At 39.2% G+C, this 72,089-nt stretch overlaps 3 pseudogenes; 2 read left to right on the top strand and 1 right to left on the bottom strand.

Annotated features, from left to right (window-relative positions):
* Nucleotides 1-18,798: 18,798 nt before the first annotated feature.
* LOC127674588 (sentrin-specific protease 2-like) lies at nt 18,799-21,545 on the top strand (annotated as a pseudogene).
* Nucleotides 21,546-24,039: 2,494 nt separating this feature from the next.
* Nucleotides 24,040-40,373, top strand: LOC127674587 (sentrin-specific protease 2-like; annotated as a pseudogene).
* Nucleotides 40,374-55,962: 15,589 nt separating this feature from the next.
* On the bottom strand, nt 55,963-57,417 carry LOC127675742 (sentrin-specific protease 2-like; annotated as a pseudogene).
* Between the last annotated feature and the right edge of the window lie 14,672 nt (nt 57,418-72,089).

Raw genomic sequence — 72,089 nt, 5'->3', positions numbered from 1 at the left:
CAGACACACCAGAAGAGGGCGTCAGATCTCATCACAGGTGGTTGTGAGCCACCATGTGGTCACTGGAATCCGAGCTCCCATGCTCCGTGAATGAGGGCCTATCCTTTAACTGCTGAGCCATCTCTCCAGGCTTACAATCATAAAATACAAGAGTTCAGCTCCCAGCACCCATGGCTGTCCCTCCAGCCTTTGGATTAGCTCTTAGATATCCAGAGGACAGTCATTTAAAGAACATATACTTTTAAATTTGAATTACATTTGCATAAACAATTGTAAAAATTAAGAATTAGCACTATTAAAAAGGGAACAATTTTAAGCAATTATAAACCATGATATATACACTATTATTATTTTTTTTATTTGATATAATTTATTTACATTTCAAATGATTTCCCCTTTTCTAGCCCCCCCCCACTCCCCGAAAGTCCCGTAAGCCCCCTTCTCTTCCCCTGTCCTCCCTCCCACCCCTTCCCAGTTCCAAAATATATACACTATTATTAAAAACTTGATTTTTAACATCTTAAAAATAGTCGCTATAGCACCCAAGTCAGGTATCTATACTGAAGCAGGAGGAAACTCAAAGGAACAAACATGTTATCTGATAGTAACAAATTGTCTTTTGGATCACAATTATTAATTTTGCCTAAAAAAGGGTTGCCATGTAATAGATCAACCATCAATGTCTTGTAATAACCAATTTGATTGCTGTTTGAAACAAGGAACAAATGTTTTCTACCTTGAAAACAGAGGTTTAAGTTCTCCCAAGTGCTGGGATTAAAGGCGTGTGCCACCAATGCCAGACCCTAGGTAAGGACATTGTATGAGGTTCCTCAAATGTAAATATCTTCTATTCTGAGCCTTTTGTCTAACACCAGATCCAAACCCACCTGTCCTGCAAAAACTTGTATGAGTTTCAAATAATAAAAGGAACCTGTAAATTCAGGATTCCCAGAAAAATTCCACTAGTTGTTTCATAGTAGTCAAAGGAGCTTGTTTGATATCAAATAAATGTCCAATGATATCTCCTTTTTAATCTTGGAGGGTTAAATTTTGCTTCTACCATTGTAGGCAATAAACTCGTGGAAAAGTGGCAATAGGCTTATAATAGCCACAGCTGTATCACTCTTAATTACAAAATATGTTAAGAATCGTGAGCCTTTAACTAGACTGAAAACTGAAAACTGCAGCCAATGACACACTGGCAATTTTTATTGTAACTCTTATTTTTTTGGCAATATTAGAGCACAACTTACAACCTTGGAAGGAAATCCCAATTTTAAACAATCTATTTTCCTTAAAATCAATGGCAAACACATTATTTTTACAGCACAAGGCTTGTCTGCCAGTTTTCATGTTCAAGTGTATGACAGTGTAATTTATTAAAGAAACATTATTTTAACTCTTAATCTTTATTAGTCTAATTTCTAGGTTAAGATTTACACATAACACCATGCCAATTTAGAAGCATCTTAGAGGCCTGTATTTCCTGGGTTGTGTCATGCCATGTGTTCAAAATGGCTACGACTCCAAGCTACCAGCTCCAACTTAGCCTCTATTATTATATCTCTATAGTCAAGCTATGTAAACCTTTTACCATTAAGACCAATTAAAAACAAGAACAAAGCAATTACAGGAATCTCATAAGTTAAAACAAAGTTTTGCCAAACCTTGAGGCTTCTGGCCTTTTAAAAAGCAGCTTTTCCCTCAGCCATGTTTGCATCTCAGGTGAGCGTGCTGTGCTGCTACGTGGCTTTAAATCAGCCCCCCATCCCCAACGAACTGCAACTTCTGGCCTTTGAAAAAGCGGCCTTTCCCCCAGCCATGTTTGCCTCTCTGGTGAGCATGTCAGCCACCCCCCCCCCCCCCACACACACACACACACACAAACTGTGGCTGGCTTAAGAGGCTGCTAGCAGACAAAATTTTCACCAATTTTTATTTTTTATCATGAAACAAACAAACAGTCATTCACATGAAAACATGGAGAGGACATAAACATACACGTGGAAAAACGGTCGGTGCACCTGGGAGAAACAACGATACACAGAAAGGGAAGCGTGTTTGTTATGCATCCAATTATATGCATTTTCCTTCTCTCTTACTCTCTCATTTTTCAAACTTTCTTAAAGGAGCTCTTGGAGGCTGTGGACATATGCCTATTTTTAAACTCTTTTCTTTTTCACCTGAATCAGCTCCTAAAAGCTGTGGACAAATGCCTATAAAATTCCTACCCCATTTTCCACTGTCTGCCCCTAAATGAGGAGTTCAGTGCTGGGTCCACACTGCCTCACTTAGTCTGTATCCTCTAGCACCTATAGTTGCTCACCATGCAGGATACCATCTTTTTCTGTTTTCTGTGAAGCTTCGCCAAGAAAGGGTCATCTCAGGAAATCTTCTAGTTTCCAGCCCCACATTTGGGCACCAATCTGTTTTATTCTGCAGCTGCCTGGAGCTACTACGAACTGATTTCCTGGAACAGAAGCTGAAGGATGGATGGGAAGGGGCAAAAAGAACAAGGCCAGGATGATAGTTTACTGATCAAGACCCCAACTTTAATTGAGGTCAGACCTTTTAACAGTTTGGGCAAGCCTCTCCCCCCAGACTCCAGGCTGAGTTCCAGGGAAGTCTTCTGGCAATCCTTGGCTCCACTGCTCAGGCACCTGGGTGAGTCACCTGCTTAATTCAGGAATTCATAGACCTGGAGGAACAATAAACTTAAACTTCACTCTTAGCACTCCATTCTAGGTGGAGCAGGATCCTGACTAGCACAGGATTCCCTGCTCAACAGGCTAGGAGAAGTTCACCTTGACCTACTCTCTGAGTACTCCACCCTAGGATAAAAATTCCTGCTGTAATCTACTTCCCTATTATACACTAATGTCAGATTCCTGCTTGAAGCCCTTGTCCTTAGCCAAAGTCAAGTTCCTACCATGTGGCATGACACCTCAATATGGCTCTGTACAATGGCTCACAGCCAACTAATAGAATGAACATAGGGTACCCAATGGAGCAGTTAGAGAAATAACCCAAGGGGCTGAAGATGTTTGCAGACTTGCAGGCAGAACAATAATATGTACCAAACATTACCCCCAGAGCTCCCAGAGACTAAACCACCAACCGAAGAGTACACATGGAGGGATCCATGGCTCCAGACACATATGTAGCAGAAGATGACCATTTCAGACATCAATGAGAGGAGAGACCATGGGTGATGTGAAGGCTAGATTCCCCAGAATAGAAGGATGCAAGTTAGGAAACTGGGGGCAGGGGTGAGCAGGGGGAGAGGGATGGGTTAGGGGATTTTTGGAGGGGTAGTGCAGAAAGTAAAAGTAAATAAAGAAAATTTGAAAAGTAAATAAAGAAAATGTCTAATAAAAAATAAAATCTAAAAAGAGAAAAGAAAGTAAAAAAAGTTGTCATATGGCTAAAGAGGGCTGGGCAGCTATAGAGAAACAGCAAGAAAGCCAGGGGCATCAGAAAAAAGGCATGCTTAGGGTTGGGGAAAGGTAGGAAGCATAAAACTGAAAAGTTACACTTTTCTGAGCAGGTCCTGCTGTGTTGTAGGAAGAAACCTCTACAAGATTCTGAGGACTCAAGGGGTGGTCTTTCTGAGAGAGTGATGGTCACATCATCATGCTAGAGGTTAACTTTACTTCCAATCTACTCTGCATGGCTTCAGGAAAGTGAGCCTGATGAAGTGATTGTCCCTTTGCCAGGTGACTGACAGGCCCAGCTGAACTAACTCTTAGGGAGAGTGAGTAACATTCATTCTTAGAGCTGTTCACAAGATCCTGTTCCCAGACACACACAGAGGTGGATCCCATTCTCTTAATCAGATGGACATACCCTTCCCTTAATCCACATCAGCAGAGTTCTGATATCCATCCTAACAGACTCCAAGACTATTCTCTCTCTCTCTCTCTCTCTCTCTCTCTCTCTCTCTCTCTCTCTCTCTCTCTCTCTCTCTCTCTCTCGCACTCTCTCTCACTTTCTCTCTCTCTCTCTCTCTCTCTCTCTCTCTCTCTCTCTCTCTCTCTCTCTCTCTCTCTCTCTCTCACATACACACACAGACACACACACACACACACACACACCAAGTCAGCAGAGCTCTGATATTCATCCTCATAGACTCCAAGAATACTGTCACACACACACACACACACACACACACACACACACACACAAATCAATCTCTAAAATGTTTTAAGAGAAGAGTTAAAATTTGGGAGTAGATAGATGCCCATTTTTCCATGAGTACACAGATCCCTTTCAGAGGTTATCCCCAGCAGGACTAGTGTCTAGACAGGATCCTCAGTCATGCCTTCCCATTTCCTTCAAGCAGGAGTGCTCACTTCAGAGGAGGGGAGGAGACAGAGTTCCCCTCTGGCATCCATGTTCAGTAGGACTAGGAAATTTCCTACTTGGAAAGGAATAGGTTGATTTTCTTTCCTAGCTGGCAGGTCACTGGAACTTAGGGCAGGAACTCAAGCACGGCAGTAACCAGAAAGCAGACCCTGAAGCAGAGCCCATGGAGGAATCCAGATTCCTCCTCATGGGGTGCTCATTCGGGTTTCTTACACCACACAGAACCACCTGTCCAGGGATGGCATCTTCCAGAGTGAGGAAGATATTCCTCATCAGTCATTAATCAAGAAAATGCCTCCACAGACTTGCCTATAGTAGGATGGGGACATTTTCTCAATTGTAGCTTCACTTCACAGATAAATAGAGCTAGCTGTTCTTGGGATGCATGCTCCCACATGTGAGGGCAGAGGTGACCATGCAGGAGGTGGTTCCCTCCTAACAACACATGGGTACAGGTTATTGAACTCAGGTTGTCAGGCCTGGGGCACTGACTTTACACCTGGATCCAAATCTGGATACGTTCTAATAGGCTTTAAGAAGTTAAGGGATAGGCCAACACCGCGGTGGTCTGAGCCCGACGGGCGTTGGCCTGCACCCAGGCCCTGGGCTGGTCGGGGGGCCATCGGGGTGCCAACCCAGCCAGGAGGTTTTTTGCCCAGGCCTGCGCGCGCTGCCATTTTGCCTGCAGGATGACAGAGAGCTCTGGCGGGCAGACAGGTAACAGGCATAGCCTGAGGCTAACAAAGCGGGGGTCTAGGCCCCAAAAGGGACAGGACTGACCCCAAGAACTGGGCGGCTTGGTGGGCCATCTGTGAGTCAACCTGCCCAGGAGGTTGTTAGCACAGCAGACTCTCCCAGCGCTTTCAGGGAGCGCGGGTGCGCACGCCCACCATCCTAGTCACCTGGCGGACCCAATTAACAGTCATAGCTCTAGGGGAACTTTGCTGGGACCTTGGCCTCCCAGGCTATTGCCTGGACTCAGGGACTCGGCGGCCAGGCTAACCTTGTGTGCGCCAGCCTGGTTGGCGGATCGGCTGCCCAGCGGAGTGAGCAGAACACAGGGGAGGTCACAGCAGCATACACCGTCGGCGCTCCCTGGGGCTGCACACGGGCTCCATCTGGTCCACAGACACAATCTGGGGCAAGGCCTCAGGTGGAAGCCCTCAGCTCTACTCTCTCCGCTTCCGGATCCAGATCAGCCTGGGCAGCAGCACCACATCTCCAAGTCCTGCAAGAGGCTAGCTGGGCTTCCGGGCGGCCAGCTGGGAGAAGTCAGTGTGCTCCAGTGAATCCAGCGGGCCCCAGCGGGAGCCTTCCGGTGCCTGCTTTGGGATCTGAACAGCCTGGGCAGCAGCACCCTGTCTACAAGCAGTGCAGGAGGTAAGCTGTGCACCAGAGGCCAACTGGGAAGGGGCAGCTTGCACTGGCGAGTCCAGCACTGACAAGACAAACTAACACCATTGAGAACTAGATGGCAAAAGGCAAACGCAGGAACGTCACTAATAGAAATCAAGGCAATATGGCAACATCTGAACCCAATTCTCTTCTACCAACATGTCCTGGATACCCCATCACACCAGTAAAACAAGATTTGGATTTAAAATCACTGGTCATGATGCTGGTACAGGAACACATGAAGGACATACTTAAAGAAATTCAGGAGAAAATGGATCAAAAGTTAGAAGCCCTTGCAAGGGAAACACAAAAATCATTGAAAGAAATCCAGGAGAATACAAAAGCCAACAAGGAGGAAATGCAAAAAACACTTAAAGAAATACAGGAGAACTTTGGTCAACAGGCTGAGGTCATGAAAGAGGAAACACAAAAATCTCTTAAAGAATTACAGGAAAGCACAAACAAGCAAGTGAAGGAGCTAAGCAAAACCATCCAGGATCTAAACTCAGAAATAGAAACAACTAAGAAAACTCAAAGGGAGACAACTTTGGAGATAGAAAGCCTTGGGAAGAAATCAGGGAACAGAGATGCAAATATCAACAACAGAATACAAGAGATAGAAGAAAGAATCTCAGATGCTGAAGATTCCATAGAAACCATGGACTCAACAGTTAAAGAAAATGCAAAATACAAAAAGCTTGTAACCCAAAATGTCCAGGAAATCCAGGACACAAGGAGAAGACCAAACCTAAGGATTATAGGCATAGATGAGAGTGAAGATTTACAACTTAAAGGGCCAGCAAATATCTTCAATAAAATTATGGAAGAAAACTTCCCTAACCCAAAGAGAGAGATGCCCATGAATATACAAGAAGCCTACAGAACTCCAAACAGACTGGACCAGAACAGAAATACTTCCCGTCACATAATAATCAAAACACCAAATGTTCTAAACAAAGAAAGAATACTAAAGGCAGTAAGAGAAAAAGGCCAAGTAACTTATAAAGGAAGACCTATCAGAATCACAGCAGACTTTTCACCTGAGACTATGAAGGCTAGAAGGTCCTGGGCAGATCTCATGCAGACTCTAAGAGAACACAAATGCCAACCAAAACTACTATATCCAGCAAAACTCTCAATCACCATAGATGGAGAAACTAAGATATTTCATGACAAAACCAAGTTTACCCAATATCTATCCACAAACCCAGCCCTAAAAAAGATAATAGGAGGACAACACCAATACAAGGAGGGAAACTTCACCCTGGAAAAAGCAAGATAGTAACCTTTCATCAAACCCAAAAGAAGTTAAGCATTCAAATTTAAAAAATAACGTCAAAAATGATAGGAAGTAACAATCACTATTCCTTAATATCTCTTAACATCAATGGACTTAATGCCCCAATAAAAAGACACAGACTAACTGAATGGATACGTAAACAGGACCCTACATTTTGCTGCTTACAGGAAACACACCTCAGGGTCAAAGACAAACACTACCTTAGAGTAAAAGGCTGGAAGACAATTTTACAAGCAAATGGTCTCAGGAAACAAGCTGGAGTAGCCATTTTAATATCAGATAAAATTGACTTTCAACCCAAAGTCATCAAAAGAGACCCTGAGGGACACTTCTTGCTGGTCAAAGGAAAAATACACAAAGAAGAACTGTCAATCCTGAACATCTATGCCCCAAATGCAAGGGCACCCTCTTTCGTAAAAGAAACTTTATTAAAACTCAAAGCACACATTGCACCTAACTCAATAATTGTGGGTGACTTCAACACTGCACTTTCCTCAATGGACCGATCAGGAAAACAGAAACTAAACAGGGACACAATGAAACTAATTGAAGCTTTGGACCAATTAGATTTAACAGATATATATAGAACATTCTATCCTAAAACAAAAGAATATACCTTTTTCTCAGCACCTCATGGTACCTTCTCCAAAATCGACCATATAATTGGTCACAAGACAGACCTCAACAAATATAAGAAGATAGAACTAATCCCATGCCTCCTATCTGATCACGATGGAATAAAAGTGGTCTTCAATAGCAACAGAAACAACAGAAAACCCACATACACGTGGAAACTGAACAATACTCTACTCAATGATACCTTGGTCAAGGAAGAAATAAAGAAAGAAATTAAGGACTTTTTAGAACACAATGAAAATGAAAACACAACATACCCAAATCTATGGGACACAATGAAAGCAGTGCTAAGAGGAAAACTCATAGCCCTGAGTGCCTCCAAAAAGAAAATGGAGAGAGCATACATTACCAGCTTAATGACACACCTGAAAGCCCTAGAACAAAAAGAATCTATTTCGCCCAGGAGGAGTAGAAGGCAGGAAATCATCAAACTCAGGGCCGAAATCAATCAAGTAGAAACAAAGAGAACCATACAAAAAATCAACAAAACCAGGAGCTGGTTCTTTGAGAAAATCAACAAGATAGATAAACCCTTAGCCAGACTGACCAAAGGGCACAGAGAAAGTATCCAAATTAACAAACTTAGAAATGAAAAGGGAGATATAACAACGGAAACTGAGGAAATCCAAAAAATCATCAGATCCTACTACAAGAGCCTGTACTCAACACAACTGGAGAATCTGGAGGAAATGGACAATTTCCTTGACAGATACCAAATACCAAAATTAAATCAGGACCAACTAGGCCAACTAAACAGTCCCATAATGCCTAAAGAAATAGAAGGAGTCATAGAAAGTCTTCCAACCAAAAAAAGCACAGGACCAGATGGCTTCAGTGCAGAATTCTACCAGACCTTCAAAGAAGAGTTAACACCAATACTCTTCAAACTATTCCACAAAATAGAAACAGAAGGAACACTACCCAATTCCTTCTACGAAGCCACAATTACGCTGATACCAAAGCCACAAAAAGATCCAACAAAGAAAGAGAACTTCAGACCAATTTCCCTTATGAACATCGATGCAAAAATATTCAATAAAATTCTTGCCAACCGAATCCAAGAACACATCAAAACGATCATCCACCATGATCAAGTAGGCTTTATCCCGGGAATGCAGGGTTGGTTCAATATACGGAAATCCATCAATACAATCCACTACATAAACAAACTCAGAGAACAAAACCACATGGTCATTTCATTGGATGCTGAAAAAGCATTTGACAAAATTCAGCATCCTTTCATGCTTAACGTCTTGGAGAGAACAGGAATTCAAGGCCCATACCTAAACATAGTAAAAGCAATATACAGAAAACCGGTAGCCAGCATCAAACTAAATGGAGAGAAACTTGAAGCAATCCCACTGAAATCAGGGACCAGACAAGGCTGCCCCCTTTCTCCTTATCTTTTCAATATTGTACTTGAGGTACTAGCTCGGGCAATTCGACAACATAAGGAGGTCAAAGGGATACAAATTGGAAAGGAAGAAGTCAAACTATCATTATTTGCAGACGACATGATCGTCTACCTAAGTGACCCAAAGAACTCCACTAGAGAGCTCCTACAGCTGATAAACAACTTCAGCAAAGTGGCAGGTTATAAAATCAACTCAAGCAAATCAGTGGCCTTCCTATACTCAAAGGATAAGCAGGCTGAGAAAGAAATTAGGGAAATGACCCCCTTCACAATAGCCACAAACAGTATAAAGTATCTTGGGGTGACTCTTACCAAACATGTGAAAGATCTGTATGACAAGAACTTCAAGACTCTGAAGAAGGAAATGGAAGAAGACCTCAAAAAATGGGAAAACCTCCCATGCTCATGGATCGGTAGAATCAATATAGTTAAAATGGCCATTTTGCCAAAAGCAATATACAGATTCAATGCAATACCCATCAAAATCCCAACTCAATTCTTCACAGAGTTAGAAAGAGCAATTATCAAATTCATCTGGAACAACAAAAAACCCAGGATAGCTAAAACTATTCTCAGCAACAAAAGAAAATCTGGGGGAATCAGTATCCCTGACCTCAAGCAATACTACAGAGCAATAGTGTTAAAAACTGCTTGGTATTGGTACAGTGACAGGCAGGAGGATCAATGGAACAGGATTGAAGATCCAGAAATGAACCCACACACCTATGGCCACTTGATCCTCGACAAAGAGGCTGAAAACATCCAATGGAAAAAAGATAGCCTTTTCAACAAATGGTGCTGGTTTAACTGGAGGTCAGCATGCAGAAGAATGCGAATTGATCCATTCTTGTCTCCTTGTACTAAGCTCAAATCCAAATGGATCAAGGACCTCCACATAAAGCCAGGCACTCTGAAGCTAATAGAAAAGAAACTGGGGAAGACCCTTGAGGACATCGGTACAGGGATAAAGTTTCTGAACAGAACACCAATAGCGTATGCTCTAAGATCAAGAATTGACAAATGGGACCTCATAAAATTACAAAGTTTCTGTAAGGCAAAGGACACCATCAAGAGGACAAATCAGCAACCAACAAATTGGGAAAAGATCTTCACCAATCCTACATTAGATAGAGGGCTAATATCCAATATATATAAAGAACTCAAGAAGTTAGACTCCAGAAAACCGAACAACCCTATTAAAAAATGGGGTACAGAGTTAAACAAAGAATTCTCACCTGAAGAACTTTGGATGGCGGAGAAGCATCTTAAAAATGCTCAACTTCATTAGTCATTAGGGAAATGCAAATCAAAACAACCCTAAGATTTCATCTTACACCAGTCAGAATGGCTAAGATTAAAAATTTAGGAGACAGCAGGTGTTGGAGAGGGTGTGGAGAAAGAGGAACACTCCTCCACTGCTGGTGGGGTTGCAAATTGATACAACCACTCTGGAAATTTCTAATTTACCTCAAGTAGGATGAGTTGAAGAGATTTAAAACAGGTACTAGGCTGTCTAACTGGTTGGGCCCCAATAACTTGAATATCATGGGGTGTGAGACTGCTGACCCTGATGCCATCTCTAGGATGCATGCAACTACAGTAAGCTTAGAAACTGCTGCTCTCCAACCCACTGGAGACTATTTGTTAAGAATTATTGTTTAATATAGGATTAATTTGATGAATTGAGGGTTTTTTTGTTTTGTTTTAGGTTTTTTTGATTTTTGTTTTGTTTTGTTTTGTTTTCTGTTTTTATTTTGTTTGTGATTTGTTTTTTTGTTTGGTGTTTTTGTCTGTGTTTTTGTCGTTATTTTGTTTGTGATTTGTTTTTTTGTTTGGTGTTTTGTTTCTCTTTTTGTGTTTTCGGTCATTTTTTGTTCTTGTGTTTTTGTTTTGTTGGGTTTTTTTGTTTTTGTTGCTTTTTGGTTTTGTTTTTTCTTGTTTGTTGTTTGTTTTTTTTTTGGTTTTGCTTTTTGTTGTTCTGTTTTTTATTTTTGGCTTTGTATTTTATTGTTTGATTTCATTTTTCATTTTTCGTTTTGGTTTTAGTTTTGTTGTTTGTGTTTTTGTTTTTATTTTGTTGTTATTTATTTGTTGTTTGTATTTTTGTTTTGGTTTTGTTGTTTGTCATTTTTTGTTTATGTTTTTAGTTTTGGTTTTTGTTTGTTGTTTTGTTCTTTGGGTTTTTTTTTATTTTATCATTTGCTTCAGTTTTGTGTTTTTCTTTGAGTGTTGCTTTTTGTCTTCTTTTTGGTTTTGATTTTTCATTGTTGTACTTGTTTGTATTATTGGATTTATTTTGTCGATTTTTTTTGTATTTTGTTTTTGTTTTGGTTTGGTTTTGACTTCCTACCCCTATGCCACTGATTATTCCTTAAGTCACTTGCAAACCTTGGCCATTGTCATTTTTCAATGCCCTGGTCCTTGTTTGAACTGTAGATTTCTGAAATGAATGCCCATCACAGTGCCATTCCCTGCTAATGCTCAGCAGGGACATCAACAGGAAGAGGCAGAAGCTGTTTACTAGAATCTCTAATTATGATATTGTATGCTGTCAAATTGAAGCTGGATTTAGTGGTGTTTTGTTGTTGTTGTTGTTGTTGTTGCTACTGCTGCTGCTGTTGTTTTGTTTTTGTGTTGTTGAAAGCAAAATTCACACCAAAAATCTGAATTAAATCTATTGAATGGCTTTAATGGCTCCTATCCCTCATGGCATTGGTCACTGATGTTGTTTGCCATGGGTGTGTCAGTTGTGGAAGTCAGTATTCAGATTATTTCCTCTGAAGTACATGATTGATTTCCCTATACATAAAAATAGTACTGGAAGTCTAGGCCAAAGAAGAAATATCCCTTTAAGGGACAAAAGCTCAGGAGGCCTCCTCCTTCAAAGTGGAACACTGTAGCAACAGAAGCAGAGGTAAAACTCTATTTGTGACTATGCTCCGTAGGAACAAACACTTCAACTAGAAATTCTAGTTGTCTCACAAGCATTTGATGATAATTAGGCAGAGTTTTAAAGACATTTGGAAGAAAGAATCCTAAGTTACCTTTGGCAATAGACTCTGATGTTTTGTCACAGGACTTACTTAGATTATAAAATAAACTAGCCATTGTCAGTGACTCTGAAGTTCTCATCAGTACATACATTTTATTACCCTCTTTCTATTTTTGATGGACATTTTGTAACTGTTTTCCTTCCCCTAAATTGGATACTGATATAAATAAGGTACCATATCTCTGAAAAATAAGTGAATATGCTTACATTTATTATATTCTGAAATTTTGTTAGTGGAAAACATTTGAAAAATAATAATTTCTTCTCCACATGCCTATCAAGGGCTGGATTAAGGATTTATAATAATTGAAGACAGCACTTGTGAAGCATAGAGCACTCCCTGACTGCTACTCTCCCTTCACTTCATCCTGAGCAAAGCTTGAATACTGATTTTGAGGTGGGGGGACAGTTCAGCTCTGGTGCAGAAAATGCACTTTTAAATGTTTCCCTTTAAAAAGTGAATGTGATTATGATTATTGTACAAATGCAATTGGCATTACTGGCATATTTAAGTTTCAGTACACAATGCACAATATTGATTTAGAAACTTAATTAGTTCATTTTAAGAACTTTCCATTTCACCTTTAAGCTTGTGTTACATAACCATAATGGACTCACTCAGCTTCCTTGGAGAGAGATCTACCAGGTGAATAGCTGTAAGCTCATGAGCTTTGAAGGAAGGGCTTATTTTGCCAGACTGCACCTCCAGCTTACTGTTTGGTGAAGTAGTCTGCTATGGTGATAGCTTCACAGGGATTTTGTTTCTTTTTTGTTTGTTTGTTTTATTTTGTTTTGTTTTTTATTTGATATATTTTTTATTTACATTTCAAATGATTTTCCCTTTTCTAGACCCCCACTCCCCATAAGCCCCCTTCCCTCCCCCTGTTTTCCCACCCAACCCTTCCCACTTCCCTGTTCTGGTATTACCCTATACTGCTTCACTGAGTCTTTCAGAACAAGGGGCCACTCCTCCATTCTTCTTGTACCTCATTTGATGTGTGTATTATGTTTTGGGTATTCCAGTTTTCTAGGTTAATATCCACTTATTAGTGAGTGCATACCATGATTCATCTTTTGAGTCTGGGTTACCTCACTTAGTATGATGTTCTCCAGCTCAATCCATTTGCCTAGGAATTTCATGAATTCATTGTTTCTAATGGCTGAATAGTACTCCATTGTGTATATGTATCATATTTTTTGCATCCACTATTCTTTTGAGGGATACCTGGGTTCTTTCCAGCTTCTGGCTATTATAAATAGGGCTGCTGTGAACATAGTGGAACATATATCCTTATTACATGGTGGGGAATCCTCTGGGTATATGCCCAGGAGTGGTATAGCAGGATCTTCTGGAAGTGAGGTGCCCAGTTTTCAGAGGAACTGCCAGACTGATTTCCACAGTGGTTGTACCAATTTGCAACCCCACCAGCAATGGAGGAGTGTTTCTCTTTCTCCACATCCTTGCCAACACCTGCTGTCTCCTGAATTTTTAACCTTAGCCATTCTGACTGGTGTAAGGTGAAATCTCAGGGTTGTTTAGATTTGAATTTCCCTAATGACTAATGAAGTTGAGCATTTTTTAAGATGCTTCTCCGCACTAAAGAACTGAAGTCACCTGAAGAACTTCTTATGGCGGAGAAGCATCTTAAAATATGCTCAGCTTATTAGTCATTAGGGAAATGCAAATCAAAACAACCCTGAGATTTCACCTTATACTAGTCAGAATGGCTAAGATTAAAAATTCAGGAGACAGCAGGTGTTGGTGAGGATGTGGAGAAAGAGGAACACTCCTCCACTGCTGGTGGGGTTGCAAATTGGTACAACCACTCTGGAAATCAGTCTAGCGTTTCCTCCAAAAACTGGGCACCTCACTTCCAGAAGATCCTGCTATACCACTCCTGGGTATATACCCAGAAGGTTCCCCACCATGTAATAAGGATACATGCTCCACTATGTTCATAGCAGCCCTTTTTATAATAGCCAGAAGCTGGAAAGAACCCAGGTATCCCTCAACAGAAGAATGGATGCAAAAAATGTGGTATATATACACAATGAAGTACTATTCAGCCATTAAAAACAATGAATTCATGAAATTCTTAGGCAAATGGATGGAACTGGAGAACATCATACTAAGTGAGGTAACCCAGTCTCAAAAGATCAATCATGGTATGTACTCACTAATAAGTGGATATTAACCTAGAAATCTGGAATACCCAAAATATAATCCACACATCAAATCCACGGAGGAGTGGCCCCTGGTTCTGGAAAGACTCAGTGTAGCAATATAAGGCAAAACTAGAACAGGGAAGAGGGAAGGGTTGGGTGGGAGAACAGGGGGAGGGAAGGGGGTTTATGGGACTTTCGGGGAGTGGGGGGCCAGAAAAGGGGAAATCATTTGAAATGTAAATAAAAATATATCGAATAAAAAAAAAAGAAAAAAAGAGAAAAAAAGAAAAAAATGGTAGACATAAAAAGGACATCTTATATTATAGAAAAAAGGAAATAGATACATTTTCTAACAAAACTGAAGATGTTGATATAAAATATGTCTGTTAAAATTCAAGAATTACAGATAAAAAGTGTTAAAATTGAAGATTTTCTTGGAAAATTATACCGACAAATAGTAGACTTAAAACATTTATTACATGAGAAAGGAAGTAGAAACATTCTTTGATTGAAATTGAAGATTGATATGGAAAATATTTCTGATAAAATTAAAGAAATATATAGAAAAAGGGTTAAAATGGAAGATTTCCATGGAAAATTATACAGATAAAATGAAGACATAAAAAACATTTCTAATATAGTTAAAAAGGAAATATAAACATTTTCTGAAACTACATATAAAGTGTTAAAATTGACAATTTTCATTGAAAACTATACAGATAAAATTTTAGATATAAAAAACTTTCTAAATTAATTGAAAATGGAATTATAAATATTTTCTGATAAAAATGAAGATTTACATGGAAAATATTTCCCATAGAATTGAAGAAATATTTAGAAAATACGTTAAAATTGAAATTTTTCATGGAAAATAATTCAGATAAATGGTTGACCTAAAAACATATCTAAAATAATTGAAAGAATTATAAACATTTTCTGATAAAATTACAGATTTACATGGAAAATATTTCTCATAAAATTGAAGAAATATGGAGAAAAATGTATTAAAATTGAAGAATTAGAAGGAAAATAATAATTGCAAAATTTTAAACTTAGAAAATATATCCCAACTAAATGAACAATCACAAAGAAAAATTTCCTGATAAAATAGAAAATTATGCTGGAAAATATTTCTAATAAAACTGGAGATATATATGGAAAAATATATTGAATTTGAAGAATTGATGGAAAGTAATAATACTAAAAAGTAAGCATAGAAAATTAGTCTTTACAAAATGGCCAAGCACATAAAATTTCCTCATAAATTTGAAGATTTTGATTAATAGGTTTCTAATAAAATTGAACAAATATAAAGAAAAATATGTTAAAATTGAAGATTTTTATGGAAAATAATAGAGATAGAGTAGACAAATTTCTTAACAAATTAAAGAGTTAAGCAGAAATATTTTGTAATAATATTGAAGATTTTCATTGAAAATAATGCAGATAAAAATTGAAGAAATACATATAAAAAGTATGAACATTGAAGATTTTCATGGAAAAATCTTAATGGTAAAATGGTAGAGAGAAAAAATATCTAAGCTTATTAAAGAGGTAAGTAGAAATATTTTCTGATAAAATTGAATATTTGCATACAAAATATTTCTGAAAATATTGAAGAAATATATAGGAAAAATATACAAAATATTTCATAGGAAATTGTAGATAGAATGCTACAGAGAGATTTTCTCAACTAATTTAAGAGGGAAGTAGAAACATTTTGTGAAATACCTGAAGAAAAAATGTAAAATATTTCTGAAAATATTGAAGAAACATAAATATGTTTTAAAATTGAAGATTTTCATACAACATTATAGATAAAAAGAAAGTAATAGAAAACTTTTCTCAACTAATTGAATAGTTAAGATAAATATTTTGTGAAACAAACTAAAGAATTGCATGGAAAATATTTCTGATAAAATTGAAGAAATAAAAGGAAAGAGAGTTAAATTTGAATATTTTCAGGGAAAATAATATACATAGAATGGTAGACATAGAAAACATTACTAAAATAATTAAAGAAGGAAGTAGAAATGTTTTCTGATATAATTTCATGGAAAATATTTCTGATCAAATTGAAGGAATATATTAAAAAAGTGTTAAAATTGAAGATTTTTATGGAAATTTATAGATACAATTGGAGAAGTAAAGAACATTTCTAAACTAATTGAAGAGGTAAGTAGAAATATTTTGTGAAAAAAACTGAAGAATTAAATGTAAAATATTTATGATAAAATTGAAGTAATATATTGAAAAAGTGTTAAAAATAAAAATTCGATAGAAAATATTACAGATAAAATTGTAGACATAGAAAAAATTCTAAACTATTTGAGAAGTATAAATTCTGATAGGACTGAAAAATTACATGGAAATTATTTCTAGCAAAATTAAAGAAATACATAAAAATGTATTAAAATTGGAGATCTTCATGCAAAGTAGTACAGATAAAATGGTAGACAAAAATGCTAAAATAATTGAAAAGGGAAGTTGAAATATTTTATAATAAAACTGAAGATTTACATGGAAAATATTTCTGAAAATATTGAAGAAATGCATAGAAAAATGTGTTAAAACTGAAGATTTTCATAGAAAATTATAGAGATAAAATAGTGCAAATTGAGCATGCTTCAAATTAATAGAAAAGGAAAGTATATTTTGTGAAAAAAATGAAGAATTATATGGAAAATATTTCTGATAAAATTGAAGAAAATCATTTATTTTCCCATATGATTTTTCAATATTTTCAATAATCTTCTCCAAGTAAGTTTTCAATTTCTTCAGAAAATTTTCTACATAAAATTTCAATGTTTCACAAAATTTTTCTATTTGTCTTTATGGTTATCAATAATCATTTTCATAAATGTCTCTATTTTTATCATAATTATTACCCATTTGAATCTCAATTATATCAGAAAATTTTCTACATATATTTTCAATTTCTTCATTACTTTTTTATTTCTTTTCCATTTTCTAAGTGTTTTTCCATGTAAATCTTAAATTTCATTATAATATTTTGTATTTCTCTTCATCTTTCTCAGTAATTTTTCGACATATGATTTCAAAGTTATCAGAAATTTGTATCATTTCAACCTCCAATTTTATCAGTAATTCTACATATATTGTCAAACTTTTCTTAAATTATTTCTATATTTGTCTTCATTTTTGCCAGTAATTTTTCATAATTTCCTCATTTTTATCAGAACCTTTTCCATTGAAATTTTCAATTTCATCTAAAATTTCTTTACATATGTGTACTGGCTGTTTTTGTGTGTCAAATTGGCACAGGCTGGAGTTATCACAGAGAAAGGAGCTTCAGTTGGGGAAGTGCCTCCGTGAGATCCAGCTGTGGGGTATTTTCTCAATTAGTGATCAATGGGGGAGGGCCCCTTGTGGGTGGTGCCATCCCTGGGTTGGTATTCTTGGGTTCTATAAGAGAGCAGGCTGAGCAAGCCATGGGAAGCAAGCCAGTAAGAAACATCCCTCCATCAGCTCCTGCTTCCTGACCTGCTTGAGTTCCATTCCTGACTTCCTTTAGTGATGAACTGCAACATGAAAGTGTAAGCTCAATAAACCCTTTCCTCCCCAACTTGCTTCTTGGTCATGATGTTTGTGCAGGAATAAAAAACCTGACTGAGACAATATGTTTACACTTTTTTTGTATTTTTTTCTATATTTATCTTCATTTTTACTATTAATTTTTCCATAACTGACTTTGTTTTATAAGAAATATTTTCCTTTTAAACTTTCAATAATACCAAAATTTTTAAAATATACATTTTTAATTTTTTAAATGTTTTCCCTACATGTCTTCAATTTTATCAGAAGCTTTTCTACATGTTTTCAATGATTTCACAATTTTTCTTATATTTGTCTTATTATTATCAGTAATTTTTCTATGTATGTGTTTATCAGAATTATTTACATGTAATTCTTTAATCTTATCGGAAAGTTATTTTTATACATTTAGTTGTATTTAAAAGATATAATTTCTTCATATCTTTTCTGTACATGTCTCCATTTTTACCAGTAATATTATTGTATGAACTTTTTTTGCTTATAGAAACAGGGTTTCTCTGTATAGACCTGGCTCTTCTGGACCTCACTCTGTAGACCAGGCTGCCTGGAACTCAAAATCTGCCTGCCTGTGCCTCTCAAGTGCTAGGATTAAGGGCATGAGCCATCACTGCAGAACTCACATCAATTTTATGTAGATCCCAGGAGAAAAGGCCTTCTGAAGCATGGTGTTCAGTGTTACAGTTCTGTCTTATGGGGAAGGGGGAGTGAAACACTCTTCTAGATGGAATTCCATGAAACAGCTCTTTTTATTCCAGGGTAATAAGGGTTATTGAAGCTTTGTGGAGTGGACAGTGGTTTTCAAGGAGAGTGAAAACTTTTGTCTAGAGCTGAGATATTAGGAATGCTTCATTTACATGAGGAGGAATTCTAGGTGCTTAAACATGTAATTCAGCCATGAGGCTTTGTGACTACCTAAGACAGACATGGGAAGTCTCACTGGACTATGTGGACCAAGGCATGCAGGCCTGGAACAGGGAGGAGAGATCCTTACTTCTACCTGTCTCAAGGTGAGATTTTCAGGGTTTTGGACACCTTATTCTTTCTTCAGACCAGCTCCCTTGGTTTCAAGGTTCATGTGTCCCACACCAAGGGATTATTATATCTTATTCCATACATATATTCAAACTATATAAATAAAAGATAATTTATGATGTTAAATAATACATGTAAAGCTTGCAATATAGTACCTCAGTAATTATATAAATGATAATGAGTGACTGACAATAATTGCTTCAGGAGCATAGTCACCAGAACTTGGCAGTGGCCAGCCTCAAAGTGAAAAATGGAAAAGACAGACTAGGAACCCTTTCATGGTGTTTCTTAAATTTTGCTACATGGACAACTATACTATCACCCTAAATAAGATCAACTAAGGTTGAAATTAGTTTGGGGAAATATTAAGTTATTTTGAATTAAGTGAAATTTGAACCAATGTATAACACCAGATTTGTTTTCTAATAATACTGATTCAATGTATAGAATGAAACCCCAAGTTTTAAATTGGCTATATGTATATAAATCCCCATTTTCATTAAAATGTACTGTGATTAAGGAATAACATGTAAAAGTTAAAGACTACCTTGGCATATTTACATAATAAATCATAAGTGAGTATGTTTTTATGTTAAACATCCAGTTCAGTGTTATGGAGGATCAAGATTATTTAATGTCAGATGTATAAGTAAATTGACAAAAATGTATGCAGAGGCTAGAGAGATGGCTCAGTGTTTAAGAGCAATGGTTATTCTTCCAGTAGAGTGGGTTTACATCCTCAGCACCTACATGGCAGGTCAAAATTGTTGAGCAGCCTGATCAGAAGCCAGCCTGATAGTTCCATTAGAGGCTACAGCTTCATAAACTGTGAGATTGGAGGAAAGGCAGAGCCAACAATCTTTAGTAAAGTTAGGTTGAAAAAAATCAGGCCTAAAAAGGATCCACTGACAAACTTAAACTATCCCTCACAGGAAGAGGGCAAAGGAACCTGAGGGGGGATCAGGGTAGGATGACTCATAGAAAATGGATTTGGAATAATGTAATATGGATGCAGTAAATGTGGAACCAGAAGTTCATTTGGACCAATGCCCTGCATAGGTTAAACAGCCTTCTTCACCTGTCTAATTCTGAAAGAAAGTATTATTAGCATCATATCCTCCTGATATGTAGACTTGAATACCCCACACCAAACTCCCAGACGAATTAACCCTTGTCAGTGAATGAAATACCTACTTTGGGATAGACAGTGTTGCTTCTTTAACAAGAAGAGAGATTATCCATGAACACATAGAATTATAACTCATAAAGATGCCAGAATTTTGTCTCCTAAGACACATAGTAATCAAATCTCCACCCTTTGCCTTCTGTAATCCTGGTCCCAGTTGTGTTTGGGGAGGGATTCAAACTTCCAAGAACATTGATTTGTGTCCTTTCAAGTGACATCACAGCAGCTATGGAACCTTGAAGGCTTTGGCTAGGGGCAACCCCCTGATTTAGACATCATTAGTGAGGTTGCCTCTGAATTGTTAACTGCTAGGGTAAGGCCTTGTCTTCCTAGTGATTAACTAGAACTATTAGGTCAATTTTAAAGTTTTGGGTATTTAGATGGATACAGTGCCCTAGTAGGTGCTTTTGAGGATATATTCTTAGAATTCCTTGGAGATTGCCAGAGTGGATCTCTGATGAAGTGCCAACATGTGGTGACTGTTCACCAATTGTTTTCCGATATTGCTAGCTTAAATATCTCCATACTTTGGCTGACCCTGATGTGCGCACTCAACTTTGTTTATAGAGAAGAGCTATTCTGAGCCTAATAGGTTTCTGACCAACCATCTACTGGGCAAACCACCCAGTACCCACTTATGCTTATGCTTGGAAATTAGAAAGGCAGTACTTTACCAGACCCAACACATTGGAGAAAGCAGTCCAAGCAGTTCTCCATGTGGTAATCTAAACAGCCTGGGATAGAGATGAAGCCAGAAGCTTCAGGAAAAAGTGTGAAGGTGGAAATACCAGGAAGAAAGTGGAACATAGACAGAGCCTGAAGCTTTGGGACAAGGTACAAAATGGGAGTGGCAGGATGGAACAGAGATGGTCTTTAAAGAGATATCCAGACCCTGATAAATGGTCATTGGCTCAATGACGAGGTCATCAATTTCTACATGAACCTTCTGTTTGAGAGAAATGAATACCAAGGCTACCCAGCTCTTCATGTGTTCAGCACTTTCTTTTACTGCTGTCTACAGCATAATGGTTACAGATCTGTGAAAAGATGAACTTTAGGAATCAATCTCTGAAAAAGAACTTATCTTGGTGCCTATTTGCAGGAGCAAATTAAATTGGAGCCTGGTAGTAATGGATTTAAGAAAAGTATTATATCCTTTGATTGAATGGGACAGACAGGGAAGACTATCTGTGAAACCATCTTCCAGTATTTACAGAATGAGAGCAAGACACTAAGGAACATAGAACAGGACCCTTTGGAGTGGAAGCAATACAGTATGACATCAGTGGAGATTCCTCAGCATCTGAATGGGAGTGATTGTGGAATATTTACCTGCAAACATGTAGATTACATTGTTAGAGACCAACCCGTGTATTTTCCTCAGAAATACATGCCCATCTTCAGGAAGAGGATTTTATGGTAATTCCTGCCCAGTCACTTACTGTAACAACATCCACTTGGCTGCTATGGTCCCTGCTGTTAGGATTCTGTCTGAGCTCTGCCCCACAATTACCTGGCAACAGCCTGATATGTCTGTCCCCACTGTTGCCTGGCAAAAGCCTGGTAGGCCTAATCTACTGGCTGCTCACCCCCTCCTCTTTCTCTTAGCTCTTACTCTCTTTCTCTTATCTCTCTCCCTCTCAGCTTCTCTCTTGCCACTCTTGGACTCTCCTCCCTTCCACTCTCCATGTGGTCATGGCCATCCTCTGGTTCTCTCTCTCTCTCTCTCTCTCTCTCTCTCTCTCTCTCTCTCTCTCTCTCTCTCTCTCTCTCTGTCAGTCTTTCTCTCCCTTTATTACCCCTTATCTCCCCTCCCCATGCCCTGAATAAACTATTCTGTACTATGTTGGTGTGTGTCTCAGGAGAAGGGATGCCTTGGCATGGGCCTGCTGAGGCACCCCATTCCCCCACACCACCATATACCACATTCTCTAAACTCTTTCTCTTTTTATGATCACAATATCTGATTCAGTCTTTAATTGTTCCTTCTACAAAGGATGAGATTTTATCATTCCTAAGACTGGCTAGCTTTTTACATTACTGTGTTCCATCCTTTTCCCTTCCTTATATGAAGCTGCTTTTTGCCCCACCCATGAACTGCCTCTCAAACCTGTTACCAAGCCCTTTCAGAGGGTCCAACAGGCTCTTCTTAAGCCCCAGCCTTACATCTCCCTGATCTGACTCATCCTTTTTCCATCTATGAAACTGAAAAGAAGGGATTTGCCCTTGTAGTCTTAGGTCACCAACTGGGACCTTCTTTTGCACCTATAGCATATTTGTCAAAATGACTAGATTTAACCATCCGGGGATGGGCACCTTGTATTCCTACCTTAGCGGTCACTGAACTCCTTATTTGAGAGTCAAAGAAATTAACCTTGTGTTTGCCTATAACTGTGTTCTCTTCTTATAACCTGTCACAGCTCCTAACTTTCAAAGATTTACAGACTCTACCTCCTTCCAGAGTTCTTTCTCTTCAGGAAGCACTAATAGAAGATTCTGTGCTCAGCTTCCAATCATGCTGCCCCCTTAATAGTTCCAATCTTCTTCACTGACCTAATACTAACCAATCCCTGTCTCATTCCTGCACTGAAACTTTAGAGCAAATATTACCTCATCCTTCACACATACAGGAGGGCACTTTGCCTCAGCCACTTATACCTGGTACACAGATGGTAGCTCCTTTCTATGTGAAGGGGCTAGAAAAGCTGGCTATGCCATAGTGTCAGACATAGGTTGTAGAGGTGCCCTTCCTGCTCACACCACTAATCATCAGGCTGAGCTAATAGCCCTCATCCTTGCCTTTCAACTGACACAGGAACAATCCTGCAACGTCTACACAGATTCCAAATATGCTTTCCATATCTTCCTGTCCTACACTGCTATCTGGAAGGAGCATGGTTTACTTAACCACAAAAGGAGGATCAGTAACTAATGCAAACCACATGTTGGCCATGCTAAAGGCCTCCAATCTTCCCACAGCTATTGGGGTTGTTCACTGCAGATTCCAGGAGACAATGACTCTATTGTCTCCAAGGGAAACAACCAAGGTGATGAGGCAGCTAGACCTGCAGCCCTTAGGGGCCTAAACTCATATCACTTTCCCCATCCCAGACTACCCCATTACTTTGCCACCTCTGTTTTCTCCTATGAAACTTTGCTAACCACCATCTAACATGGCCACAGTCTACCACAGCCACAGACTCTCTCCTGTCCACTACCTGTCAACATTGGAGACCAGGTCCTCCTATCCCCTTCCAGATCATCAGCCCTCACCCAACTCTCCCAAATGGCAGGGCACTTTTAAGGTGATTCTTGTGATTCCAACAGCTGGCAAACTCAAAGGATTCTATCATCAGGACCACCTGTCCTACCATAAACCTTTCAGCCCTCCACCTGAAAATGACTCTTCTTCATACACTTCGACTCTATCAGGACCATGCTCTGTTAAGCTTCAGAGGACATCGAGACCACCCAACTTGTCCACGATCCCAGAAAATGAGACTCCACTCTGGCAGTTGAGCTCAACCTAACTGGATTATACATGGCTTTCTTGTCCTCCCCCAGCTGTTCTTCATTTCCATCCAAGGCATTCTTACATCTGGAGATTTGAGGTTCAAGAATCCCTCACAGATTCCAAATCCCTCACAGTCTTTCCAAATAGGGCCATGAAACAGCTCCATAGCCAGATGCCAGGAACCGATCCAAATTGTTATCATCCTTATATCTGTTAACTCATCTAAATATTATGATCTCTACACTTGCTTTCTCTTTGACCAGACAAAAGATTATTGTAGAAAATGGCCTGATGAATATGGGGGTGGCCCATATTGGTCTTGTCAGATACATATACGAGGATCACAGATTAATCATTTCTTCAATCAACACCACAAGACACTTTTCTTCTACATACAAGACCCATGGTATTCCAGGTGAGAGACAGGAGTTGTTGGCAAGCTCTACTGAAAAAATAAGCTCAGTTCTCCAGTAAGTACTATCCATATTCAGAGAAAATATATCTGTTCAACCCATAGATATTGTTCAACCCATAGATATCGGAAAAGTAAGGGAGATAATCAAACACTCCTCTGAGGTCCTTACCTCTTTGACAGCACTCCTCATAATAGCACTAACCTGTCATTTCTCCTTTTGCTTCAAACCTTGACCTTGGCATACCATCTCCTTAGTGTCACCAGGACTGGTCCCTTTAAAGATTGTTGGTTATGCCTACCCCCTAGAATCGACTCAAAATTGTCACTTACAGCCTCTCTGCTGACACTGCCAAGTAACCCTACCTCACCTTTTGTCAGATGTCCTGACTCCAATGTTGCAATAACTCCATACCTTACATCTGTCTCTCTCTTTGGCACAGAAAACTGTTTTAAGATGTCTGGGACACGTTCTGTAGGAACACTAAGCTCCCTAGACTGCAATAAGGTCATAAGCATTGATATATTATCTCTGCCACAATGCCCTGCAATCCAGAACACATCAATGCTTTGTGGCACCCAGGTATATCATCGCCTACCCATCAGTTGGTCCGGAGTTTGCACATTGGTACTCCTTTTCCATGAACTGGGAGTAATCCAGGGAAATGAGCCCCTACCAATCCCATTTGTAGGTATGATAGCTGCCCCACATATGAGGGCAGTTCAGGTCATGCCACTCTTGGTCGCTATGGGAATAACAATAGGTGTTGGTACTGGCATTGCAGGATAACAACTTCTATGTCCGAATATAATACATTCACCTCCCAGTTTAAAAGCAATCTTCAAGGAATGACTGAAACTGTGTTTACTATCATTCTTTGGCACTGCTGTGCTTCAGAAGTGACAGGGCCTAGATGTCCTGACAGCTAAAGAAGGTGGTCTTTGCCTGTTCCGTCAAGAAGAATGCTGTTTCTGTGTCAACCAATCTGGGATAGTGAGAAATAAAATCCAGGAGCTACGGTCAGACAGAAAGAATTTCAGGGATTGTGGGAAGTCCAGTTCTGGGATTTTCAAAAATCCAATATGGAAGTGGATACTCCCTTTTGTAATGCCTTTTCTAATCATCTTCCTGGTGTTATTGTTTGCTCCCTGCCTCATTAATCTTGTTTCTACATTCCTCCAATGGCAAATACAAAAGATTTCTAACCAAAATATTGATCAGTTCAGTTTATGTTACAGGATTACCAACCACTGCCCACAGAAGAGCCGCTGTCCACAAAGGTACCTGATGGGAACATTTACAAAGTAGATACCAATGGTGAAAGTCAGCTGCACCCCAAAATTGCCAGTGCCGCTAGATAGCAGGTAGCAGTTTAAGAGACAAGGTGCCCTCATTCAATTTCACCATCTGCTTCCCTCTCTTCTTATTCCTTCTCTTTATAATAATAAGAAGGGAAGAATGTTGGTATCAGGACCTCCAAGACCTGTGACATCACATGGGCAATAGCACAATCTATATGCCTGTTGCCAGGGCAATGGCCACCTTGTTTCAAGGATCCACTGGGCTCACCTTTACCTGCGACCATGTCACCATCCATATATATGGGAGTACAGCCTACCTCTCTCTCTCTTCCCCTCTTCTCTTTCCACCACATTTGTCCTTTCCCTCAAAAAACCCCACCTGGAACAGTTTGGCCTAGTATGGTCTCTTTACTGTTGCTGCAGCCTTTCACCAACCCTGCCACTGCATTCCCAGTTGCCTACCAGTCATAACAGGAACAAATGAGACCAATCAATAGATTTAGTGGTGAGAATTTTGCTTTCCAAAAAAAAGAAGAAGAAGGAAAGAAAGAAAGAAAGCAAAACAAACAACAACAACAAAAACAAACAACAACAAAAACACCACTGCCAGGAGCCATCCTCACTTAGATCTCAATGCCAAGAGCTCTCATTACCAGGAGCCATCCCCACCTAGATCTCAATGCCAGGAGATCTCCATATCAGAAGTCATTCCCACATAGATCTTGATGCCAGGAGCCATCCTTACTTAGATCTCAAAACCCCCTCCTTTTGAAGTTCACCTGTGGGTAGGTTACTATAGCAACTCCTTTCCATTTCACCTCCTCATGATCCCCTTTATCATGCCAAAATTCCAGCAACATTAACTAGCTTTTCCCAGGGGAATGCCAGGACAGGGAAGCACAAGCAGGTGGGTTGGTGAATAGAGAGTGGGGAATGTAATAAGGTGTTTTCAGAGGGGAATGCAGGAAAGGGGATAATATTTGAAATGTAAACAAAGAAAATATCTAATAAAAAAAGAAATGAAAAATAAAGCAACTAAATTGCTATCGTTTGACCTCTAGTGAAATAAGATTTTAACACATGTACTGAGCCATATTGGGTGTCATGCTACTTGGTAGGAACTCCATATTGATCAAGGTGAACTTCCTCTCCAAGCCTATGTTGAGCAGGGAATCCTGTGCTATTCAGCATCCTGCTCTACCTAGGGTGGAGTGCTCAGAGTGCAGGTGAGGTTTATTGTTCCTCCAGGTCTATGAATTCCTGAAATAAGCAGGTGACCCATCCAGCTGCCTGAGCAGTGGAGCCAAGGACCACCAGACAACTTCCCTGGAACTCAGCTCAGAGTATGGGGGGAGGGACTTGCCCAAACTCTTGCCCAAATGATCTGACCACGATTAAAGTTGGGGCCTTGATCGGTAAACTATCATCCTGGCCTCGTTCTTTTCACAGTTTCCCCCACCCATCCCTAAGTTTCTCTTCCAGAACAGTTTGCAATAGCTGCAGGCAGCTACAGAATACAACAGAATGGTGCCCTGAATCTGTGGTTGGACTCAAGAGAAGCTGGTAAAGGTGACCCCGTCTTCATGAAGCATTGCAGAAAAAAACGGAAAAGGTGGTATCCTGCAATGTGAGCAAAATAGGTGCTAGAGGATGTGGACTAAGTAAAGTAGCCTAGACCCAATGCTAAAAGGCTTAGGGACAAGACAGTGGAAAATTGGGGACATTATAGGCATTTGTCAAGAGCTTTTAAGAACTGATTCAGGCAAAAAGAAAAGGGTTTAAAAATAGGCATATGTCTACAGCCTCCAAGAGCTGCTTTAAGAAAGTTTGAAAAAAATGAAAAAGTAAGAGAGAAGGAAATTAGATGTAATTGCTTAACAAGCATGCTTGTCTTTCTTTGTCCTCGGTGCACACTGTGTCTACATGTATGTTTATGTCCTATTCATGGCATTTTGTGAAGTAGCATTTATTTGTTTCATGTTAAAAAAATTATAATTGATAAAAAGTTCATTTGCAGGTGGTCTATCTTTTAATCTAGCCACAGTTTACACAGGAGAGGCTGATTTAAGTTATTTACATATCTTGACTATAGAGTTATAAATTAATTGGTTATGATTTAAAAGGTACAGTGTTATTAAGAAAAGGTTAGTTTAAAACTGGTAGCTCAGGGTTGCAGCCATCTTAAACAACAACACGTGGCATGATGCAACCCAGGAAATACAGGCCTCTAAGATGCTTTTAAATTGACATGGTGTTTTGTGTGAATCTTGTCCTAGAAATTGGACTTGTGGGTAATAGGATTTAAAATAATGTCTCTTCAATTATTTATACTGTCATGCATTTGAACATAAAAACTCGCAGACAAACCTTGTGCTGTAAAAATAATGCATTTGCCATTGATTTTAAAGAAAATAGATTGTTTAAAATTGGGATTTTCTTCCAAAGTTATAGTTATGCTCTAATATTGCAAGAAAAAATTAAGATACAATAAAAATTGCCAGTGTGCCATTGGCTGCAGTTTGTAGTCTAGTTAAAGGCTCACGATTCTTAACATTTTGTAATGAAGATAATTTTAAGAGTGATACAGCTGTGGCCATTGTAGGCCTATTGCCACTTTTCCACAAGTTTATTGCCTACAATGGTAGAAGCAAAATTTAACCCTGCAAGATTCAAAAGGAGATCTCAGTGGAAATTTATTTGATAACAAACAGGCCCATTTGACTACTAAAAAAACAGTAAAATTTTTCCAGGAACCCTGAAATTACAGGTTCCTTTTGTTATTTGACCCTCATACAATGTCCCTGCAGGACAGGAGGGTTTGGATCCGGTCTTAGACAATAGGCTCAGATTAGAAGACATTTACATTTGAGTTAGTGCAAAGCTCAGAGTTTCCTCAGTGGAAGCTATTGAGGAACTGCTTTTCTCTTGCAGGCCCCACCTAGGGAGTGTTTAGCTAAAAGAACATTCCTGACAGACATATCCTGGTGTGGTTCAAAATGCAGTTCAAACTTATGAAAGGTTAATGAGGCTATGTGGAACTTAGGAAGGCATTATTATTTGGCCTGCCTACTCCATATAAAATTATTATATATTTAAAGTGTTGTTTTTTGCTTGACATTCTGATAATTATAAAAGCATTTGCTTCTATGAGCCAACTTTACAGAAGCAATAAAGCAATTTCATTAGAAGGTTTTTTTTTTTCCCTCAAGGACTGGCTAATAGCCTTACCTTTTGTGAGAGAAAAGGTTTTGTCTCTGCTTCAGTACAAGAAGCTGGGATCTTAGATTTTTCAATATATTTTGTTCATGAAAGGTTTGTTACAGGCATGTGCGTTCAACTATCAGGCTTTTAAATTTTTTAAGTAAATGATTTTCAAAGGTTTTTAGGATATATTAATTGGCTTTATCTTATATTAACCTCATCTTAAGCTTGCCACAGGAGGACTTAAACCTCTGTTTTCAAGGTAGAAAACGTTTGTTCCTTGTTTAAAACAGCAATCAAATTGGTTATTATAAAACATTAATGGTTGATCTATTACATGGCAACCCTTTATAGGCAAAATTAATAATTGTTATCCAAAAGATAATTTGTTACTATCAGATCACATGTTTGTTCCTTTGAGTTTCCCCCTGCTTCAGTACAAATACCTGACTTGGTTGCTATAGCAACTATTTTTAGATGTTAAAAATCAAGCTTTTAATAACAGTAAATATATATGATCAGCAGTGGAACCAAGGTGACAGGGTCCACGCAGGCCTTGTGCCCACTACCACTGACCTTCACTGGCCAGTCAGGCTGCAAGCGGTGGCAGATTTATAGCGCCTTTCACCCCACAGAAGCTACATCAGAACTCTGCCTCCCGCCAGTCAGTTACAAGAGTCTCTCTGCCATCTTGGATCTCAGGTGCCAGAGAAATCAGACAGACTGAGGTATGCAAATATAACCCAAGGCCAACATTGCGGGAGTCTAAGCCTGACAGGCATTGGCCTGCACCCAGGCCTTGGGCTGTTGGGGGGCGTGCATGGTGTGCAAACCCGGCCAAGAGGTTGTTTGCATGACCCGGCGCTGCCATTTTGACTACGGGACACCAGAGAGTTTTAGCAGGCAAAGTCAGCTAAGAGTCATAGCCCGAGGTTAGCATAGCGGGGCTCTAAGATGGACAGGCCTTGGACCAACCTCAGGCTCTGGGCTGCTCGGTGGGCCATCTATGTGCCAACCGGGCCAGGAGGTTGTTAGCCTAGCAGACTCTCCCAGCACTTTCAGGGACCGCACACACTCTGCCATCCTGGCCACCTGACAGAAACAAATAACAGTCATAGACCGAGGGCAACTTTGCTCAGGCCTTTGCCTGCCAGGCTTTTGCCTAGACTCGGGGCCTCAGCAGCTAGGCTAGCCTTGTGTGCACCAACCCGGTTTGGAGATCAGCTGCCCAGCAGAGAGACCAGCACTCGGAAAAGGTCCCGCAGCATAGACCATCAGCACTCACTGAAGGAGCAAACGGGCACCGCCTGGTTCACACAGACAACCTGGGGCAAGGCACACTAGGGCTCCAAGGACACCCAAGAGGAGGACAGCACAACAGCAATCTGCTACAGGGGAAACCCAGCCATCCAGTGTTGCAGAAATAGCCCTACAGCCTCACAAGAGGCACAAATACAAGCCAGAGACAAAACCAACTAATGCCAGAAATAACAAGATGGCAAAGGGAAAATGCAGGAATGCTACTAACAGAAATCTAGGCAATATGGCAGCGTCTGAACCAAACTCTCCAACATCAGCAAGTCTTGGCTACACAAACACACCAGAAAAACAAGATTTGGATTTAACATCACTGTTCATGCTGCTGCTAGAAGAATGCAAAAAGGACATAAATGAACCTCTTCAAGAAATACAGGGGAACATGAATAAGCTAGAAACCAGTATAATGGAAACTCAAAAATCACTTAAAGAAATTCAGGAGAATAAGGCTCAAAAGATAGAAGCCAATAAAGAAGAAACACAAAAAAACTTAAAGAAATGCAGGAGAAAGTGAGTCAAACAGCAGAAGTCATGAAAGAGGAAATACAAAAATCTCTTAAAGAATTACAGGAAAACACAAACAAGCAAGTGAATGAGCTAAGCAAAACCATCCAGGATCTAAAATCAGAAGTAGAAACAACTAAGAAATCACAAAGGGAGACAGCTTTGGAGATAGAAAACCTTGAGAAGAAATCAGGGGCCATAGATGCAAATATCAACAACAGAATACAAGGTATGGAAGAAAGAATCTCAGATGCCAAAGATACCATAGAAACCATGGACTCAACAGTCAAAGAAAATGCAAAATGCAGAAAGCTTATATCCCAGAACATCCAGGAAATCCAGGACACAATGAGAAGACCAAACCTAAGGATTATAGGTATAGATGAGAGTGAAAATTTACAGCTTAAAAGGCCAGCAAATATCTTCAACAAAATTTTGGAAAAAAACTTTCCCAACTTAAAGAGAGAGATGCCTATGAATATACAAGAAGCCTACAGAACTCCAAACAGACTGGACCAGAACAGAAATACTTCCTGTCACATAATAATCAAACCCGAAATGTACTAAACAAAGAAAGAATATTAGAGGCGGCAAGAGAAAAAGGCCAAGTAACATATAAATGAAGACCTATCAGAATCACAGCAGACTTCTCACCAGAGACCATGAAAGCTAGAAGATCCTGGGCAGATCTCATGCAGACTCTAAGAGAACACAAATGTCAGCCAAGACTACTATACCCAGCAAAACTCTCAATCACAATAGATGGAGAAACCAAGATATTCCATGACAAAACCAAATTTACACAATATCTTTCTACAAACCCAGCTCTACAAAGAATAATAGGAGGGAAACTCCAATACAAGGAGGGAAATGACACCCTGGAAAAAGCAAGATAGTTACCTTCTTTCATCAAACCCAAAAGAAGATAACCACTCAAATCTAAAAATAACATCAAAAATGACAGGAAGTAATAATCACTATTCCTTAATATCTCTTAACATCAATGGACTCAACTCCCCAATAAAAAGACATAGACTAACAGAATGGATAAGGAAACAGGACCCTACATATTGCTGCATACAGGAAACACACCTCAATGTCAAAGACAAAAACTACCTTAGAGTAAAATGCTGGAAGACAATTTTACAAGCCAATGGTCTCAGGAAACAAGCCGGAGTAGACATTCTAATATCAGATAAAATTGACTTTCAACCTAAATCATCAAAAGAGATACAGGACACTTCTTGCTCCTCAAAGGAAAAATCCACCAAGAAGAACGTTCAATTCTGAACATCTACGCGCCAAATGCAAGGGCACCCTCATTCATAAAAGAAACTTTACTAAAACTCAAAGCACACATTGCACCTAACACAATAATTGTGGGTGACTTCAACACTCCACTCTCCTCAATGGACCGACCGATCAGGAAAACAGAAACTAAACAGGGACACAATAAAACTAATTGAAGATTTGGACCAATTGAACTTGACTGATATTTATTGAACATTTCACCCTAAAACAAAAGAATATACCTTTTTCTCAGCACCTCATGGTACCTTCTCCAAAATCGACCATATAATTGGTCACAAGACAGACCTCAACAAATATAAACAGATCGCACTAATCCCATGCCTCCTATGGGATCACTATGGAGTAAGAGTGGTCTTCAATAGCAACAAAAACAACAGAAAGCCTACATACACATGGAGGCTGAACAATACTCTACTCAATGACACCTTGGATAAAGAAAAAAATAAAGAAACAAGTCAGAGGCTTTTTAGATTTTAATGAAAATGAAGGCACAACATACCAAAATCTTTGGGACACAATGAAAGGAGTGCTAAGAGGGAAATTCATAGCCCTGAGTGCCTCCAAAAAGAAAATGGAGAGTGCATACACTAGCAGCTTAACAACACACCTGAAAGCCCTGGAACAAAAAGAAGCCAATTCACCCAGGAGGAGTAGAAGACAGGAATTCATCAAACTCAGGGCTGAAATCAGTCAAGTGGAAACAAAGAGAACCATACAAACAATCAACAAATCCAGGAGCTGGTTTTCTGAGAAAATCAACAAGATAGATAAACCCTTAGCCAGACTGACCAAAGGACAGGGAGAAAGTATCCAAATTAAGAAAATTAGAAATGAAAAGGGGGATATAACAACAGAAACTGAGTAAATTGAAAAAATCATCAGATCCTACTACAAAAGCCTATACTCAACACAACTGGAGAATTTGGAGGAAATGGACAATTTTCTAGACAGATACCAGATACCAAAATTAAATCAGGACCAAATAGATCATCTAAACAGTCCCATAATGCCTAAAGAAATAGAAGAGGTCATAGAAAGCCTTCCAACCAAAAGAAGCACAGGACCAGGTGGCTTCAGTGCAGAATTCTATCAGACCTTCAAAGAAGACCTAACTCCAATACTCTTCAAACTATTCCACAAAGTAGAAAGAGAAGGAACACTACCCGATTTCTTCTATGAAGCCACTATTATGCTGATATCAAAACCACACTAAGATCCAACAAAGAAAACTTCAGACCAATTTCCCTTATGAACATGAATGCAAAAACAGAAACCAAGAACACATCAAAACAATCATCCACCATGATCACGTAGGCTTTATCTCAGGGATGCAGGGTTGGTTCAATATAGGGAAATCCATCAATTCAATCCACTACATAAACAAACTCAAAGAAAAAAAACCACACGGTCATTTTATTGGATGCTGAAAAAGCATTCAACAAAATTTAGCATCCTTTCATGCTTAAAGTCTTGGAAAGAACAGGAATTCAAGGCCCATACCCAAGCATAGTAAAAGCAATATACAGCAAACCTGTAGCCAGCATCAAACTAAATGGAGAGAAACTTGAAGTAATCCCACTAAAACCAGGGACTAGACAGGCCTGCCCCCTTTCTCCTTATCGTTCCAGTATTGTACTTGAGACACTAGCTCGGGCAATTAGACAGCATATCGAGGTCAAAGAGATACAAATTGGAAAGGAAATCAAACTATCATTATTTGCAGATGATATGATAGTCTACCTAAGTGACTCAAAAAACGCCACTAGAGAACTCCTGATAAACAACTTCAGCAAAGTGGCAGGTTATAAAATCAACTCAAGAAAATTAGTAGCCTTCCTATACCAATGGATAAGCAGGCTGAGAAAGAAATTAGGGAAATAACACCCTTCATAATAGCCAAAAACAGTATAAAGTACCTTGGGGTGACTCTTACCAAATATGTGAAAGATCTGTATCACAAGAACTTCAAGACTCTGAAGAAGGAAATAGAGGAAGACCTCAAAAAATGGAAAAACCTCCCATGCTCATGGATCGGCAGGATTAAGATAGTTAAAATGGCCATTTTGCCAAAAGCAATCTACAGATTCAACGCAATACCCATCAAAATCCCAACTCAATTCTTCATAGAGTTAGAAAGAGCAATTTTTAAATTCATCTGGAATAACAAAAAAACCCAGGATAGCTAAAACTATTCTCAACAACAAAAGAAATTCTGGGGGAATCAGTATCCCTGACCTCAAGCAATACTACAGAGCAATAGTGTTAAAAATTGCATGGTATTTGTACAGTGACAGGCAGGCAGATCAATGGAACAGGACTGAAGATCCAGAAATGAACCCACACACCTATGGCCACTTGATCCTCGACAAAGGGGCTTAAAACATCCAATGGAAAAAAGATAGCCTTTTCAACAAATGGTGCTGGTTCAACTGGAGGTCAGCATGCAGAAGAATGCGAATTGATCCATCCTTGTCTCCTTGTGCTAAGCTCAACTCCAAATGGATCAAGGACCTCCACGTAAGGCCAGACACTCTGAAGCTAATAGAAAAGAAACTGGGGAAGACCCTTGAGGACATTGGTACAGGGGGAAAGTTCCTGAACAGAACACCAATAGCGTATGCTCTAAGATCAAGAATTGACAAATGGGACCTCATAAAATTACAAAGTTTCTGTAAAACAAAGGACACCATCAAAAGGACAAATCTGCAACCAACAAATTGGGAAAAGATCTTCACCAACCCTACATCAGATAGAGGGCTAATATCCAATATATACAAAGAACTCATGAAGTTAGACCCCAGAAAACCAAATAACCCTATTAAAAATAGGGTACAGAGTTAAACAAAGAATTTTCCCCTGAAGAACTTCGGATGGTGGAGAAACATCTTACAACATGCTCAACTTCATTAGTCATTAGGGAAATGCAAATCAAAACAACCCTGAGATTTCACCTTATACCACTCAGAATGGCTAAGATTAAAAACTCAGGAAACAGCAGGTGTTGGTGAGGATATGGAGAAAGAGGAACACTTCTCCACTGCTGGTGGGGTTGCAAATTGTTATAACCCCTCTGGAAATCAGTCTGGTGGTTCCTCAGAAAACTGGGTACCTCACTTCTGAAAGATCGTCCTATACCACACCTAGACATATACCCAGAGTTTTCCCCAGCATGTAATAAGGATATATGCTCCACTATGTTCATAGCAGCCCTATTTATAATACCCAGAAGCTGGAAAGAACCCAGGTATCCCTCAACAGAAGAATGGATGCAAAAAATGTGGTATATATACACAATGGAGTACTATTCAGCCATTCAAAACAATGAATTCATGAAATTCTTAGGCAAATGGATGGAGCTAGAGAACATCATACTAAGTGAGGTTACCCAGTCTCAAAAGATCAATCATGGTATGCACTCACTGGTCATGAGTAATCATGGTAAAAGTGGATATTAGCCTGGAAAACTGGAATACCCAAAACATAATCCACACATCAAATGAGGTACAAGAAGAATGAAGGAGTGGCCCCTGGTTCTGGAAAGACTCAGTGTAGCAGTATAAGGCAAAACCAGAACAGTGAAGTGGGAAGGGATGGGTAGGAGAACAGGTGGAGGGAAGGGGTTTATGTGACTTTTGGGCAGTGGTGAACCAGAAAAGGGGAAATCATTTGAAATGTAAATAAAAAATATATCGATTTAAAAAAGATATTTTATTCCTCCCTTTTTTCATTGTTGTTCAGTGGAATATAGGATGAATAAAGCAACTTACTTGAAAAAAATAGTAAATATATATATAGCTCATGGTTTATAATTGCTTAAAATTTTCCCTTTTTAATACTTCTAATTCTTAATTTTTACAATTGTTTATGCAAATGTAATTCAAATTTAAAAAGATATATTCTTTAAATGACTGTCCTTTCGATATCTAAGAGCTAATCCAAAGGCTGGAGAGACAGCCATGTGTGCTTGGAGCCAAACTCTTGTATTTTATGGTTGTAAGCCTGGAGAGATGGCTCAGCCATTAAAGGCTATGCCTTCATTCATGGAGCATGGCAGCTACAGAATATAACAAACACACCCCTGTCCTGGAACTCTTTGTTGATATAAAACTCAAACATTATAACTTGACAACATTGAATATGGTGAACTATTAACCAAGTCTCCTGAAAAAAAAAGAGAAAAGCCCTGACTTATCAACCATGAGAATGAAAACCCCAGATAAGAAGCAGTGTGTGGTGATAAACACAAGACTCCTGTAAGGAGCCTCCATGTTCACAGACTGGTAGACAGGTTGGAATGTCATTTGGGCAGAGAGATTGGAATTTGATATGTACAGAGGTCATTTATCATGGACAGGTTTTCAACTTCCGAAACAGCCATTCTTTGCCACACTCTGCACCTGAGCTTGCCTCTTAGATAATAGCTTCATACAGGCTACTAACTTTGAATTAACATCTTGTAATAAGAAACAAAATCCCTTTAAATCTGTCACTATAGCAGACTACGAGCTTTCAGCAAAGCAACAGCTAAGAATGTCATCAGATAGTGTCTTAGAAATATATAACCTTCTCTCCTACTCTGTGTAATGTTCTATAACACAACAATGGCAAGAACTCAGAGTTGCAAACACAACAAAGCTTCTCCTTCCTATGACTTCATGTCTGTGACATTTTGATGCTGATATGTTCTAGATGAAATTCGTAAATATAACTCTGAATTTCAGGCATTTGAATTTGTCGTTTAATTCAAGCATCACCATATTAAAAAACTCAACTTACTGTATTTATGGTAAAAGAAACAGTGAGGACAGGGAAAAAAGATATTTTTATTGTGTAATAAGTATCAGAGTTTTGCAGTGTGAGAATCAGTGCATGCAGTATAGCATATCACAAAAAAAACAAAACCCAAGAACAACAACAACAACAAAACAAAAACACAAACAAAAAGAATCTACAACAAAAACCACAAAAGACAAACAAATCAACAAATAATAAAACATAAAACACAAACAAAAACAACACAGAAACACAAGCAATAACAAGCAACAAAAAATCACAATCAAAAAACAGAAAAAAAACCCCAAACAATGTAAAACAAAATCACCAATTCATTGACTAAATCCAGAAATAAACACTATTACTAGAGCACATGATCTTCATTGGGTTGGAAAGAAGCAGTTTCTAAGCTTGCTGTAGTTGCATTCATCCTAGAGATGTCATTAGAGCAGCAGTACCACATCCCATGATAGTACTATATTTAAGATAGTGGGGAAAATCCAATTAGACAGCTCAGTACCTGTTTTAAATGTCTTCAACTCCTCCTACTTGAAGTATATTAGAAAAATGGATGGAAAAGTACAGAAATTAACAGTTAGCCTGTTTAATCTTGTGACCCTTTGCTTTGTAGGAATAGCTGAGGCACTGATTATTTTACAACATTAAGCAATTGTTTTAAGATTAGCTCAACTGTACCAGGAAGTGGTCCATCTCAGGCTAAGAGACAGGGTACATTCAAGATACAGTAATTTCCTCATGGCTTATGTAAGCTAAAATCAGTTTTGCTTTTACAAGCCTAGCACAATTAATTTTTCCTCTAACCATAATTTTTTGTGATGCAGCAATGCAGGACCAATGTGATGGTTTGAATTTTTTTCTTGTTCTGGGAACAAACCTCTCCAGGATGTAATTAGAAACAAAGAGAAAGAAGCCTGGCACAAACAAAATGATACCTGGGGAAATAACAATCATGAAAAATTCAATCATTTTAGAGAAAAAGGTCCCTTTTTTCCTTACAATAAAATATTGGTATAAATACATTTGCATAATTTGTTAATATTTTCATTGGAAACAAACAAACAATAGGTGTCTTGTCGGAGACCAAACTGGAAAATCAGACCCTCAATAGCTCTCACCTTGAGATTCCACTGACCTTTAGGTTTACAGCTGAACCACCCCCTTCTTCACACAAAGCTGATCAACTGGTTCTCATCCTGGCCAAACACCTGGGGTTGTCTAGGAGGAACCAACATTCCAGACAAGCTGCTGGATGCCACAGCCAACATCCTCCCGGATGACCTTTCCTCCTTCTGTGCTTTTAGCAACCCCCTCAGCCCCTCCCTACTTCCTCTTTCGAGTGTTCAAAACCAGGTGTTTTGCTTTTCATTAAAGAGGCTTTGACAAGACCCCCCTTTTGCTTGGCCTTGCTCGCTTTTCCCTCCTGTTTCTCTCTTTCAGGCTTGGATTCTCCTAGGCTGCCCGAATAACTAGGCCCCACGGACCGGGACAGTGTCTCAACTCTTCTCACATTTTTTGTAAAAATATATCCATATCTTTGAAAGTAGATCAAAGAAATCATCAAGGGGCCAGAGATGGATCAGTGGTTAAAGTGTTTGCTGTTTAATCATAGTAGCTGGAGTTAAGATCCCAGGACTCTTGAAAACACAGACTTTTGTAACTGCAGCTACAATTGAATTCTTCCTACTGTTTTATAGGGAGGAGTTCAGGGCTTTTGTTATTGCTAGGATTGTAACCAAAGTAGTAATGTTTCATTTTTAAGAGATACTCTGCCAAAGGAAACTGAGATACTTATCAATTCATTCAAAATTCCCACTCTGAATAGGGAGCACTCTGAAATCCTGGCCCCAGTTGGGTTTGGGGAGGGCTTCCACCCTCCAAGAACATTGATTTGTATAATTTCAGGTGACATCAAAACCAGCTATGGAACCTTGAGGGCTGTGGCTAGGTGCAATCCCCTGAGTTAGATATCATTCCTGAGGTTGCCTCTGAAGTGTTAGCTGCTAGGTTTAGGCCTGGTGCCTTACAAGTGAATAACTAAAATGATTAGTTTGATTTTGAAGGTTTGGTATTTACCTGGTTATATCACCCTAGAAGGATACTTATGAATATGTATTCTTAGAATTCCTTGGAGTTTCCCAGAGTGGACCCTGATGAAGTGCAACATCTGATTATTCACCAGTCATTTTCTGTTATTGCCAGTTTAATTAGTTCCATTGTTTGACTAACACTGACTAGCAAAGTCAACTCTGTTTATAAAGAAGAACTAGACTGATCATAATAGGTTTCTGACCTTGGACTAACCATCTACTGGAAGATAGTATTCTTCAGACCCCAGGGCAATCCACCCAGTACCCACCCAGAGCCAGGCATATGATTGCTTTTGCTTGGGAATTAGAAAGGGAGTACTGTACCAGAGCAAATTTGTTGGAGAAAGCAGTCCAAGCAGTTCTCCATCTGGCTGTCTAAACAGCCTGGTATGGAGATGAAGCCAGAAGCTGCAGGAAAAGGGTGAAGTCAGAAATACCAGGAGGAAAGTGGGAGAGAGACAGAGCCTGAAGTTTTGGGACAAGGTCCAAAATCAAAGTGGCAGGATGGAACAGAAATGATCTTTAAAGAGGCCAGCAATGCTTGGAAGAAGACTCCTCAGGAGCAACTAGACATAGTGCTTCAGAGAGAACAGCCATGCAGAGGTCAGGTAAGAAAACCCCAGGAAGAGAGTCCAAGACCACTCAAACCCCTACAGTGTACCAAAGATCCCCCAGAGCAGGCTGAAACTGAGAGGAAGCCTGCTAATGGTTGCAAGGGTTTCAATTTCTCCTATTCCATCATGGAGGAAAATGAGCAAAGGCCCCCAAAGGAAAAGTATAGAAGGTTACTTCAATGAGACCATCATGTGAGGTCTGACCCACAGAGGCCTCACCCAATCCTTTCAAACACTTCAAACATCCAAGGTGGCCTGTCAGGGCACGGTCATGGATCAGAAACTACTCTGAGACATTCAGAACCACCCACAATTGTTGCCATAAAACAATATCTCTCATGAGACAAGAGAGAAGTGGTGTGCAGAAGAGAAATCTGTTACACAGAAGAAAGATTGTATAAACCTTGAGGGATGAAGAAGGAACAGCTTGGAGCTAGACTCAAATCATCCTGGATAGTGGCAGTGGAGATAGTTCACTCGCCAACAAGGTGACAGTAATTGCAGCAGAGAAAAAGTCTCTAAGAGACCAAGAAAAGGGCAGAGATGTGGATTAAATCATTGATATTACAGAGAACAAGGAGAAGGAAATTACGAATGCATTGGTTTCAGAACCTCTAGAGGAAATCTTAAGCTGGAGATTAAGGCTACAAATCATCCGAAGTGATATCCAGACCCTGAAGAATGGTCATTGGCTCAGTGGTGAGGTCATCAGTTTCTACATGAATCTTCTGCTTGAGAGAAATGAAAACTAAGGCTGCCTGGTTCTTCATGTGTTTAGCACTTTCTTATACCACAAGCTAAAGCGTTCTGGTTACAGTTCTTTGAAATGATGGACTTGAGCACTCAGTCTCTTTGAAAAATTAACTTATCTTGGTGCCTATTCACCAGATGTTTCATTGGAGCCTGGTGGTAATTGATTTAAGAAAAGGAAGTAATATATACCTCGATTCAATGGGACAGAAAGGGAAGACTAAATTTGAGACCATCTTCCAATATTTCCACTTCGGAGTGAAAGCAATCCAGTATGACATACAAGGGGAATACTCAGCAACTGAATTGGTGTAATTGTGGAATATTTCCTTGCAAATATGCAGATTACATCCCTAGAGACCAATCTGTAAACTTTTCTCAGAAGCACATGCCGATCTTCATGAAGAGGATGGTATGGGAAATCCTGCACAATCACTTACTGTAACAACAACCACTTGGCTGCTATGGTCCCCACCCCCGTGCTTTTCCATTCATGTTTCTAATATACCTCAAGTAGGAGGAGTTGAAGAGATTTAAGACTGAGCTCTCTGACTGCATGGTCCCTACTTTCATCAATAGAGTCCTATCATGGGATGTGGGACTGCTGCCCTAATAATATCTCTAGGTTACATGCAACTACCACTATTGTAGAAACTGCTACTGTCCAACCCACTGGAGAATGTGTTCAAGAAATGTTTAATGCTTGATTTAGTCAATAAATCGGTGTTTTTGCTTTATGGTGTTTTGTGTTTTTGTGTTTTCAGTTTGTTTTTTGTTTCTGATTTGGTTTTTCTTGTTTGTTGTTTTTGTTTTATGTTTTATTCGTTGTTTTTGTTTGTCTTTTTGTGTTTTGGGTTGTTGGTTGTTTTTGTTTTGGTTTATTGTTTTTGTTTTTGTCTGTTTTTTTTGGTTTTCCTTTTTCTTGTTTTATGTTTTAGGTTTTGCTATTTCTTGCTGTTCTGATTATTTCTATTTTGGGTTTTGTGTTTTTTGGTTTAATTTTTGTTTGTTTTTTGTTGTCTTTTGTTTGTGTTTTTGGTTTTGTTTTGTTGTTATTTCTTGTTTTTGTTTGTAATTTTGGTTTTGGTTTTGTTGTTTGTCTTTTTTGTTTGTGTTTGTGTTTTTAGGTTTGTTTGTTGTTCCATTTGCATTTTTGGTTTTGATTTTTTTTTATTATTTGGTTTGTTTCTGTTTTGTATTTTTTGTTTGTTGTTTTTCATATTTTTGTTTTGTTTGTTGTTTTGTTTTTGGCTTTTTGGTTGTTTTGCTTGTTTTTGTTTTGAGTTTTTGTTTTTGTTTTTGTTTTGTTTTTTTCTTCCTGCCCATATGTGCCTGTTTGTTTTCCTTAACTCACTTGCAATCCTTGGCCATTGTCATTTTCCAATCCGCTGGCCCTGTTTTGAAAAGTGGATTTCTGAAAGGAATGCCCATCATAGTGCCATTCCCTGTTGAAGCTCAGCAGAGAAATTAGCAGGATGAGGCAGAAGCTGTTCACTAGAATGGCTAATGCTGGAATTGTATTCTGTCAAATTGAAGCTGGCGGAAGTGGTGGTGTGTCCCGACCTGCTGGACAGTCAACAGGGTGCCCAGAATACCTATGAAAAGGCAAGAGACAAGAGATCGGAGAGATGGACAGTAAATCAGTATTCCAATCAAGCTGTCAGATTTTATTTTTTACACAAGCCAATATAAAGGGAAGGTTCATATATATATGAAGGTTTTGGAGGGATAAAGGGGGAACAATCTCAGGGGGTTGGCATCATTTATAAGAAACAGTTTCTCATAATTTCTGGGAAAGGCTAGCTATTGCTGCTGGAATTTTGGCATGATAAAGGGGATCATGAGGAGGTGAAATGGAAAGGAGTTGCTATAGTAACCTACCCACAGGTGAATTTCAAAGGGAGGGGGTTTTGAGATCTAAGTAAGAATGGCTCCTGGCATCAAGATCTATGTGGGAATGACTTCTAATATGGAGATCTCCTGGCATTGAGATCTAGGTGGGGATGGCTCCTGGTAATGAGAGCTCTTGGCATTGAGATCTAAGTGAGGATGGCTCCTGGCAGTGGTGTTTTTGTTGTTGTTTGTTTTGTTGTTGTTGTTGTTTGTTTTGCTTTCTTTCTTTCATTCTTCTTCTTTTTTTTTTTTTTTTGGAAAGCAAAATTCACACCACTAATCTGAATTAAATTTATTGATTGGTCTCATTTGTTCCTGTTATGACTGGTAGGCAACTGGGAATGCAGTGGCAGGGTTGGTGAAAGGTGCAGCAGCAGCAAAGAGACCATACTAGGCCAAACTGTTCCAGTTGGGGTTTATTGAGGGAAAGGACAAATGTGGTGGAAAGAGAAGAGGGGAAGAGAGAGAGAGGTAGGCTGTACTCCCATATATATGAATGGTGACATGGTCGCAGGTAAAGGTGAGCCCAGTGGATCCTTGAAACAAGGTGGCCATTGCCCTGGCAACAGGCATATAGATTGTGCTATTGCCCATGTGATGTCACAGGTCTTGGAGGTCCTGATACCAACATTCTTCCCTTCTTATTATTATAAAGAGAAGGAAAAAGAAGAGAGGGAAACAGATGGTGAAATTGAATGAGGGCACCTTATCTCTTAAACTGCTACCTGCTATCTAGGGGCACTGACAATTTTGGGATGCAGCTGACTGTGACCTCCTCCTGCCCACTGTTCTAAAAGAATAGCAGCCAGCAACCTGATCTGCCCGCCTCATTGAAGAACAAGAAGAACCGGTTTCCAGCCTTCAGGGGAGTGGCTTGGCCTGCCTTTGTATCTTGGGAGAGAGGCATAAAAGATGGAGACTTGAACCAGAAGCCATGTGTTTTTGTGTCTCTCCATGTGTTTTCTCTTGCCCCCATTCCTATACCCATCTCTCTTTCCAGAGAACCTGCTGTTAGAATGTAGGAGCTGGACTCTACATATGGCACCCAAAGAATGTATCCTGCAAGGTAAGCAACAGGTTATTAATTTAGCGCTAACAATGTCATTTATTTCTAATGGATGTTGCTAAAGGAGTGCATACAGATACAGGCTAGACTAAATTAGTGCAGGCCCAGCACTGAGATCAGCTAGGGTGTGACAATGAAATGAAACAGTGAATTAATTTAGTTAGGCATTTGTCCGCAGTCTAAGAACTGCACCAGGCAATACAAATAGGGCATAAAATATATAAAACAAAATAAAAAGAGTAAAAATCAAAAACAAACAAAAAATTTTCTAGAAACATGAAGGAAGAGGAAGAGAAGGAAAATGGATTTGGTTACATTGCAGGCGTGCTTCAATTTCTATGTCTTCGGTGCACATGTACATTTATTTGTCTGTGTTTTGTGTGAATGACTGTTTGTTTCTTTCATTAAAAAGTAAAAATCAGTGAAATTTTCATCTGCTGGGGCCTCTTGAGCAGGCCGCAGGCTGATGTAAAGTGCGTGCAGCAGCAGGCAATGGTGGCGCTCACCTTTAATCCCAGCACTTGGGAGGCCTCGCTCATGGTGCAAGGCACAGGCAGATAATGGCTGCGGCTAGAGGGACCCTGGAACTCTGCGGGCTGCGGGCGAGTGGCCCAGGAGGTAGGGCCTGAGCACAGCAAATTACTCGGCCTTGCCTGGGCAGCAGCAGCGGGCCTGGGTGACCTTCGTGCCTGTCGCATGTGCCATGGCCCCCATGGGCATGCGCTTATTCCCACTGGGGATGGCCGTCTTTTTCTCCCTAAGGCTGGGGAGGACAAGCTGCATGGTGCATGGCCTGCAGTAGCTATGACTCTGGAATAGAGCCAAGCAGCCTCCAGGCATGGGCTGAGGGACTCAGTTTTTCTGCGAGACAGCAGGAAGGAGGTGTCTTCCCCCCCCCCTCCCCACCCGGCAGCTTCCTCCCTGAGTGCTGCACCTGGGCCACAGGTTTTGCAGGTGGCACCTAGTAGCCAGCTTGCAGTTAGTCTAACCATTAAGATTTAACTGCTTAATTAAAACAAAGCATGAGTTTCTGGCCAAGAAATTTGGCAGATTCATACAGATATGATTAAAAATACAATTCAAATATAGCCTTGCCTTATGTGAGGAGTGTTTTGTCTCTGCTTCAGTACAGGAAGCTGGGATCTTAGATTTTTTAATATATTTTATTTATAGAAAATTCTTTTGTTTTATAGAAATATTTGCTTATAAAAATGTTTTGTTTATAGAGAAACAGACCTTTGCTTATGGGTTTTCACAATTTTTTTGAATAAATAATTTTCAAAGGTAATTAAAATAAGTTAATTTGCTAAGACATCTCTTTAAGCTTGCCACAGAAGGACTTAAACCTGATTTCAAGGCAGATATAAATCAACTGGTAAAAGATAGATAATTTTACAGAAAAAAAACTGCTGTAATCAGCTGTTTATGTGTTCACTGACATTCCTTGGTAAAAGTAACATTAATATAGAATCACATTTTTTGCTCTCAAAATAAGGTTTTTTATATCCTTCAATAAAGATATTGATGTGTTGTTAAAATCTTATACAGATATTTTAAAGAAATGTTTTAAGAGCCTAATAAAACGTTTGTTCCTTGCTTCAAGCAGCAATCAAATTAATTATTATTAACAATTGATCTATTATATGGCAAGCCTTTTATGCAAAATTAATAATTGTTATCCAAAAAATAAGTTGTTGCAATTTACTTTATATTTCTATACATACATCCCATGAAGATTATATCAACTATGGGAGTAAAGTTTATATAATTAGATCACATGTTTATTCCTTTAAGTTTCTCCCTGCTTCAGCACAGATAACTGACTTGAGTTCTATAGCAGCTATTTTTGAGATCTTAAATATCAAGCTTTTAAATATATATATATATATATATATATATATATATATATATATATATATATATATATATAATGATTTACCATTGTGTAAAATTGTTCCATTTTTAATACTGCTAATTTTTAATTTTTACAATTGTTTATACAAATGTAATTCAAATTTCAAAGGATATGTTCTCTAAATGACTGTCCTTTAGGTATTTGAAAGCTAATCCAAAGGCTTGAGAGAGAGCCATGGGTGCTAGGAGCCAAACTCTTATATTTTATAATTGTGAGCCTGGAGAGATGGCTCAGACATTAAAGGACAAGCCCATTAAAGGCTAGACCTCATTCATGGAGCATGAAAGTTCATATCCCAGCAACCACATGGTGGCTGACAACCACCTGTGATGAGATTTGACGCCCTCTTCTGGTGTGTCTGAAGACAGCTACAATATACAACATATATATATATATATATATATATATATATATATATATATATATATATATACTCTTTAAAAAGGTGCCTGGGCAAGATCCCTTAAGGCAAGGCACATAAAGTTTGTATCACAAGCAGGCTATATAAAAACATTCAGATGTACAAACATATTTATTGTTTATATCATCAAAAGGGTAATGACTTAAAAAATAATTTTATATTTTTATACACATCAAATTATAAAGATTTGTTCTTGATGTCCTCAATTTCTACTTCTACCATATAATGGTGTTAATTCTAGAGGACTCAATTAATTTTTACAGATAAATGATACTCATATTTCTAATTTAAAAATCAAAATATGTACATATAACTATGATTCATTTTTGGCCATTCTAGTTGCAACTGCTTTAGCAAAAACCAACTGAGAATGCTATGTTTATTTTCTATAATTACATAGTTATTGCTTATGTTATGGTATATGCTTGGTGTTGCAACTTTGATTGGAACGAACAATTGGATTGGCCATTTAATAAATAAAGATTATTCATTTGAGATATCTGACAATTTGATTATTTTCCTCAAAGATGAGGTAATATAAAACATTTTTTTAAAAACAAAACAAAACAATATCTTCTTAAAAAAAGAAAAGGAGAGGGGAAATGGTATCCACATGCATATAATTTGAATTATACTTATATATTTTTAAATTCACTTATTGGCATGGCCATTATCCTCAAGATAGATTAATAATGTTTTTAGATATGCATGAGGTTGTATTTCATAATATGATATTTACAGCCGCTGCATAATGCTCTTTTGATTTTCATAGGTGACTCTTATGAAGAGGTAGATATCCTATTTATAATCAACAGGTGGTTATAGAAACCGTGGCTCAGCTCAGTTAGCAGAGCTGACAATGGTATTAAATGTTTTTCAACCTATAAGTAATACTTTCAATCTTTTTACAATTAGCTTGTATGTTGCAGAATTTGTTCATTTATTGGAAACCTATGGCACATTTAATTTTAATACACCATCAGGAACTTTGTTTTCACTATTGTAAAACAATACCCTAACTGCCTTTCCTTATCTCCAGCTCCTCATTTAGGAGTTGATCCATGTGGCCTTATGCCCAATCATTTTTGACAATTGGATATGTCACTATGCGAAATTAAAAAAATTAGAATTTATACATGTTTGCATTAATACCTGTTCAAGATTTCTTTTCACTTTTCTACATTCAAGAGAAGCCTCTAAATGTAATCAATCATTGTTCACAAGCTTTTTATAGCATGGGATTATCCAAAGTAATTAAGATACACAATGGGCCAATCTACACTGGCAATAACTTTATCTCATTTTGTAACGAATTTGGTTTTAAACATAAAACTGGAATTCCTTATAACCCAACGGGTCAAGGAATTGTTGAGCGTGCACATCACACTCTTAAAAATTAGCTTTTTAAAACAAACTATACCCTTCTAGGTCACCCAAAGCACACCTTGCTTTTGTTTTGTTTGTTTTGGATTTTTTGCAAACTGATGCTAAAGGTCAGTCTGCAGCGGATCGCCATTAGCAACTTGCCACTTATAATTCTTAAGCCATGGTTAAATGGCGGGACACTTTAACTAATGCATGGAATGGTCCAGACCCTGTTTTAATATGGAGAAGATGTTCTATTTATATTTTCTCTCAAAAAGAAGATGGAGCCGGATGGCTGCCAGAAAAATTGATATGATAGGTAAATACAGACCCTGAATCAGCTGGTAAGTATGACTAATTCAATAATGTTCTTAAAGCTTCTTCTCCCATATTGGGAAGATAGGCTGATTTTCCTCTAGCCATTAATTTGCAGGCCAGGTTTTATTCCTGAGCTACTAATTTACAACCAAATTAAATACCATGGGCCCTCCAGAGAAACAGTACAAGCAGTTTTTCCTTTTAATCTCTTATTCTGTGTTTCAAGCAGGTATCTTTCAGATACAGCACTCGAAGGTGGGCTGCTACAACAATAGCTTCCAGGACTCGAAGGTGGGCTGCTATGAAAGCCAGCCAGCTCATATTCACAAGACATTTACTTTACCAGTGGATCTCCAAAAATGGATCTGCATAGAACTCAGATCTATGCATGTTTGTTAATTAAACAAACATGGGCACCAGTTATGAGGTGAGGCAAGGCACTGCAAGGGAAAAAGGAAATGTCCTGCTTCTGAGTTTCCCTGAAAGTAAACCTGGCTGCATAGGGGTCGACATTGAGAGACTGTCCTTTAAAATAATAAGGCAGTCTATTTCCCCTCCCCTGAAAAGGATGTCAATTAATATTTAAGGGAGTCAGAGAACCCACTGTTAGAATGTATGAGCTGGACTCTAGAGCTGACGTTCACCATTGGTATCTACAGGACAGGGCTTGCTGCCACATTTCAAATACTCTGCTGGTTCTTGAATGCCCTGTTTCTACCGAATTACCTGCTCTTCTCCATTCTTGAGAGAGTATCAAGAAGTAGGACCTTCTTCATGTGAGATGTGGCACAGGTCTACCACATCCAATGGAATGTGGCATAGGCGATTAACCTGCTCCTGCCAGTTCTCTAGAGAGTATCAGGAAGTGGACTCTTCTCCATGTCAGATGTGGCATAGGTCTCTGGATGAACGGGGTGCTTGGTCACAGGAGCCAAGAAGGTGGCTACCTCAAACCACAGGGATTCCTCTAACCACAGGACTCCCTGCAGATCAGATGCTCCCCCTGCAGGACATGGGCCCAGGCAGATATAGAGCTTCCCAGCTCCTACTTTGATCATTCTGATGTTCTCTGCATACCTGGATGAGCTCTATTGTAAATCTTCAATTTTATCATAAATATTTTATAATTTCTCTTTCACTTATTTTAGAGTTTTTATGACATAATATTTAACTGTATCATATTCTCTGAAAATACTAAATATAATACTTTTTCTATATATTTCTTAAATTTTATTTCTTAAATAAAGCATGGTTGATCTGGCTGCTTTTTACCATTGCTTGATTTGGCAACCATCTGCAGGTAATTTAAACTTAACAACATGTTTGTAGTATGGAAGCTGTTGGTGTTCATGTTGAGAAACTCTGATATGCCAGCTGATGTTATTTCTGCTGTGTGATGCTTGAATAAGCATGTGGGTGCTGGATTTTTACTGTGAGATGATGATCAACATTTTTACTTACATATTAATTAGAGATAATTTTGTTCAGAATTTTGTTTGGGGAATTCTATTGTAATTTGTGAAGTCATGAGAAATACTCTATGCTCTCCTGGAGTCCCATAGGGAGCAGTCCTGGTGATTTCTCCTTTAGTGTTTGAGAGTATGCTCTGAATGAATTTAACTCTTTTATGCAGTATTTGTGTATTGAGTTGTGTCTATGTGAACTGACCTGATACAATGCAAGCTGCTATGCTGATGTTTGAAGCAATCTTCCTATTGGAGATTGATACTTATGTGCATTACCTGGACAACAAGGAGAAGAGATAATTTCTCTTTCCAGCCTATTCTGGGAGACTCTAGTGAGCAGAGACTTAACAATAGTGTCAGGAGTTGTCTGGCTCCAGAATATCACAGAGAATCACATCAGAATGCTACACAAACATCATGGCTTGATATGACCTCCAAGAATTCATTTGGGAGATGTACTTAAGTTTAGTCACCCCAGTCACTGAGATATCCCATAGCTCCTGTGTCAAGGACTTCCTAAGGCACACAAGAAGGAAGGTCGTGCCCACTGGTGGCCTTCTCTGATGGAATCCTCATCAACCATCACATGATGGTTACCTGGAATAGGTCACCTTAGCATTAACTTTAGTTTAAGCTTCCAAAATGACCCACTGGCCTAAATTAAATTTGTGTCTAGAATTCTCAAAAATAACTAATGTATGTACAGCCATTTTAGTGCATTATTCTAGATTTATTTATTTTTATTTGCATAGGTGTTTGCCTACATGCATGTTTACGTACCCTGTCAACCTTGCCCCTGCACTCAGTGGCCAGGGTAGGGTGTTAGATCATTATAAGCAGGGTTTCAGATACTTATGGAGTCCAATGTGGGTCCTAAGCATGAAACCCAAGTCCCCTTTTACTGAATGTTCAAAGGTCCCACCAGTCTAAACTTACTCTGACAGAACTACTCAAATTATTTCTGACATGTCTGCTCAAGAAAATGCCATGTGCAATTCTAGAGTTGCTACTTTCCTGTGTGTTGTTGTTGTTTGTTTTTCCTTTCTCAGGTCATTCTCTTAGTCGTGCCAAACTGAAGTGTGAATAACAATATAGCTTGATCCCCCTGATGGTGCACTCAGGATTCAGTCCTTTCAAGAGTTAATTCTGGAAATTTAGACTGACATATGAAATCCAGAGTTGCTCCAGTTTTATAAAACAGGGAGCCACATGGATGCTAGCAAATGAAAACATAAACTGATTATCTCAATTCCACATACATAATTTGGATTTTCCTAACTTTTCACTCACCAGATATGTCTATACTGTCTTCAAATAGTATGCCTTAACTTCTTAAACCCTATTAGAAAGTAGCCAGATTTGGATCAAGGCTTTAAAGTCAGTTCCCCAAGCCTGACAACCTGAGTTCAATAGCCTTTACCCATATGTTGTTAGGAGGGAACCACCTTCTGCATGATCACCTTTGCCCTCACATGTGTGAGCATTCATCCCAAGAACAGCTAAATACCTGTAAGAAAATTGACTTTGAATAAGATCATGTTCTCTGTACGTGTTTCTATCTGTTCCCTTGCCATATGTATCTGTGAAGTCAAACTACAATTGAGAAAATGTCCCCATCTGACTGTTGGCATGGCTGTGGACACATTATCGTGATTAATGACTGATGTGGAAAAGAAGGAAACAAAACAAGTTTCTTAGATAGCTGTAAAGCAAGGTTTTGGGAATATGAACATGAGGTTTGGTGGTCAGAAAGACCAGGCCTAGTTGAGACTAGCCAAAACAAACATAGCAGTCCTTGAAAAGGATCCCCGAACCCCTCCTCTTGATAAATTCCGAGAAGGAAATATGTCTTCCTAATCTTCTTCTAGACCACCCAGTTTTTCCCCCTCTAAGGAACTTAACAGCCTGTCTCTTTCTCAAGTACTTTTTAAGGCCAGGTGCAGAGAAGGATGAGCAAAATTTACTGACTTAGCCAAGAATGCCCCCTTGAGTAAACCAACCAATGCCTGAAGAGATCCTTTGTCTTGTATTTCACCAATCAGAGTAAGCCAACTAGCCATGTTACTGTGGACTGCCTTCTACAAAGTGTAAAAAGTGTGTGCTTTCTTTTTTCGGGGTTGTTGCCTATTCCTCTGAGGAGGAGCAAACCCACATGGATGGCTCAATCATCAATCAATCAATAAACCTCATGCTTTTACAATGATCTTTCATCACGCTCTGGTCTGTGTGGTTGAGCACCTGATCTGAAACACTGGAGGTTCTCCTGAGTTACAACAGAAGCTTCTTCCTCACTCTGGAAGATGCCATCCCTGGACAGGTGGTTCTCTGTGGTGTAAGAAACTTGAATAAGCACCCCATGAGGAGGAATCTGGGTTCCTCCATGGGCTCTGTTTCAGGGTCTGCTTTCTGATTACTGCCCTGCTTGAGTTCCTGCCCTAAGTTCCAGTGAACTGCCAGCTGGGAAAGAAAATCTTGGAAAGAAATTCGTTTCCAAGTAGGAAATTTCCTAGTCCTACTGAGCATGGATGCCAGAGAGGAACTCTGTCTCCTCTTCTCCTATGAAGTGAGCACTCCTGCTTGAAGGAAATAGGAAGGCATGACTGAGAATCCTGTCCAGACACTAGTCCTGCTGGGGATAACCTCTGAAAGGGATCTGTGTATTCATGGAAAAATGGGCATCTATCTACTCTCAAATTTTAACTCTTCTCTTAAAGGATTTTAGAGACTGGTGTGTGTGTGTGTGTGTGTGTGTGTGTGTGTGTGTGTGTGTGTGTGTGTGTGACAGTAGTCTTGGAGTCTATTAGGATGGATATCAGATCTCTAATGATGTGGATTAAGGGAAAGGTATGTTCATCTGATTAAGAGAATGGGATTCACCTCTTGGTGTGGCTGGTTACCAGACCTTGTGAACAGCTCTAAGAATGAATGTTACTTACTGTCCCTAAGAGTTAGTTCAGCTGGGGCTGTCAGTCACCTGGCAAAGGGACAACCACTCCAGCAGACTCATTTTCTGAAGCCATGCAGAGTAGATAGGAAGTTAACCTCTAGCATGATGTTGTCCCCTTTACTCTCAGAAATATCACCCTTTGACTCCTCAGAATCTTGTAGAGCTTTCTTCCTACAGCACAACAGGACCTGCTCAGAATAGTGTATCTTCTCAATTTTCTGCTTCCTATCTTTCCCCAACCCTAAGCATGCCTTTTTTTTTTCTAATTCCCTTGGCTTTCTTGATGTATCTCTATAGCTGTGTAACCCTCCACTGCCTGCCTCCCCTGGAGTTGTACCCTTGGAATTGAATAAAAGGTGTCCTTCTGACTCCATTTCTCAATTTATTTATTAACAAGTCTAAGAAGTCAAAATAAGGAACTCCAATTTCCTCAGTACCAACTGGCATGCAACACAAGTGTCCCCACAAGTTTCAGTGATGGCATGAACTTTATTCTCTAGGAGTATACAGACATGGAATGAATTTTAGCCACATGTTATCCTTAGTGGTGACAACTATAATATTTTAAATAACATGGTGTTATGACAAATGATATTCATATCCATTGGATGGACTTCTAGGCATGGTCTGAGTGCACATTATAATACAAACTAATTGAAGATGATATTTAGCCAGTCAACGTATAAGTGCTCCACATAATTTCCAAAGTGTGGGAGAACAGACTTTTCCACATTGTCTTGTCAGGAATATAATTTTTCCATGAGTTCTCTGGTGTAAACTATTAACATAAAATATAGATTTTTTGATTTTGAAAGAATACCTTCAACATTCCCTTACAGACATGTGTTTACAAGGTATGCTATTGTACCAATGGAAAGTATAGCAATGGAACTGAATTGCTTCATCTCCTTCAGTCCTTTCTCTAGCACCTTCATCAAGGGACCTTGTGCTCAATCCAATGGTTGTCTGAGAGCATCCACCTCTGTATTTTCAGGAACTGGCAAAGCCTTTCAGGATATAGTTATACAGAATACCATATGAGGAACAACAATATGAACCAACTAGTAACCCCAGAGCTCCCAGAGACTAAACCACCAACCAAAAAATACACTTGGAGGTACCCATGGCTCCAGATGCATATGTAGCAGTGAAAGTCTTATGACTTCAATGAGATGCCAGGCCCTTCGTCCAGAGAATGTTCCATGTCCCATTATAGGGGAATGCCAGGACAGGGAAGCAAGAGTGGGTGGGTTGGTGAGCATGGAGGGGGGTTGGAATAAGGTGTTTTCATAGGGGAGAGCAGGATAGGGGATAACATGAAATGTAAATAAAGAAAATATCTAATAAAAAAGAAATGAGAAAAAGAACCTAAATTGCTGTCATTTGGGCTCTGGTGAGATAAGATTTTAACACACCCCTGTCCTGGATCTCTTTGTTGATATAAAACACAAACATTAGAATTTTACAACATTCAATATGGTGCCCTATAAACCAAGTCTCCTGTAAATATGGATGAGTAAAGACCTGACTAGGCTTATCAAACATGAGAAAGAAAACCATAGATAAGAAGCAGTGTGAGGTGATAAACACAAGGCTCCTGGAAGGAGCTACCACGTTCATAGACTGGTAGACAAGTTGGAATGCAAGTTGGGAAGAGAGATTGGAATTTCATAGGTTCAGAGCCATTTATCATGGACAGGTTTTCAACTTCAGAAACAGACATTCCTTGACACACTCTGCACTTGAAATTGCCTCTTAGATAATAGCTTCATAGAAGCTATTAGTTTTGAATTAACATCTTATGATGAGAAACAAAATCCCTTTGAAGCTATCACCATAGCAGACTACTAGCTTTCACCAAAGCAACAGCTAAGAATGTCATCAGATAGTGTCATAGACATATATAAGCTTCTCTCCTGCTCTGCACAATGTTTGATAAGACAACAATGGCATGAACTAAGAGTTGCAAACACAACAAAGCTTCCCCTTACTATGGCTTCATGTCTGTGACATTTTGATGCTGATATGCTCTAAATGAAATTCGTAAATGCAATTCTAAATTTCAGGCATTTGAATTTGTCAGTTTAATTCTGTATTCACCTTAGTTAAAATGTTCAACTTACTCTATTTGTGCAAAAAGAAACAGGGAGGACAGGGACAAAAGATATTTTCATACATAAATTTTATCAGAGTTTTGTGGTGTGAGAATCAGTGCATACAGAACAGCACATCACTAAAAACTAAGCAGGAGGTGCAGTCTGGCAAAATAAGCCTTTCCTTCAAAGCTCATGAGCTTACTACTGTTCACCTGGTGGATCTCTCCACAAGAAAGAGCTGAGTGAGTCCATTAAGCTTATGTAACACAAGCTTAAATGTGAAATGGAAAGCTCTTAAAAAATAAACTATTTAAGCTTCTAAATCAAGATTGTGCATTTTGTGCTGAAACTTAAATATGCCAGTAATGCCAAGTGCTATTTTACAATAATCATAATCATATTCAATTTTCAAAGGGAAACATTTAAAAGTGCATTTCCTTCACCAGAGCTGAACCATACCCCTACTTCAAAATCAGTATTCCAGCTTTGCTCAGGATGAAGTGAAGGTAGAGTAGCAGTCAGGAAGTGCTCTATGCTTCACAAGTGCTGTCTTCAATTATTATAAATCCTTAATCCAGCCCTTGATAGGCAGGTGTAGAAGAAATTGATTATTTCAAATGTTTTTGTCTCATGAAAATTTGGAATATAAGAAATGTAAGCATCTTTATTTATTTTGCAGAGATATGGGACCTTATTTATATCAGTATTCAATTTAGGGCAAGGAAAACAGTTACAGGATGTCCATAAAAATAGTAAATGGTTATTAAAATGTAATCACTGATGACAACTGCAAAGTCACTGACAAAGGCTAGTTTAAGTCATGATCTAAGTAAGTCCTATGAGTTCTTATTTTGCTTTTAGTGAGCATTGTTTGTGAAGGACACTGAGACTTAAATTTGACCTAAGCCCACCAAAGTCTGAATCCCTAGTGTCATGTGTAGTGTAAGAACTTCACTGTCCATGGCCAAAGGTAACTTAGCAACCTTTCTTCCAAATGTCTTTGAAACTCTGCCTAATTATCATCAAATGCTAGTGAGACAACTAAGAGTTGCCAGTTGAAGTGTTCCTAAGAAGCATAGTCACAAATAGACCTTTACTTCAGCTTCTGTTATTACACTGTTCCATTTTGAAGGAGAAGATCTCCTGAGGTTTTTGTCCCTTAAAGGGCTATTTCCTCTTTGGCCTAGACTTCCAGTACTATGATTGTGTATAGGACAATCAATCATTTACTTCAGAGAAATGAATCTGAATATTGACTTCTACGACTCAGACACCCATGACAAAGAACATCAGTGACCATACCAAGAGTCTTAGCACAAAATGAAGACATTCAAGAAATGCAATTCAGATTTCTGGTGTGAATTTCGTTTTCAAAAAACAAAACAAAACAAAATAACACAACCACTACCCCCAACTTCAATTTGACAGTGTACAGTTCCAGTACTAGAGAATCTCATGAACAGCTTCTGCCTCCTACTGCTGATGTTCCTGCTGAGCTTCATTAGGGAATGGCACTGTGATGGGAATTCCTTTCAGAAAACCACATTTCAAACAAGGACTAGATGATTGGAAAATGACAATGGCCAAAGATTGCAAGTGAGTTAAGGAAAATAATCAGTGGCATAGGGGCAGGAAGAAAAACCAAATCAAATCCAAAACAAAAACAAAAACAAAAAATAATACAATAAAAACAAAAACAAGCAAAACTACAAAAACCAAAAACAAAACAACAAACAAAACAAAAATTGAAAAAAAAATCAAAAATCCCACAACAGAAACAAACAAAACAATAAAAAAAAACACAAACACACAAAACAAACAGAAAAACAAAACTAAAATAAAAACACTAACAAAATGACAAACATCAAAATCAAAACCAAAAATATAAACAAAAAACAATAAATAACAACAAAACAAAACCAAAAACACAAACAAAAAAAACAAAAAATGAAATCAAAACCACAAAACACAAAACCAAAAAACATAAACAAACAGAACAACAAAATGAAACACCAAAAACAAAAAAACAAGAAAAAAACAACAAAAAACCAAAAACCAAACACCAAAAAACAACAAAACAAAAAGACAAACAAAAACAACCTATGAACCAAAACACAAAAAGACAAACAAAAACAACAAAGAATTAAATACAAAACACAGACAAATAACACCACAAAACTCAAACAAAAAAAAAAACAAACAACAAAAATATATCAAAAACAAAACAAAAAAAAAAACAAAACAACTTTAAACAAAACACCAATTCATTGACTAAATCCAGCATTAAACTGTTTCTTGAACACAGAGTCTACAGTGGGATAAATAGGAGCAGTTTCTAGGCTTGTGGTAGTTGCATGTAACCTAGAGATGACATTAGGGAATCAGTTCCACTTCAAATGATAGGACTATAATGAAGAGAATGGAGATCATCCAATCAGACAGCTCAGTACCTGTTTTAAATCTCTTCAACTCATCCTACTTGAGGTAAATTAGAAACAAGGATGGAAAAGTACAGGGGTGGGGACCATAGCAGCGAAGTGGATGTTGTTAGAGTAAGTGATTGTGCAGGATGTCCAATACCATCCTCTTCCTGAAGATGGGCATGTGCTTCTGAGAAAAGGTTACAGGCTGATCTCTAGGGATGTAATCTGCACATTGGCAAGTAAACATTACAGAATCACTCCCATTCAGTTGCTGAGGAATGCCTTTGATGTCACACTGTATTGTTTCCACTCCAAGGTATCCAGCTCAATGTTCCTTAGTGTCTTGCTCTCATTTTGTAAATATTGGCAGATGTTTTCACAGATCGTCTTCCCTGTCTGTCCCACCAGGCTCCAATGTAATCTCCTGTGAATAGGGACCAAGATAAGCTCTTTTTCAAAGATATTGATTGCTCAAGTCTATCACTTCACAAAACCATAATTGCTATTATTTATCTTGCAGTAAAAAAAAAAAGTGTTGAACACATGAAGAACCAGATAGCCTTGGTTTTCATTTCACTCAACCAGAAGAGTCATGTAGAAATTGATGATCTCATCATTGAACCAATGATGATTCTCCAGTGTCTGAATATCTCTTTGGGTAATTTACAGTGTGAATCGGTTGTTGCTTAGAATTTCCTCTAGGGGTCCTGGAACCAATGCATTCTTAATTTCCTTCTCCATTTCCTCCACTATATCAAGGATTTGATCCACATCTCGGCCATTTTCTTGGTCTCTGAGAGGCTTTTACTCTGCTGCAAGTACTGTCATATTGTTGCGGAGTAAACTATCTCCTCCACCATTATCCAGGATGATTTGAACCGGTGATCCCCATAAGTTGGGCTCCAAGTTGTTCCTTCTTCCTTCAAGGTTTATAGAACCTTTCCTCTGTGTAACAGATTTCTCCTCTGCAACCACTTCTCTCTCTTGTCTACTTAAAGATACTATTTTATGGCAACAATAGTGGGTGGTTCTGAATGTCTCAGAGTTATATCTGATCCATGACCATGCCCTGACAGGCCACCTTGGATCTTTGAGGTGTTTGAAAGGATTGGGTGATGCCTCTGTGGGTCAGACTTCACATGATGGTCTTATTGAAGTAACCTTCTATCCTTTTCCTTTGGGGGCCTTTGTTCATTTTCCTCCATCATGGAATAGGAACTCTTGAGACCCTTTAAACCATCAGCAGGCTTCTTCTCAGTTTCAGCCTGCTCTGGAGGATCTTTGGCACACTCTAGGGCTTAGAGATGTCTTGGACTCTCTTCCTAGGGTTTCTATACCTGACCTCTGCATGGCTGTTCTCTCTGAAATGCTAGATCTTGTTACTCCTGAGGGGTCTTCTTCTGAACATTGCTGGGCTCTTTAAAGACCATCTCTGTTCCATCCTGCCACTCTCATTTGGACCTTGTCCCCAAGCTTCATGCTCTGTATCTGTCCCACTTTCTTCCTGGTATTTCCACCTTCGCCCTTTTTCTGCAGCTTCTGGCTTCATCTCCATCCCAGGCTGTTTAGATTGCCACATGGAGAACTGCTTGGACCACTTTCTCCAATGTGTTGGGTCTGGTATAGTACTCCCTTCCCAATTTCCAAGAAAAAGCAGTTATATGCCTAGCTCCAGGTGGGTACTGAGTGGTTTTCCCTGGTGTGTGAATAATCACTCTTTCCAGTAAATGTTTGGTCCAAGGTCAGAAACATATTAGGCTCAGAATAGCTCTTCTTTATAAACAAAGCAGACTGTGCACATCAGGGTCAGCCAAAGTATGGAGATATTTAAGCTGGCAATAATGGAAAACAATTGGTGAATAGTCAAATGTTGGCACTTCACCAGGGTCCACTCTGGGAAACCCCAAGGAATTCTAAGAGTATATATATCCTCAGAAGTATCCTTCCAGGGTGCTGTAACCAATTAAATACCTAAAACTTCAAAATCAAACTACTATTCCTAGTAAACCACTAGTAAGACACCAGGCATAAACCTAGCATCTAAAACTTTGGAGGCAACCTCACAAATGATGTCTAACCCAGGGGGTTGCCCCTAGCCACAGCCCTCAAGGTCCCATAGCTGGTTGTGATGTCACCTGAAAGAACACAAATCAATGTTCTTGGAGGGTTAATGCCCGCCCCAAACCCAACTGGGGCCAGGATTTCAGAGAGTTCCCTATTCAGAGTGGGAATTTGTAAGGAATGAATACATATCTCAGTTCTCTTTGACAGAGTATCCCTTGACAAGGAAACATCACTACTTCTGTTACAATCCTAGCAATAACAAAAGCCCTGAATTCCTCTTTATAAAACAGTAGGAAGAATTCAATGGTAGCTGCAGTTACAGGGGTATGTGTTTCTAGTGGGTCCTGGGATCTGAACTCCAGCTGCCATGATCAAACAGCAAGCACTTTAACCACCTTGATCATTTTTTGATCTACTTTCAAAAGTATGGAGATATTTTTACAAAAATGTGAGAAATTAGTTGAGACATCTATTGTTTGTTTGTTTCCAATGAAAATATTAACAAATCATGCAAATGTATTTATACCAATATTTTATTGTAAGGAAAAAAGGACTTTTTTTTTTCTGTAAAATGATTGAATTTTTCGTGATTGTTATTTCCCCAGGTATCATTTTGTTTGTACCAGACTTCTTTCTCTTCTTTCTAATTACATCTTGGAGGGGTTTGTTCCCAGTAAAAGAAAAAAAATTGAAACTACCACATTGGTGCTGCATTGCTGCATCATGTAAAATTATGGTTTGAGGAAAAATTAATTGTGCTAGGCTTGTAAAAGTAAAATTGATTTTAATTTACATAAGTCATGAGGAAATTACTGTATCTTAAATGTACCCTATCTCAGCCTGAGATGGACCACTTCCTGGTACAGTTGAACTAATCTTAAAACAATTGCTGAATCAGTGCCTCAGCTATTCCTTCAAAGCAAAGGGTCACAAGATTAAACAGGCTAATTGTTAATTTCTGCTTTTGTACAAAATGGCTAGGCACCTGCTGGATATGCCAAAAAATCAAGCATTTTTGTTTGTTTCTTTGTTTTGTTTTGCTTTTTAATATCTCTCCATTTACATTGCAAATGGTAAAACATTTCTCTGATTTCCCCCTCCCCAGAGACCCCCAGCCCCTCCTCCCACTCCCTGCAGCCACATATATGCCCCTCTTCCCAACCCATTACCACCTCTACTCCTTTGATTTCCCTTTGTTGGGGTATCTGTTGAGCCTTTATCTGACCAAGGACCACTCTTCCCACTGATGTCCAGCAAGGCCTTCCTCTGCCACATTTTTGGCTGGAACCATGTGTACCCATTGGTTGATAGCTTAGCCCCTAGCTGTCCTGGGGTGTCTGGGTGTCTGAAATCATTATTCTTCCCATGGGGCTGTAAACCCCTTCATCTTCTCCGGACCACCCTCCAGCTTGCCTGCTAGCATCTGCCTCTGTAGCTGTAAGGCTCTGGCAGGGCCCCTCCGAAGACAACCATGGCATGCTCCTTTTGGTATATACTTCTTGTTAACCATAATAATGTTGGGGTTTGGTGACAGTTTATAGGGTGAATCCCCAGATAGGCAGTCTCTGGGTGGCCTTTACTTCAGACTCTGCTCCACACATTGCCTCCCTTATTGCTCCTGTGAGTATTATGTTCCCTTTCTCAGAGAAACCATAGCACCCTCACTTAAGTCCTCCTTCTTGAGTTTCCTATGGTCTGTGAATTGTAACTTGTTTATTTTGAGCTTTTGGATTAATATCAGTTTATTAGTGAGTGCATACAATGTGAGTTCCTTTGTGATTGTGTTACCTCGCTCAGGATGCAGGATGACACTTATTAGTTCCATTCACATGCCTAAGAATTTCATAAATTCATTGATTTTAATAGCTGAATTGTGTATATATATATATATATATACTGTCCCTTCCCCCTCCAGCATTGAGCTGGGCTTTTCAGCCTCTGTGCTCAACCTGGAACATTCCTAGCCACCTGCCCCTGCTCTCAGCCTGTGATATCCATGGCCTTTGTTCTCTAGAGAACAATGCAGGCCACTGCTCACACCTGGAAGCCACAGGCGACCTGCTGAGATTGGACCCAGCCAGTTCTCTGACTTCACCCCAAAGCCTGGGAGGAGGGGTTCTTCCTAAGCTATATATTGACTAATATTTATTAATGTTTTGGTCATGATCAGCAAAGGTCGTCTGGACTCAGTTCTCTTTCACCTCCCTCCAGATATCCCCAGGATTCTCTTTCAGGCCTCCAGTTCACCTGTTGCCGCAGGCAGCAGCAATATACCACAGTTTCTGAATTCATTCCTCTGTTGAAAGACATCTGGGTTCGTTCCATCTTCTGGCTATTATTAATAAGGCAGCTGTGAACATAGTGGAGTATGTGTCCTTATTACATGTAGGAGCATATTCTGGGTATATGCCCAGGAGTACTATAGCTTGGGTCCTCAGGTAGTACTATGTCTAATTTTCTGAGGAATGGCCAAACTGATTTCCAGAGTGGTTTTACCAGCTTGCAATCCCACCAACAATGGAGACGTGTTCCTTTTTCCCCCCATCCTCTCCAGCATCTGCTGTCCTGAGTTTTTCATTTTAACCATTCTGACTGGCATGAAATGAAATCTCACTGTTGTTTTGATTTGCATTTCCCTGATAACTAAGGATGTTGAACATTTCTTTAGGTGCTTTAGAGTCATTCGAGTTTCCTCAGTTGAAAATTCCCTGTTTAGCACTGTATCCCATTTTTAATAGGGTTATTTGACAAATTTCTTGAGTTCTTTGTATACATTGGATATTAGCCCTGTTGGGGTTCTGTCTAAGCTCCACCCCACACCTACCTGGCAATAGCCAGGTATGCCACGCCCCAGAGATCTGGCCCACTATAAGAGGGCCTCCTCCTCCTCTCCCTCTTTGCTCTCCACTCTCCCACAAACTCTCACCTCTCTGCCCCTTGGGCTCTCCTCCCTCCCCCTCTCCATGTGGTCATGGCCGGCCAACACTCCACTTCTCTACTCTCTCTCTATCTCTCTATCTCTCTATCTCTCTATCTATCTATCTATCTCTCTGCCTCTCTCTACCACTAACTCCCATCCCCTACTCTGAATAAACTCTATTCTATACCATGCCTGTGTGTGTGTGTGGTCCCTCAGGGAGAAGAGGTGCCTGGACAAGGACCTGCCTGGGCACCCCCTTTCCCACACCACCGTGCCACACTCCCCTAACCCCCTATCCTCCACTTTTTAAGCCCCCTTCAAGCCCTCTATCAGATGCAAGGTTAGTAAAGATCTTTTCAGAATTTGTTGGTTGCTGTATTGTCTTATTGACCATGTCCTTTGCCTTACAGAAGCTTTGCAGTTTTATGAGGTCCCATAAGCCATTGGTGTTCTGTGCAGGAACTTTTCCCCTGTGCCCATGTGTTCAAGATTCATCCCCATTTTCTCTTCTATAGCTTCAGTGTGCCTGGTTTTATGTGTAGATATTTGATCCACTTGTACTTGAGCTTTGTGCAAGAAAAGAATGTGTCAATTTGCATTTTTCTGCATGCAGACCTCCAGTTGATACAACACCATTTGTTAAAAATGCTGTCTTTTTTCCCATTGGAGGTTTTTAGTTCTTTGGACAAATATCAAGTGATGTTATGTGTGGGGGTTCTTTTCTGGGTCTTCAATTCTATTCCTTTGGTCTTCCTACCTGTCTGCATACAAATACCAAAGAGTTTTTATCACTATTGCTCTATAGCAGAGCTTGAGGTCAGGGATGGTGATTCTCCAGAAGATCTTTTGTTGTGGAGAATAGCTTTTGCTATCCTGGGTTTGTTTATTATTCCAGATGAATTTGAGAATTACTCTTTATAGATATAGAAGAAATGATTTGGGATTTTGATGAGCATTGCATTGAGTCTATAGATTGCTTTCTGCAAGGTGGCCATTTTTACTACATTGATGCTGTGAATCAATGAACATGGGAGATCTTTCCATCTTCATCAATTTCTTTCTTCAGAGGCTTAAAGTCCTTGTCATACAGATCTTTTACTTGCTTTGTTAGGGTGATACCTAGGTATGAAATATTATTTGGGACTATTGTGAAGGGTGTCATTTCCCTAATTTCTTTCTCATTTTGTTTATCCTTTGAGTATAGGAAGGCTACTGCTGAAGTTGTTTATCAGCTTTAGGAGATCTCTGGTGGAAGACTCAGGGTTTCTTAATTATACTACCATATCATCTGCAAATAGTGATATTTTGACTTCTTCCTTTCAAATTTGTATACCCTTGACCTCCTTTTGCTGCCTGATTGCTCTGGCCAGGACTTAAAGTACTATATTGAATAGATGGGGAGAGAGTGGGCAGCTTTGCCTGGTCCCAGATTTTAGTGGGATTTCTTCAAGTTTCTCTCTGTTTAACTTGATGTTGGCTACCAGTTTGCAGTATATTGCTTTCACTATGTTGAGGTACAGGCCTTGGATTCCTGATCTCTCCAAGACTTTTAACATAAAGATATGTTGGATTTTGTCAAAAGCCTTTTCAGCATCCCCCACCCCATAAGACAAAACTGTTACACTGAACACCATCCTTCAGAAGACCTTCTCTCCACACCCACCCCACTCCCAATCTCACTCATGCATTTTCTTACTGTCACAAACAGGACAAAGTAAGTTCTTACTCAAAGCTATCAGCTTGATCATTAATTGATAAGTATACCGCAGAAGTATTCCAGAGTTAAGGAAAGGCTATCTATCCTTGCAACAAAAAGAAATATAATATCTACATTACAGATCCTCAATTGATTTTTTTTTAGATTTTTTATTGATATATTTTTTATTTGCATTTCAAATGATTTCTCCTTTTCTGGGTCCCCAATCCTCACAAGTCCCATAAGCCCTCTTCCCTCCCCCTGTTCCTCCATCTACCCCTTCCCGCTTCCCTGTTCTGGAATTCCACTATACTCTTGCACTGAGTCATTCTAGAACCAGGGGCCACTCCTCCATTCTTTTTGGACATCATTTAATATGTGGATTATGTCTTGGGTATTCAAAGTTTCTAGGCTAATATCCACTTATCAGTGAGTGCATACCATGATTGCTCTTGTGAGACTGGGTTACCTCACTTAGTATGATGTTCTCCAGCTCCATCCATTTGCCTAAGAATTTCATGAATTCATTGTTTCTAATGGCTGAATAGTACTCCATTGTGTAAATATACCACATTTTTTTGTATCCATTCCTCCTTGAAGGACACCTGGGTTCTTTCCAGCTTCTGGCTACTACAAATAGGGCTGCTATGAACATAGTGGAGCATGTGTCCTTATTGCATGCTGAAGAATCCTCTGGGTATATGCCCAGGAGTGGTATAACAGGGTCCTCAGGAAGTGTCATGCCCAGTTTTCCAAGGAACCACCAGACTGATTTCCAAAGTGGTTGCACCATCTTGCAATCCCACCAGCAGTGGAGGAGTGTTCCTCTTTCTCCACATCCTCGCCAACACCTGCTGTCTCCTGAGTTTTTGACCTTAGCCATTCTGACTGGTGTGAGGTGAAATCTCAGGGTTGTTTTGATTTGCATTTACCTAATGATTAATGATGTTGAACATTTCTTAAGGTGTTTCTCAGCCCTCTGAAGTTCTTCATGTGAAAATTCTTTGTTTAGCTCCCTACCCCACTTTTTAATGGGATTATTTGGTTCTCTGGGTTCTACCTTCTTGAGTTCTTTGTATATATTAGATATTAGCCCTCTGTTGGTGAAGATCCTTTCCAAATCTGTTGGTTGACATTTTGTCCTTTTGAGAGTGTCCTTTGCCTTACAGAAACTTTGTAGCTTTATGAGGTCCCATTTGTCAATTCTTGATCTTAGAGCATAGCTATTGGTGTTCTATTCAGGAACTTTTCACCTGTGTTCATGTCCTCAAGGGTATTCCCCAGTTTCTTTTCGATTAGTTTCAGTGTGTCAGGTTTTATGTGGAGGTCCTTGATCCATTTGAAGTTGAGCTTAGTACAAGGAGATAAGAATGGATTGATTTACATTCTTCTGCATGCTGACCTCCAATTGAACTAGCACCATTTGTTGAAAAGACTATCCTTTGTCCACTGGATGCTTTCAGCTCCTTTGTCGAAAATCAAGTGACCATAGGTGTGTTGGTTCATTTCTGGGTCTTCAGTCCTATTCCATTGATCCGCTTACCTGACTTTGTACTAATACCATGCAGTTTTTATCACTATTGATCTGTAGTAAAGTTTAAAGTCTGGGATACAGAATCCCCCTAAAGTTCTTTTACTGTTGAGAATAGTTTTAGCTATCCTGGGGTTTTTGTTATTCCAGATGAATTTGAGAATTGCTCTTTCTAGCTCTAAGAAGAACTGGGTTGGGATTTTTATGGGAATAGCATTGAATCTATAGATTGCCTTTTGCAAGATGGCCATTTTAACTATATTAATCCTGCCAATCCATGAGCATGGAAGATTTTTCCATTTTCTGAGATCTTCTTCGATTTCCTTCTTCAGAGATCTGAAGTTCTTGTCATATAGGTCTTTAACTTGTTTGGTTAGAGTCACCCCAAGATACTTTATGCTGTTTGTGGCTATTGTGAAGGGAGTCATTCCCCTAACTTCTTTCTCAGTATGCTTGTCCTTTGAATATATAAAGGCTACTGATTTCCTTGCGTTGATTTTGTAGCCAGCCACTTTGCTGAAGTTGTTTATCAGATGTAGGAGTTCTCTAGTAGAGTTTTTAGGGTCACTTAAGTATACTATCATATCATCTGCAAATAGTGATAGTTTGACTTCTTCCTTTCCAATTTGTATCCCTTGACTTCCTTATGTTGTCTAATTGCTCTACCTAGGACTTCAAGAATATATTGAAAAGATATAGAGAGAGGGGGCAGCCCTGTCTAGTCCCTGATTTTAGTGGGATTGCATCAAGTTTCTCTCCATTTAGTTTGATGTTGGCTACTGGTTTGCTGTATATTGCTTTTACTGTTTAGATATGGGCCTTGAATTCCTGTCCTTAACAAGACTTTTAGCATGAAAGGATGCTGAATTTTGTCAAATGCTTTTTCAGCATCTAATGAGATGATAATGTGTTTTTTTTTCCTTTGAGTTTGTTTATATAGTGGATAGCATTTATGGATTTCCTTTTATGGAACCATCCCTGCATCCCTGGGATGAAGCCTACTTGATCATGGTGGATGATCATTTTTATGTGTTCTTGGATTCGGTGGGCAAGAATTTTATTTAGTATTTTTGCATCGATATTCATAAGGGAAATTGCCCTGAAATTCTCATTCTTAGTTGGATCTTTGTGTGGTTTTGGTATCAGCGTAATAGTGGCTTCAGAGAAGGAGTTGGGTAGTGTTCCTTCTGTTTCTATTTGGTGGGAAAGTTTGAGGAGTATTGGTGTTAAGTCTTCTTTGAAGGTCTGATAGAATTCTGCACTGAAACCATCTGGTCCTGTGATTTTTTTTTTTTTTTTTTTTTTTTTTTTTTTTTTTTTTGGTTGGAAGCCTATCTATGACTCCTTCTATTACTTTAGGGCTTATGGGTCTGTTTAGATGGTCTATTTGATCCTGGTTTGATTTTGGTAATTGGTATCTGTCTAAGAAAATCTCCCTTTCCTCCAGATTCTCCAGTTGTGTTGAGTATAGGTTTTTGTATTAGGATCTGATGATTTTTTGAATTTCCTCAGTTTCTGTTGTAATATCTCCGTTTTCATTTCTAATTTTGTTAATTTGGATACTTTCTCTGTGCCCTTTGGTTAGTCTGGCTAAGGGTTTATCTATCTTGTTGATTTTTTCAAAGAACCAGCTTTTGATTTTGTTGATTGTTTGTATGGTTCTCTTGGTTTCTACTTGATTGATTTCAGCCCTGAGTTTCATGATTTCCTGACTTCTTCTCTTGCTGGGTGAATTAGCTTCTTTTTGTTCCAGGGCTTTCAGTTGTTCCATTAATCTTCTAGTGTATGCTCTCTCGAATTTCTTTTTGGAGGCACTCAAAGCTATGAGGTTTCCTCTTAGCACTGCGTTCATTGTGTCCCATAGATTTGTGTATGTTGTGCCTTCATTTTCATTAAATTCTAAGACATCTTTGATTTCATTCTTTATTTCTTCCTTGACCAACATATCATTGAGTAGAGTATTGTTCAGTTTCCATGTGTATGTGGACTTTCTGTTGTTTTTATTGTTATTAAAGACCACTTTTACTCCATAGTGATCTGATAGGAGGCATGGGATTATTGCAATCTTCTTATAGTCGTTGAGGTCTGTCTTGTGACCAACTATATGATCTATTTTGGAGAAGGTACCATGAGGTGCTGAGAAAAAGGTATATTCTTTTGCTTTGGGGTGAAAAGTTCTATATATATCTGTTAACTCCAATTGGCCCAAAGCTTCAATTAGTTTCACTGTCTCCCTGTTTACTTTCTGTTTTCCTGATCGGTCCATTGGTGAGAGTGGAGTGTTGAAGTCCCCCACAATTATTGTCTTAGGTGCAATGTGTGCTTTGAGCTTTAGTAAAGTTTCTTTTATGAATGGGGGCTCCCTTGTATTTGGGGCGTAGATGTTCAGGATTGAGAGTTCTTCTTGTTGGATTTTTCCTTTGACCAGCAAGAAGTTTCCTTCCATGTCTCTTTTGATGACATTAGGTTGAAAGTCAATTTTATCTGATATTAGAATAGCAAATCCAGCCTTATGTTATGCAAAACTTGCCTACTACCCTTTGGGGGGGGGAGACCTTTTATCACAAATGAATCTGGTTATGTGTAGTCCTAACGAAATTGCCTCTAACAATGAATTAGAGCAAGGATCTTTGCCAGCTCAGGGGCTTGGGATAGAAGGGCAAGGCATTAGAAAGTTTAAAAGCCCCCAGCCTAACCCTAACTCTAGAAGTCTGGGGCATTTTCAGTAATGGCCATTATCTTGCCTGCATCCCACGCCGATAAAATTCAGTGGCTTAATGATAATCCTGTGTGGGTTGATCAGTGGTCCTTATCTAAAGAAAAAATAGAAGCCGCCTCTTTGCTAGTGCAGGAGCAGTTAAAGGCAGGACATTTAAGAGAATCTCTATCTCCATGCAATACCCCAATATTTGTTATTAAGAAAAAATCCGGTAAATGGAGATTGCTACAAGATTTAAGAAAGGTTAATGAAACTATGTTGCCCATGGGAACTTTACAAGCTGGTCTTCCATCTCCCGTGGCTATTCCTAAAGGATTTCATAAAATAATCATAGATTTAAAAGATTGTTTCTTTACTATTTCATTGCATCCTGAGGATTGCAAAAGATTTGCTTTCAGTGTTCCTTCTATTAACTTCATGGAACCTATGAAAAGATATCAATGGACAGTTCTTCCTCAGGCCATGGCTAACAGCCTTGCCTTATGTCAGAAGTTTGTGGCACAGACCATTCAGCCTGTAAGACAAAAGTGGACAGATATTTACTTTATCCATTACACAGATGACTTTCTGGTTGCAGGAAAAAATCCTCAGACTTTGCTTTTATGTTTTAAAGATTTACAGCAAGCTTTAGCCACTAAAGGATTGCAAATAGCTCTAGAAAAAGTACAAACCCAGGATCCGTATAATTATCTGGGTTTCAATCTTACAGATCAAGCTATTTTTTCCCAGAAGATAATTATTCTCAGGGACAATTTAAAAACTTTAAACGATTTTCAGAAGTTATTGGGTGACATTAACTGGCTTCGGCCATATTTAAAGCTTACTACAGGAGAATTACAACCTTTATTTGATATTCTAAAGGGGAATACTGATCCTACATCCCCTAGATTATTAACTTCAGAAGGACTTTTGGCTTTACAGCTAGTGGAGAAAGCTATTGAAAATCAATTTGTTACATATATAGATAATTCTTTACCTTTGTAACTGCTAATTTTTAATACGACTCATTCGCCTACAGGTTTATTATGGCAAAAGGCTCCTCTGATGTGGATTCATTTGAGGGTGTCTTCAAGGCGTAATATCTTGCCATATTATGAGGCAGTAGCCCAAGGAATTGTGCTTGGAAGAAAGCAGGCACTAACTTATTTTGGCAAAGAACCAGACGTTATTATTCAGCCTTATAACGTAGATCAAGATGCTTGGTTAAAACAGCATAGCACAGGTTGGTTGCTTGCTCAAATAGGCTTTGAAGGGACTATAGATAACCATTATCCTCAAGAGAAATTAATAAGGTTTTTAAATATGCATGAGGTTGTATTTCCTAAAATGACATCTTTACAGCCGTTGCATAATGCTCTTTTAATTTTAATATCTTATTAATAATCAATAGGTGGTTATAGAGACCCCTGGGCTTTCTGCTCAGTTATCAGAGCTGACAGCGGTATTAAGTGTCTTTCAATCTATAGATAGTACTTTTAATCTTTTTACAGACAGTTTGTATGTTGCCGAATCTGTCCCCTTATTAGAAACCTGTGGCACATTTAATTTTAATACGCCAGCTGGATCCTTGTTTTCACAATTGCCAAGTATCATTCTTGCTAGAAAAAATCCCTTTTATATATACGAGCCATATACGAGCTCACTCCAGTCTTCCTGGACCTTTGGCTCAGGGTAATGAGCGCATTGACAGAGCTCTTATAGGAGAGGCTTTAGTTTTAGAACCTGTAGAAATGGCTAGACGTGATCATGATAAATTTCATCTTTCTAGCCATACATTAAGACTATGTCATAAGATCACAAAGGAGCAAGCAAGAATGATTGTAAAACAATGCCCTAATTGTCTTGCTTTAGCCCCAGTTCCCTATTTAGGGGTTAATCCACGTGGCCTTATGCCCAATCAAATTTGAAAATGGATGTAACTCACTATGCAGAATTTGGAAAATTAAAATTTATACATGTTCACATTGATACTTGCTCAGGACTTCTTTTTGCCTCCCTACATTCGGGAGAACCCTCTAAAAATGTAATCGATCATTGTTTACAAGCCTTTAATACCATGGGCTTACCCAAGGTCATTAAGACAGACAATGGACCAGCCTATTCTGGTAAGAACTTTATCTCATTTTGTAAAGAATTTGGTATTAAACATAAAACTGGAATTCCTTATAACCCAATGGGTCAAGAAATCGTGGAGCGTGCTCATCGCACCCTTAAAAACTGGCTTTTTAAAACAAAAATGGAGAATTATACCCTCCAAGATCACCAAAAGCACATCTTGCCTTTGTCTTATTTGTTTTGAATTTTCTGCAAACTGATGCTAACAGTCCGTCTGCAGCAGACCGACATTGGCACCCAGTTACTTCTAATTCCTAAGCCATCGTTAAGTGGCAGGACCCTTTAGCTAATACGTGGAATGGTCCAGACCCTGTTTTAATTTGGGGGAGAGGGTCAGTTTGTATTTTTTCTCAAGGAGAAGATAGAGCACCACGTTGGCTGCCAGAGAGATTGGTAAAACAGGTAAACACACCGTAAACCTGCTGGTAAGTATAATTAATTCACAAAGGCATTCCCTAAGCCGCTTCTCACTTACTTGGGAAGAAAGGTTCCTTTGTGTTCTTACAGTTAATTTGCAAGCCAGGCCTCTTGCCTGAGCCACAAATTTGCAATCAAATTGAACACCTTGGGCCTTCCGATACAGACCAAACAGGTTTTTTTCTCTGAGTCTCCTTTTGTGCTTCAAACAGGTGTCTCTCAGATTCAACACTCAGAAGATCAGCCTCTATAGCAATGGCCGCCAGGTTGAAGATGGGTGGCTATAAAGGCCAGCCAGCCAGCTCGTATCCACAGAGCATTTACTTTACCAGTGGATCCTCAAAAATGAGGCTGCATAGTATTCGGAACTATGCATGTTTGTTAATATAACAAACATGGGCATCAGTTTGAGGTGCGAGGCGAGGCACTGCAAGGGAAAAGGAAATACTCCTACTTTCGAATTTCCCTGAAAAGCACATCTGGCTGCTTAGGGGTTGACATTGAGAGACTGTCCTTAAATTATTAAGGCAGTCTATTTCCCCTCCCCTGAAAAAGATGTCGTTCAATGTTTAAGGGGGTCGGACTTCTGTTTTCCCTCAGTGGTCAAAAGCCCGTCGTCCATTGGACGAATATATTTATATCCACTGAGTTGTTAAAAACTAATAATTAAGGGGGAATTGTCCCTTCCCCCACAGCATTGAGCTGGCTGGCAGCCCCCACGTTTCCTCTGGTGTTATCTCAGGCCCTTGCTCCTTGGGAACAATACAGCGCTTTCACCTTGACGACCAAGGCTGCCTCAGGGCAGTCTCACCTGGAGGCCAGCAGAGAATGGCTAGACTTGAAGCAGGCGACCCGCTGAGAAGTGGAGCCAAGGAGTTCTTGGCCTGCTCGCTGACGTTGGGGGGCAGGGTTGTTTTCTAAAGACTATATATCTTAGCAAAATAATAGTAAAGTCAGTCTCTATCGGCAACTGTCGTCTTGACTCATCTCTCTTTCGTCCCCTTCCCGTTTATCCCCAGAATTCTCTTCCAGGTATCCGGTTCACATGTGGCCACGGGCGGCTACAGTTGACAGTTTAATCATGGGGATGCTAATCCAATTCATTCTAAAGTTGTAAGCATTACTTTATCTTGGACCTGCAAAGAAAGGAAAGACTTACCTGGAAGTGGAGAGGAAGCCAAGAGAGTCATCTGTTAGTACTAGGGGACACAAAGGTCTTACTCAAGGAAAAGGACACTGTGGGTCTACTGGGGAAGTGCAGGATGTCAGGGATTCTCACTTAGGAGACCAGGCACACTGGAGATTCTCATCTGAGAATTCAGGTTGACAACCCTTGTTTACCCGAGTTTGCCTATACCAGGACATCCACCCCAGAAGCACTTGTGTAAGGGAGGGATTAGCATTGATGTACCACAGCGGATTCCCATCTGAGAATCCTTGTGGACTACACTAGATTACCTGAGTTCATCAGAACATCCTCCCCTACCCCACTGAAGCACCAGTGCAAGGGAGGGTCTCACCTGGAAGTTCAGGTACACTAGAGGCAGTACTTCAAGTGTAGACAGCTACACCCAGATATCAGCATCTACATTCTGAGGTCATTCCTGTGATCCTCTATGAATCTCTTTTCCAGCCTGCCAGCTGACTTCCTCATCCCTGGGGACATCTTCTCTAAGTCCATCATCCCCCTGTCTCCTAACTTGGTTTCTGTTTACTGGCTCCAGTGGCTGGGAACACTGAGAAGGGGACACTGTGAACAACACTCCTGTCTATGTGAAACATGGGTAAGGGAAGGACATAATCAGCCACTGATACCAGTGTCACTTTCTGTTAGGGCCTCATGCAGGGAAGCATCATCTAGTCCCTTCCTGACAGTGTAAGCCTATGGCCTTAGAATCTATGTATTTGAAGGAGCACAGTACATAGTGTCAGGTGTCCTTCAAATAAAAAGGACCGAGATTCATTGTTTATGAGGACCTATCCTTTATAAGAAAATTTGGGGGGTTAAGACTGTGCTACATACATATTATGTGGTCCATCTGGCAGTGTCCATCCTTATCAGAGCAAAGATCTGCTTGTGTACAAATAACAGAGGGGTATGCCCAGGTGTATGTGACATCCTTACCACACCCAACATTTTGTGATAGCCTTGCAAATGATGGAGCCTGTTTTTCTTTTCTTTCATTTTTTTCTTTCTTTATTTTATGAGATGAGGTTTCTCAATGTAGCCTTGTCTGTCCTAGAACTTGCTCTGTAGAACAAGTTGGCCCTGAACTCAGAGATCTGCCTGCCTTCATATCCCCAGTGCTAGGACTAAAGACATGGGCTACCATCACCTGGACCCAAAGCCTTTTTCATTTCTTCACTGATTTTTTCCATAATAGCCCATTCAGGGATTTCCTCCCAATCCTGTTATATTCATGTGAGGTGAAGACACAGATTAAAGCACCTTTGTGTGTTGACCCTACACAGAAAGTTCAAGAATTGTGTTATATTGTGTTCTGATTATTTTTCTGACAACTTGACACAGCTAGAATCATCAGAGATGAAGGGACCTCAGTTGAAAAAATTTTTCAGTACTGTCAGACTGTAGGGAACAATGTGGGATATTTTCTTCATTATTCACTGATGTGGGGGTGCACTGCCAATTGTGGTTTGTACTAGCCCTGGCTAACTGTTCCTAAACTTTGAAGGAAGAAGACAGAGAAAGAAACTAGCTCCCTATATGTGCCATTCTCTTCCCTATGATAACCACACAGAGCAGTGTTTACAGACCTTGTGTTTCATAC

Source organism: Apodemus sylvaticus, chromosome X (genome assembly GCF_947179515.1).
Source record: "Apodemus sylvaticus chromosome X, mApoSyl1.1, whole genome shotgun sequence".
In the NCBI taxonomy this organism is placed as follows: domain Eukaryota; kingdom Metazoa; phylum Chordata; class Mammalia; order Rodentia; family Muridae; genus Apodemus; species Apodemus sylvaticus.
This window is presented reverse-complemented; position numbering and strand designations above follow the sequence as displayed.